Source organism: Sorex fumeus, unplaced genomic scaffold (assembly GCF_029834395.1).
Source record: "Sorex fumeus unplaced genomic scaffold, SorFum_2.1 ptg000002l, whole genome shotgun sequence".
Lineage (NCBI taxonomy): Eukaryota > Metazoa > Chordata > Mammalia > Eulipotyphla > Soricidae > Sorex > Sorex fumeus.
This window is the reverse complement of record NW_026606059.1, coordinates 55,004,773-55,076,861: the sequence shown is the minus strand read 5'-3', so window position 1 is coordinate 55,076,861 and position 72,089 is coordinate 55,004,773. Positions and strand designations below refer to the sequence as shown.

Genomic DNA, 72,089 nt, shown 5'->3' with positions numbered 1-72,089 from the left:
TGCTTATGTTTTAGGAACACCTGAATCCTGGACATGGAATCTCTACTATTCTTAGAAATTTCAAATCAGAATAAACATTTTAATTTTTAGATTTATATTTCAATACTTTATATGTAAAAATATTTATCAAGGCATCACTTTTTAATGGTTATTATACTGAAACGATTATATAATGACTTTATTTTGCTCTCATAACAAATTATCACAAAATTTGCTATTTAAAACAACAAAACAACATAACTTTATTACTTTATAGGTAGTTGACAAATTTTAATACCTATAGCTACTCAGAACATTGTTATGTGATCTCACCAAGCTTAAATCTATGTATTGCTACGAGCTGAATTCCATTTTGGATGCTTTAGAGGAGAATTTATATTCTTGTTCACTCAGATTACTGGCGGAATTAATTTCCTTGTTGTTGTAGAACAGAGGTTCATGGGGTTTTTTTTTGCAGGCTATTATTTGAAGGTAATTTTAATTTTCCAGAGATACTGGGATTTATTTGATCTATGGCTTATAATCTTCAGCCTGCAAAGACCTCTGAACTCCCTTATGCTGCACTTATACTGCTCTAATACTTCTGCTTCTCATAGTAGGGCTCTGATCTCATAGTAGGGTTCTGATTAAATTAGGCATCTCTAGATTATGCAGAATAATATTCCAATTTTTAGGCAAACTGACCACATGTTGTATTTACAGGTTCTTTAAGTAGCAGGTCTCTTTAAAAGATGGTTATAGCACTGTCCTCCCTTGTTCATAGATTTGCTCGAGCAGGCCCAGTAACGCCTCCATTGTGAGACTTGTTGTTACTATGTTTGCCATACTGAATACGCCAAGGGGAGCTTTCCAGGCTTTGCCGTGCGGGCGACATGCTCTCGGTAGCTTGCCGGGCTCTCTGAGAGGGGTGGAGGAATCGAACCCGGCTCGTCCAGGCCGGCTGCGCACAAGGCAAACGCTGTAACACTGTGCTATCGCTCCACACCTATTTAAAAGATGGTTATTATAACTTACTATAGATTGCATCAAACAATTCAACTGGTAAGATTCTTTTTGTCCTTGCCACTATTTGAAATTACCTTTTCTTACCTTCTCTCCTGACTTCTTTTCTTTAAACTATAAATATTCAAATTTCTAAACCTCCCTTTTTATAAGATGCCACATTACTACAATAGCACTCTCACCATTATCATCCTCTTTCCATTCTGCTATCTATGAAGACAAAAACAATCCAGTTCATAGTTGAATTTATTAGTCAAAAGGTCTTATCTCTCCCACATATGAAAGAGAGATGTCTTGAAATAAAAGAGCTGATTAAAAAGCATAAAATATGATATATATACATAATTCAACATTATGTAGATATATAATATTTAGGAAAAACGTTAGGAAAATGAAATCATTAAATTTGCTTATAAGTGGTGGACATAGAAAGTAGCATGCTGAGTGAAATGAGTCAGAAGGAAAAAGATATATATAGATTGATTGCACCATTTGTGGGATATAAAAAAATTGGCCACTTCCAGGGCCAGCGCATGCTGCCCTGGGACACCACGTCATACAACGAACTGTCACTAGGCATATTGAAGCCTCTGGCCTGAAGCTCAGCTAAAGGCCAAATGAAGCCTAGGCAGCCCCTGCTTCTCCTAGGCACCACGTCGGGGCGTGGCCTGCAGTGTGGTGTCATGTACAGGGCACAATGGGCTCGACAGGAGGAGTTGGGGCGGGGGGGCGGGGGGCTCGCATGTGCAGTTGCTCTGCTCAGCCTGCTGAGATTCCCTGCCCTGCCCCTCACCCACCAATCTGAGTTATCCTGTGGGAGGGGGGGGGGAGGTGGGGTTTGTGTCCTGGCCACGTGGCACAGCAAGTGGTGGTGCTGCCTCCTCCTCCCAGGTCTGGGCCTTCCAGAACGAGCGCGAGGTTCTGGAGGAGAGCCAAAGTCATCCAAAGTCACTCCCAGCAGCCAGTGTTGGTGCTAGGTCCTGAGTTTTCCGCCCTTTGGTCCCTGCAAGTGGGTGCCAGGTGGTGGTTAACCAGATTCTGAGGATTCTGAGGTGGGAGGAGAGCCTAGACCCCCAAGGCCCGTGGATTCAAGGAACTTCCAACAGACCAGTGTGATGTTGCCCGGCCCAGAGGTGCAGTCGCCTGTGGGATCTGAGTTTTCCCAACCTTTGGGACCTGCAAGTTGGGTGTGGGGTGCTTATGGTGTTAGGTCTTCTGTGGGCCAGATCGAATTTCCCACGGCCTGGCTGACTAGTGAGATGGTGCTCTTGTGGGGCGGGGGGGGGGGGAATAGGTCAGAGAGCTGAAGCCCCTGCGTAGTGTGACGCAGCTCCAGGTTGGATCTCTGGCAATGCCAGGGTCACCCCCCACCCTCTCACCCCAACCCCAGTCACAAAGGTGTGACCCATAAGCAGGGTGTATGGGCAAAGATCACTCCTTGAGCTAGTCAATAGCAAGCCTGCATGTGATGTGTATTCTCTCTATGGGTTTTCAACCTGGCATCTTTCTTTCTTTCTTTCTTTCTTTCTTTCTTTCTTTCTTTCTTTCTTTCTTTCTTTCTTTCTTCCCTTCCTTCCTTCCTTCCTTCCTTCCTTCCTTCCTTCCTTCTTTCTTACTTTCTTTCTTTCTTTCTACCATTTTGTTTGGGTTGGGAGTGTTGTTGCTGGTCTTTTTTGGCTCAGAGGTGTAAAACTGATTTCAAAAGCCAAAAGGGGCTGGGGTGATAGTACAGAGGGCAGGGGATTTGCCTTGCATGTGGCCGAACCAAGTTCTACACACATAGGCACTGTCTGTGGTCCCCCAAGCACGTCCAGGAGGGATCTCTGATGCAAAGCCAGGATTAAACCCTCAGCTCTTCAGCTGTGGCTACCAAACAAACAAAAACTCTAAATCACCACAAGGGGCAGGAAAGGTAGTACATGAGGTTAAATCACTTGCCTTGATACAAGTTGGATTCTCAGCACCATGGAGCTCCTGATCTGCCCTAAAGACACGGACACAATTTTTTTTTTTTAATGATACTTTGCATGATTACACTTTGCCCAGAAGAATTGGATCACAATTTTTTAAAAAATTGTAAATAAGAAGGTTCTTTACATTTTAAAGGTATGTTAAGTCCACTGTAAATTTCACCAAAACATGGTAGGATCTCTGCCATCACAATTTCTATGATAGATTGCCCCGTGTCCTACGCGTTTTATTTATCCCAGAGAATTGAAGTTATTTCAATGATTCTGCTACTGGGTGAAAATCATTAGTCTTCACACGGCCAGCTTTAAAACTTTAAAAGTAATTGTACATCTTTTGTTCTGGTTGGGTTTAGATGATAGGTTTTGGCTTTTTTTGGCAGGGAGAGGGGCGGGTCACACTCGGCAATATACAGGGGTGACTCCTGGCTTTGCACTCAGGACTTTCTCCTGGCAGTTCTCAAGGAAACCCATGGGATGCTGGGAATCGAACCCGGTTCAGCTGCATGCAAGGCAAATGCCCTACCTGCTATACTATCTAGCTCCAGCTCCAACAATAGGTTTTGGGATACAGACATCGCAGCATCCTCCTGTGTTCCGTTATGTTCATCACCTAAAGTTCAGTCATGTTGCAGTCAATAGGAACAAATGAAATAATAAAAAGAATATTCAGTCAGCATTTAAAGAAATGACATCGACTGTTAACGTACAGACACTGCGTCTTTGAACCAGTCCTCAAAATACTGTCCCTATCACAATTAGTTTGTAACACAGCGTTTCTTTATTCCGCTTTAAAATTCATAGAAACACACTGAAATGCAATTATCATGGGAAAACTGGGGCTGCTGCACCAGGGTGTTGAGCTGCACAAGGATCTTGCCTACCACGCTGGATCTGTGCGGGATGACAGGGGCGTCCACGTGGTCCTCAGCGGTCTGGCACAAGGATGCAGGTGGCCCAGACACGGTGGTGTCGGGGTGAGGCGGCAGAGACGGGAGCCCCGCCGGACGGGAGCCGGCAGGCCAGGCCAGGGCTGGGCTCTGGACAGCGGGAGGGTGGGCCCAGATGGGCGGCCGTGGTGGGTATCTCGGGGCAGACTGCAGGGGTGGGCCGGTGAGCAGCTGGGGGAGCCGGGGCGAGCAGTGGCTGTGGAGAGGCGGGGTGCAAGGAGGGTGGCCCGCAGCGGATAGCGTGGGCCTGCTGATCGACTTCACAGTGAACCACTGCTGGCGAGGCACGGCGTGGCTGGACACCAGGTGTGGGCCCGGGAGGAGGAGGGGGAGGGGGGCGTCCAGGAGCGGGAAGGTGCTGGAGAGGGGCCTGCGGGCCCAGTCCCGTCGCTGGAGGGCCACCGTGCTCTGGTGCGTGGGCAGATGCTCAGCAATCTAGCAAGCCACGCCCCGGCTCAGCAGGAGGGGCCGAGGCATGGAGGCTGTTCCCCCTGCTGGGACGTGAGGTGGGGGAGATGTCCAGGCTGAGACCGGAGTCGCTGCCCGTCACGGTGATGGTGATGCTGTTGCTAGCCTGCTGGGAGGCCAGCAAGTGGCCCCTGGAGTCGGAGAGGGCTGCCAAGTCTGCCGACGCGTTGATGGGCGGGTCAGGGGAGACGGAGGCCTCGGCCGCAGAGGCAGCAGCGGCCGGGATGGCCAGAGCCGAGGCAGACTCCACATCATCAACCTCCCGCTGCATCTTGCCTCTGCACCTGCGAACCAACCAGATTAAGCCCACAAAGTAGCAGCCGGCCACCATGAAGACCAGCGCGTCCCAGTAGGTCTGCGAGGTGAACTCCCCAGCTAGCCATAGCGAGACGCTGGCCATGCCAAAGGCCACAGTCAGGCCGCAGAAGACCTGGATGTGCCGTAGCACCACCTCCCGCTGCCGGGCAGACCCCTGCCACTTCCAGGGCCAGCGCATGCTGCCCTGGGACACCACGTCATACAACGAACTGTCACTAGGCGTATTGAAGCCTCTGGCCTGAAGCTCAGCTAAAGGCCAAATGAAGCCTAGGCAGGCCCTGCTTCTCCTAGGCACCACATCGGGGCGTGGCCTGCAGTGTGGTGTCATGTACAGGGCACAATGGGCTCGACAGGAGGAGTCGGGGCGGGGGGGGGGGTGGGGGGCTCGCATGTGCAGTTGCTCTGCTCAGCCTGCTGAGATTCCCTGTCCAGCCCCTCACCCACCAATCTGAGTTATCCTGTTGGGGGGGGGGGGAGGTGGGATTTGTGTCCTGGCCACGTGGCACAGCAAGTGGTGGTGCTGCCTCCTCCTCCCAGGTCTGGGCCTTCCAGAACGAGCGCGAGGTTCTGGAGGAGAGCCAAAGTCATCCAAAGTCACTCCCAGCAGCCAGTGTTGGTGCTAGGTCCTGAGTTTTCCGCCCTTTGGTCCCTGCAAGTGGGTGCCAGGTGGTGGTTAACCAGATTCTGAGGATTCTGAGGTGGGAGGAGAGCCTAGACCCCCAAGGCCCGTGGATTCAAGGAACTTCCAACAGACCAGTGTGATGTTGCCCGGCCCAGAGGTGCAGTCGCCTGTGGGATCTGAGTTATCCCAACCTTTGAGACCTGCAAGTTGGGTGTGGGGTGCTTATGGTGTTAGGTCTTCTGTGGGCCGGATCGAATTTCCCACGGCCTGGCTGACTAGTGAGATGGTGCTCTTGTGGGAGGGGGGGGGGAGTAGGTCAGAGAGCTGAAGCCCCTGCGTAGTGTGACGCAGCTCCAGGTTGGATCTCTGGCAATGCCAGGGTCACCCCCCACCCTCTCACCCCAACCCCAGTCACAAAGGTGTGACCCATAAGCAGGGTGTATGGGCAAAGATCACTCCTTGAGCTAGTCAATAGCAAGCCTGCATGTGATGTGTATTCTCTCTATGGGTTTTCAACCTGGCATCTTTCTTTCTTTCTTTCTTTCTTTCTTTCTTTCTTTCTTTCTTTCTTTCTTCCCTTCCTTCCTTCCTTCCTTCCTTCCTTCCTTCCTTCCTTCCTTCCTTCTTTCTTACTTTCTTTCTTTCTTTCTACCATTTTGTTTGGGTTGGGAGTGTTGTTGCTGGTCTTTTTTGGCTCAGAGGTGTAAAACTGATTTCAAAAGCCAAAAGGGGCTGGGGTGATAGTACAGAGGGCAGGGGATTTGCCTTGCATGTGGCCGAACCAAGTTCTACACACATAGGCACTGTCTGTGGTCCCCCAAGCACGTCCAGGAGGGATCTCTGATGCAAAGCCAGGATTAAACCCTCAGCTCTTCAGCTGTGGCTACCAAACAAACAAAAACTCTAAATCACCACAAGGGGCAGGAAAGGTAGTACATGAGGTTAAATCACTTGCCTTGATACAAGTTGGATTCTCAGCACCATGGAGCTCCTGATCTGCCCTAAAGACACGGACACAATTTTTTTTTTTTAATGATACTTTGCATGATTACACTTTGCCCAGAAGAATTGGATCACAATTTTTTAAAAAATTGTAAATAAGAAGGTTCTTTACATTTTAAAGGTATGTTAAGTCCACTGTAAATTTCACCAAAACATGGTAGGATCTCTGCCATCACAATTTCTATGATAGATTGCCCCGTGTCCTACGCGTTTTATTTATCCCAGAGAATTGAAGTTATTTCAATGATTCTGCTACTGGGTGAAAATCATTAGTCTTCACACGGCCAGCTTTAAAACTTTAAAAGTAATTGTACATCTTTTGTTCTGGTTGGGTTTAGATGATAGGTTTTGGCTTTTTTTGGCAGGGAGAGGGGCGGGTCACACTCGGCAATATACAGGGGTGACTCCTGGCTTTGCACTCAGGACTTTCTCCTGGCAGTTCTCAAGGAAACCCATGGGATGCTGGGAATCGAACCCGGTTCAGCTGCATGCAAGGCAAATGCCCTACCTGCTATACTATCTAGCTCCAGCTCCGACAATAGGTTTTGGGATACAGACATCGCAGCATCCTCCTGTGTTCCGTTATGTTCATCACCTAAAGTTCAGTCATGTTGCAGTCAATAGGAACAAATGAAATAATAAAAAGAATATTCAGTCAGCATTTAAAGAAATGACATCGACTGTTAACGTACAGACACTGCGTCTTTGAACCAGTCCTCAAAATACTGTCCCTATCACAATTAGTTTGTAACACAGCGTTTCTTTATTCCGCTTTAAAATTCATAGAAACACACTGAAATGCAATTATCATGGGAAAACTGGGGCTGCTGCACCAGGGTGTTGAGCTGCACAAGGATCTTGCCTACCGCGCTGGATCTGTGCTAGATGACAGGGGCGTCCACGTGGTCCTCAGCGGTCTGGCACAAGGATGCAGGTGGCCCAGACACGGTGGTGTCGGGGTGAGGCGGCAGAGACGGGGGCCCCGCCGGACGGGAGCCGGCAGGCCAGGCCAGGGCTGGGCTCTGGACAGCGGGAGGGTGGGCCCAGATGGGCGGCCGTGGTGGGTATCTCGGGGCAGACTGCAGGGGTGGGCCGGTGAGCAGCTGGGGGAGCCGGGGCGAGCAGTGGCTGTGGAGAGGCGGGGTGCAAGGAGGGTGGCCCGCAGCGGATAGCGTGGGCCTGCTGATCGACTTCACAGTGAACCACTGCTGGCGAGGCACGGCGTGGCTGGACACCAGGTGTGGGCCCGGGAGGAGGAGGGGGAGGGGGGCGTCCAGGAGCGGGAAGGTGCTGGAGAGGGGCCTGCGGGCCCAGTCCCGTCGCTGGAGGGCCACCGTGCTCTGGTGCGTGGGCAGATGCTCAGCAATCTAGCAAGCCACGCCCCGGCTCAGCAGGAGGGGCCGAGGCATGCAGGCTGTTCCCCCTGCTGGGACGTGAGGTGGGGGAGATGTCCAGGCTGAGACCGGAGTCGCTGCCCGTCACGGTGATGGTGATGCTGTTGCTAGCCTGCTGGGAGGCCAGCAAGTGGCCCCTGGAGTCGGAGAGGGCTGCCAAGTCTGCCGACGCGTTGATGGGCGGGTCAGGGGAGACGGAGGCCTCGGCCGCAGAGGCAGCAGCGGCCGGGATGGCCAGAGCCGAGGCAGACTCCACATCATCAACCTCCCGCTGCATCTTGCCTCTGCACCTGCGAACCAACCAGATTAAGCCCACAAAGTAGCAGCCGGCCACCATGAAGACCAGCGCGTCCCAGTAGGTCTGCGAGGTGAACTCCCCAGCTAGCCACAGCGAGACGCTGGCCATGCCAAAGGCCACAGTCAGGCCGCAGAAGACCTGGATGTGCCGTAGCACCACCTCCCGCTGCCGGGCAGACCCCTGCCACTTCCAGGGCCAGCGCATGCTGCCCTGGGACACCACGTCATACAACGAACTGTCACTAGGCGTATTGAAGCCTCTGGCCTGAAGCTCAGCTAAAGGCCAAATGAAGCCTAGGCAGGCCCTGCTTCGCCTAGGCACCACGTTGGGGCGTGGCCTGCAGTGTGGTGTCATGTACAGGGCACAATGGGCTCGACAGGAGGAGTCGGAGCGGGGGGGGGGGGGGGGGGGGGGGGGGCTCGCATGTGCAGTTGCTCTGCTCAGCCTGCTGAGATTCCCTGCCCAGCCCCTCACCCATCAATCTGAGTTATCCTGTGGGAGGGGGGGGAGGTGGGGTTTGTGTCCTGGCCACGTGGCACAGCAAGTGGTGGTGCTGCCTCCTCCTCCCAGGTCTGGGCCTTCCAGAACGAGCGCGAGGTTCTGGAGGAGAGCCAAAGTCAGCCAAAGTCACTCCCAGCAGCCAGTGTTGGTGCTAGGTCCTGAGTTTTCCGCCCTTTGGTCCCTGCAAGTGGGTGCCAGGTGGTGGTTAACCAGATTCTGAGGATTCTGAGGTGGGAGGAGAGCCTAGACCCCCAAGGCCCGTGGATTCAAGGAACTTCCAACAGACCAGTGTGATGTTGCCCGGCCCAGAGGTGCAGTCGCCTGTGGGATCTGAGTTTTCCCAACCTTTGGGACCTGCAAGTTGGGTGTGGGGTGCTTATGGTGTTAGGTCTTCTGTGGGCCGGATCGAATTTCCCACGGCCTGGCTGACTAGTGAGATGGTGCTCTTGGGGGGGGAGGGTGGGGGGGGAATATGTCAGAGAGCTGAAGCCCCTGCGTAGTGTGACGCAGCTCCAGGTTGGATCTCTGGCAATGCCAGGGTCACCCCCCACCCTCTCACCCCAACCCCAGTCACAAAGGCGTGACCCATAAGCAGGGTGTATGGGCAAAGATCACTCCTTGAGCTAGTCAATAGCAAGCCTGCATGTGATGTGTATTCTCTTTATGGGTTTTCAACCTGGCTTCTTTCTTTCTTTCTTTCTTTCTTTCTTTCTTTCTTTCTTTCTTTCTTTCCTTCCTTCTTTCTTTCTTTCTTTCTTTCTACCATTTTGTTTGGGTTGGGAGTGTTGTTGCTGGTCTTTTTTGGCTCAGAGGTGTAAAACTGATTTCAAAAGCCAAAAGGGGCTGGGGTGATAGTACAGAGGGCAGGGAATTTGCCTTTCATGTGGCCGACCCATGTCTACTCCCCGCATTACATGTTCCCCCCACAACCCCCATGATGGATCCTTGATGCAAAGCCAGGAGTAAATCCTGTACACGAATTGTTTGGTCTCCAAACTAACCAAAGACATAAACTAACACATGGGGCAGGAAAGATAGTACAGGAATTTAAATCTCTTGGCTTGATACCAGTTGGGTTCTCAGCACCATGTATCCACTGACAGATCTGCCCTAAAAACAGACACATTTTTTTTAATGATACTTTATTTGATTACTCTTTGCCTAGAAAAATTTGATCACAATTTTTTAATATTGTAAATAACAGGGTTCTTTACATTTTTAAGTTATGTTATGTCCACTGCAAATTTCATCAAAACATGTGAGGAAAGGTTTATGGTGCCGCTAGCATGTCAATCTGTACCTGTGTGGCTAGTGCATTAGCAGCCTGATTGCACCGTAAGACTTTTACTACCCTAATGTGGCTGCTGTGCCTTTGGCCAAACCCATAAAACTTGGGGCAACGTTTACCAAGGAAGTAAACAGCGAAATGTTAGGTATGTTAGGTATGTAATCCCATCAGCGGCCAAGACTCAGAGACTATAAAATCCAGATCCTGGACGAGAACAGTGCAGTCTTCTGCCCCCGCGCCTGGGTGTTCCTTCCCGGAACCCCTTGGAGGGGAGCGGGTTGAGCTTTCCTCTCCGCCCCGACCAGGGCTCTGGCAGCCGAAGCCCTCCAGGACCAGCCACCACCATGCTGAGACCACTCTCTGCACACATGAAGGTACTGGCAGAGGGACAAACCACGCGGGTTCCGGGGCCGAGACCTCCAAGCCTACTCGAATTGGAGTCGAGCATCTTCCACCCAGATCCTCCAAATTCCAGTAGGCGGGGGTCACACCCACCACCTGGCCCCCTGGCGCCGTGTAATCCCATCAGCGGCCAAGACTCAGAGACTATAAAATCCAGATCCCGGAACCGCACGGCCGCATTCGCGGCCGAGCGACCTCTTATCACAATTTTTTTTTATGACATCTTATTGTCTCATTCCTACTTTGGACAAACTTGCAGGCTATGGAATGTAGCCTGCCCACAGGGCAGAGTCTGGCAAACTCCCCGTGGCGTACCAAATATGCCAAATACCAGTAACAATGATGGGTCTCATTCTCCTAAAGAGCCTTGAATATAATCACAGGGCTAGGATGAAAGAGACGTTACTGGGGCCTGCTCGAGGCAATCGACGAATAACAGGATGATGAAATGAAATGAAATGAAAATTGTATGAGACTAATATTCAAGGTCAGGAAAAACAGGGGTCACTAAGATTGGCCAATAGTTACAAGCTTGCCACAACAGTGTGTGGGGCAAATGGCAGTTAGGAGAGGACAGTGAAGGGACCAGTAGTGATAATATTAGTTAGATATCACCACTCTGAACAAGAACTGATTGGTGAAATCACGTAAAGGGATATACATGTTAACCTTTCAGTATCTGTATTTCAAACCGTAATGCCCAAAAGGGGTTGGCTGGGGGGGGGGGGGGAGAGAGAGAGAGAGAGAGAGAGAGAGAGAGAGAGAGAGAGAGAGAGAGAGAGAGGAGAAAGAAAGACAGAAAGAGAGACAGAGAAAGACACACATGGAAATAGAGAGAGAGAGATGAGAAAGAAAGACAGAGAGAAAGACAGAGAGAGACACACAGAGAGAAAGAGAGAGAGTGAAGGAGAGAGAGTGAGAGAGAGAGAGAAAGAAAAGTACCTGCCATAGAGACAGGCTGATGGGGCGGGGGGAGGGGGGGAGAGGAAAACCAGCATAGGTGGTGGAAAACGTGTCGCTCTTAACACAAAGGCGTCACCAGACTGACCAAGCAGCCAGCTGTGGCCGCTCTCCTCCCTCTGCTCATTGTGCACCATCGCAAGGGAGGCAAGCAGCATTTTAGAGGGAAGATTTGTACAAGGAGGTGCAAGAAAGATTAGCACTCCAGGAGTGGTTTGGACAGACGGCTAATTTACCACAAGCAGGGTAAACCTTATATACTATAGCACTGTCATCCCATTATTCATTGATTTGCTTGAGCAGGCACCAGTAACATCTCCATTGTGAGACTTGTTGTTACTGTTTTTGGCATATCAAATATGCCACAGGGAGCTTGGCAGGCTCTGCTGTGTGGGTGGGATACTCTCGGTAGCTTGCCAGGCTCTCCGAGAGGGACAAAGGAATCAAACCTGGATCGGCCACATGCAAGGCAAATGCCGTACCCGCTGTGTTAGCACTCCAGTTCCATAGTCCCCTTATAAGGGGCAAAAAACAAGTATCTTAGGAGATCTTTCAGAACGTACTTGCACATATAAAGAACAAGGTAAGACAGGAAGTTGGTTCCTTTTGGCTGGGGTTCCATTTGCTTAGTCACCCCCTGGTATTGTTTTATTGAGCACACATTTACTAGAGGTGAGAGGGATCATTACCAGGAAGTCAAAAGAGAAGCTTGGGGGAGGGGCCGCCTAACACTTGTCATGTTCCTTTGGGTCAATTGTCATGTTCCTTTGGGTCAAGTCCCCGGAGCTCGATCCTCACCCCTAACTTCCCCCAATTATGCCTTGCAACATGTCCACAGAAAGGTACACTGGTGAAGTACTGGTGTTAAATCATAATATGATTGAAACCCAATCATGAACAACTTTGTAAAAAACAAAGAAAATAAAACCACAAGAAAGAGGAAATAAATGGAAGACAAAAATAGGTTAAATGAATGAATGCAGTAGGTGGAAGACAGATAAAATATAATACATATTAATTAACCTATAGTGGGTAGGGCATTTGCCTTGCATGCAGTCGACCAGGGTTCGATTCCTCCGTCCCTCTTGGAGAGCCCAGCAAGCTACTGAGAGTATCTCGCCCACACAGCAAAGCCTGGCAAGCTACCCGTGATGTATATGATATGCCAAAAACAGTAACAAGTCTCACAATTTGTTGTGGGACATTACTGGTGCCTGTTCGAGCAAATCGATGAACAATGGGAGGACAATGCTACAGTGCAGTGCTAAAAAATCACTTTAAACAATAATTATATGCCACAATTTAAATGCAGATTATTGGGCGAGCGTAATAATACAGCAAGTAAGATGGTTGCCTTGCTTGTGACTTACCTGAATTTGATCCCCAGCATTCTCATATGGTTCTCCCAAGTCCACCAGGAATGATCCCTGAGTGCAGAAACCAGGAGTAAGTTCTCAGCAAAGCTAGGTGTGACCCCAAAGCAAATGAACTGTCACTGTCACTGTCCTCCCATTGTTCATTGATTTGCTTGAGCGGGCCCAGTAACGTCTCCATTGTGAGACTCATTGTTACTGTGTTTGACATATTGAATACGTCACGGGGAGCTTGCCAGACTTTGACATGCAGGCGAGATACTCTCGGTAACTGGCCGGGCTCTCCGAGAGGGGCAGAGGAATCGAACTCGGGCCAGCCATGTTGGCTGCGTGCAAGACAAACACCCTACCTGCTGTGCTATCGCTACAGCCCAAGCAAATGAACAAATACAAATAATAGATCATTACAATGGATCATAAAAAGTAAGAACTAATTATACATTTTTTTACCAGAAACCTGCTTTAAATACAAAGACACAAAAACAGTAAAAATAAGACCATGATGGTGAACACATGTCATTCATTCATTCATTCATTATTTATTTTAGCTTTTTTTTGGGTCACACCCAGCCAGGAGTTACAGTTTAGCTAACAGTTACAGTTACAGTTCAGTTAACACAGGGGTTACTCCTGGCTCTGCAATCAGGAATTACTCCGGTGGTGCTCAGGGGCCCATAATGGGATGCTGGGAATCAAACCAAGGTCGGCCGCATGCAAGGCAAACACCCTACCCGCTGTGCTATCGCTCAAGCCCCAAGCCATTCATTAGTTATTTGTCTAAACTCATAGGATGTACAACACCGAGAGTGAACTTTGTGGATTCTGAGTGATAATGATGTGCCAGCGTGGGTTCATGCATGCTAATAAATGTCTGGTGGGAAATTGTGATAATGGGGTCATTATCACATGATGTTCATGTGTCTGGACAAGGAGTATATTAGAAATTTCCATATTTTCCTTTCAGTTTACTTTGAATTTTAAATTACGCTTACAAAGTTTCATGAAATAAAATTTTATCATGAAAAACCAGTTTCCTATTTTGGACCTGGATTTAGTTTCCCATTTTCTTTTTTAATTTTATTTTCATAAAGTAGTTCACAGTAATTGATTATATTCAATATTTCAACACCAATCCCACCACCATTAACCCCTTCCCTCCACCATCATTTTAAATTTTCTCACCACCAGTAAAGCCTGCCCCACAGGCAGATGCTAAAAAATTTATTTTGTATTGCTTCTTCTTATTATAAGACACTTCCTACCCATTTTCCACAATTACTATACCATATCTGATGGAGTTCAGACAGTAGGCAACAAATCATAGAGAAAAAGATATAAATATATGCCTCTCGGAGAGCCTGGCAAGCTACCGAGAGTATCCCTCCTGGCAAGAGAGCCTGGCAAGCTCCCCGTGGTGTATTTGATACGCCAAATACAGTAAAGACAACAGGTCTCATTCCCCTTGATGCTGAAAGAGCCTCCAACCATTGTGAAAAGAAGAGTAACAAGAGGCTTCTAAAATCTCAGGGCTGGGAGGAATAGAGACGTTACTGGTGCCCACTCAAGTAGTTCGATGATCAACGGGATGACAGTGATACAATGATACAGCATTTCTTATGAATATTATAGGATGTTATGTGGCCGCAAAAGTGGCCACACATTCTGAGATATCTAAAACTTTAAATAATTGGAATCCAGAGACAATTCTGTGGTGAGCTGCCATCTTCTGAGATTCATCCATGAGTCTCTGAATCTTGGCCATTAAATGTGTATTAAATAGTGTGTTAAATGGTGCTCTAAGGCAATCTGTGGGTGTGGCAGCCAGGACACAGGGTGGGCAGGGAGATGGAAAGGGATGGCCCATACCTGCATCCATATAGCCTGGATTTTTAAGTCATTGGTCCTGCATACCTCGGTTTTTCTCCCAGACATTTGTGGCCACCGGGGTCATATGGAGTAGGCAGAGAGAGAACGCCTGCTCCCTGGTAAAGTCAATTCAGTATGTGGTCCAGGGACAGCTCTTTGGCTTGCTGCCATCCTAAAAGATTCATTTGTTATTCTCTGTAAGTTTCCTGTTTTCGACCTGGTTTGACCAGGGTCGCATATACTGAGATAATTATTCCATAGTTCTTGCTTAAATTTGCTTGTATAATAAGTTATGACTCATTTTTACACTAAAAAGTAAACTAATAATTAGTCAAATTCCTTGATATTTGTCCCAATTTCAGCTCTGAGGCTAAGTGATACTTTATCATTCACTGTGCAATTCATTGTTTAAACTGAATGCAGAACATGACACATGATTCAATGAACTTCCCATTTCATTCTGTTATTCAGACCTACGATAATCTTGAGAAAATTTTTATTGTGGTTTTGTCTTTACAGTTTTTTATTTATAGCTCATAAATTATAAAGTGATTATTTCTCTTCTGTCTTCCTCGTCTGATTTTTGTCAGCAAATATATGAGGCTCCAGGAGGTTATGTGTTGCCTTATTTAAATAAAGGAAATGAGGTGAAAGAGTGTGATGACAGTTTAATATGTTTGCCTCACTTAGTTCCTTTCTAAGTCACTTTCACTTAAGTAAAATATGTTTGAGAAAGCAGCACTAAGGAGGTGCAGGAATGGATCTTATTAGGATGGATCTTAATACTATCAGCATAGCATGGTAAGCCTATTTAGGATCCCCAACATTATTGCAAACGGGGTTTAAGGTAACTTGCATTATACAAAGCAAGATGGGAATTTCAAAACCCTGTCTGTTACATGGTTCACGGTGCTTATAAAGTGTAAATAGATTTGTTCTATTTTGTTATCACAAGTAGACAAGACTTTCTCCCCAGGATTCTCCAGGAGAGTACAGTATGTGATGTGATGATGGATGTGCTTAGCAACTTATAATTTTAAGAGACTCAGTGATGAGAACTGGGAGCTATTTCTCACAATAAGCTTCAATCTAGTTTAAGGGTCTCAACCAAGACATGGAACAGTGAAAGAATAAGGCAGTGGTAATAATTCCCTAAAGAGCTGGTTTGATAGAGATACACGGTTCAATTAATCAAACTTAATTCTGGGGTGTATATATATATAGTTATAAAGTGATTATTTCTTATTATTATTTTTATATATAATATATATTAGCTTATTTGATAAGTGAATGGGAGTGGCATTTCCATCAGGCTATTTTTAGCTATGTTCCTTAGCAGACATTTTGATAAATATTAAGCAGCAATGAGTCCAGAATGCACTGGCTAACAACACCTGACGGGCAGTTTTATTTTGTGAAACAAGTGAAAAACAGATCCATGTGCCTGATAGGCAATTAAACTTAGGGTGCAGTTAATGTGCCCTTTATTTATTAATTTCCACAAATCTAAAATGACTAAGCAGAGTGGGATGGAATTCCCTTGCTTAAAAACCCTATTTCTCTACAGTCCTCTTTAATATAAGTTACAGAGCTGGCCCTGTTTGGTGGCTCCTAGAAATTTTTCACATAAATAACATCATTATGTTGTCTTGGTAGTAATAGGTAAATGGTACATAACCAACTAGCAAAGGTCACTGTTCTAGGTTGAACTGTTCTATTAGCACAAGTCTCTTGAAATTATTACTTTTTGGAGTTCAGGGCCTTTGATCTTTTGAGTTCCCTGGTGTCAAATGGTCTGCAGATTTAATTTTCTCCCTTAGATTGTTTTAAGCTTATTATCTTGGAGACAGAGAAAATGGGTATTTTTAACCCTCTGGGAGTCAGCCTTTATCTTATCTCACAAGATTTTAGACACATTCCATAGAGATAACTAGTGTCTATGGAAAGTGATTTTTTAAAAAATTTTTTTTCTTTTTTTATTAGTGAAACACCATGAGGTACAGTTATAGGCTTACAAATTTTGTGCTTGGGTTTCAGTTATACAATGATCAAGTGCCCATCCCTCCACCAGTGCCCGTCATCCATCACCATGGGTCCCAGCATCCCCCATGACCTGGAAAGGAAAGGTTAGAGTGAATGATCCTTACCTTGTGCATGGACACTTCTCGGGACTTGACTCCCTAGAATACTCAGCATGCAAATTCACACAACCTCAGGAGTTGTGCCATATTTAACTGGTGAGAAGGAATTTTGAGGTTAGATAGTAATGTTGACATATCAAATAATTCATAAAACCTGCAGTGCCAACTCTACTTAACTAAAACAGTTTGTTATTCTTATTGGGACACTCCTCTCATTGTTTAACCTAAAGAACTAACTTAGTTACTGTATTTCTCAGTTGTAAGTAAAAAGAGCAATATCTGTCTTCTAGATCATTTTGAGTAAGACATTAATTTATAAGTAAAATGTCATTAGTGGGCTGGAGTGATAGCACAGCGGTAGGGCTTTTGCCTTACAAGCGGCCAACATGGCCGACCCGAGTTCGATTCCTCCGCCCCTCTCGGAGAGCCCGAAAGCTACCGAGAGTATTTGATATGCCAAACACAGTAACAACAAAGTCTCCAATGGAGACGTTACTGGGCCTGCTCGAGCAAATTGACGATCAACGGGAGGGCCTTTACTTTACTTACTTATGCTAGAGTACCTGTCATTCTATTATATCAAGATATTTAAAATTTTTAATTTATCCTTTGTTGTTTCAGTTTTGAATTTCTGGAAGCAAGGTGAAACTTAAAATTTACATTTACTTTTGACATGTTAGTGTAGCACTGTAGCACTGTCCTCCCATTGTTCATCGATTTGCTCAAGCGGGCACCAGTAACGTCTCCATTGTGAGACTTGTTTTTACTGTTTTTGGCATATGGAATATGCCCCAGGGAGCTTGCCAGGCTCTGCTGTGAGGGCAGAATGCTCTTGGTAGCTTGCTGGGCTTTTCAAGAGGGATGGGGAAATCAAACCCAGATTGGCTGCATGCAAGGCAAAAACCCTACCTGCTGTGTATTGCTCCAACCAAACAGTCAAGCACTGACTGAAAATACTAACTGGGAAATCATGGTGGAATCAATGACCCTCCAGTCCCTACTGCCCAATCCTGCACACTGAGCTTCCTCCTGGTTCCCTGCTTAAACGTTTCTCTGACTTTGGGTTGTTCTGGGGGAAAGTCCAAACTCCAAAGGGGCAAGCAAGGCCCTTCCTACAGACCAACGAAATGGAATTTATCAAGAAGGAAGAGAGGAGTGAACAAGCAGTACAGCGTAAATAGCAGTATGCTTAGTCATTCAGCAGTTTTCTCACCTACCTGATATTCCAAGTAGTGGAGAAAGGAAGGGTGGTTGTCCAGCCCTCTTCCGCAAGCGATCTGTATTCTTTTAGGTTTACAGGTTGATTCAAATGTCTGCAAATAGTGATGGTGATGCAGAGTGACAGATGTCTAATGAGAAGTGTATAAAGTACTCTGTGAGTACAAAATAATTAACTCTGGTGCAGAGGAACGTTGTTAGAGACAGGTAGTGTCTGGGGCTCTTCAGAAGTCTAGCGGGGGGGGGGGGTGGGAGGCAGAAGCTTGAAAGGAGGAGCCTGGAGGGCAGATGGCAAAACTGAGTGGTTCTCTGATGTCTTCTGTTGTTACTCCTCTACAGCGGGGGCCTCTAGGAGGTAGTGAGAACAGTCACCTCGCTTGGCTCATGGGGTCATTGTGTGACTGAATGAAGCAATGCTAAACATGAGCTCTGCATGCTTGTGTCCACGCAGTGACTAATACTCCATGCTCAGGGAACTGTAGCTTGCTCACAATGACTTTTTGTATGGGGTGATTGGGTGGAGAAGGGAGAGATGTTAGTGTATACTTTTAAAAATATACTCACTTGATGGAGAATAGAATATCAAAATAGAAAATTGAAAGACAGTACAAAAACTGAAACTGGGAAACATAATAAACATATGAAACAAATACACACACACACACACACACACACACATATATATATATATATATATATATATATATATAGACTGGGGAATATTCCTTACATTCAATAGCATCATAGAATGCAGACTATAATAGAAATAAATGGGTAGGTAGACTTAAAATGTCACTTTTCTCATTGTCTTAAACTACTTTATTTTAACTAAATAATAATTAAATAACAATTCCATAATTGAGTAACAAAGGGAGTAATGTGCTTGAGGAGAGAGCAAAATAGGCTTTGGATTTAGGCTATGTTTGAGTATCATTGAATAATTGAGAAAGTTATTTAAAATAGTAAATTTCTTTGCCTTCGTAGTCTCATCTATAAAATACAACAGTGCATACTTACTAAGGTTTAATAATAGAAATTTAATATGATTTAAAAAGAATGTCTAGTGAGGATTTGGCACATAAAAAGCACTCAATGCATAACTGTGCTTCAAGCTAGCAATGTACAAAGTTTTCTGGGGATTACAAAGATGAGTAGAAGGAAAGGAAATTAGAAATTTTTAAATTTTATTGTAGGCTCTGTGATTGATTTTCTTCATGTAGTATTTAATACAACTAAACACCTGTGAAGAGTTCTGTCTGACCCTCATCCAACATACTTGTTTAAATGTGGTTCAGAGAAGTTAAATACCCAATCAAAGTTAGTTCATCCCTGGATAAAAATGTTCAGGGCTGGAGCGATAGCACAGCAGGTAGGGCGTTTGCCTTGCACAAGACCGACCTGGATTCGAATCCCAGTATCCCATATGGTCCCCTGAGTACCGCCAGGAGTAATTTCTGAGTGCAGAGCCAGGAATAACCCCTGAGAATCTCTGGGAATGCCCCCCCCCAAAAAAAAACTCATGTTCTAAGAGGGAACATGAATAAAATGTGTTTGAAGATTAAATTTTGCATCATTGTACAAGTTTCAGTTGCATTTTATCACTTCCCCTGATTCTGAGTCAAATTTACAGATCCAAGAGATCTCAACTCTTTAGACTAATCTTTACTCCCACTCCCCATCTGGTAAAAGACCCCCAAATTTCATTAATGTAAATTTTATCTGTGATTCTGTGTCTGGTCTCACTTACTCTCCCTGGGTCACTAGCTCCAGAAATGTGATCCCATTCCTAGAAGAGCTTCTATTAGGACAGTTAAACAGATTACACTAATACTGCCTCTTTATATTAATATATTAATATTTTCTTTTCAAAGATAGACTATGAGGAACTTGAGAACAGCAATTAAAATTTATTCTGTGCCAGTCTTGTAGTTTCAGGCATGTCACATAAAAATTTTCTCAGTAAATATTTGTTGAATGTTTGAATAATTTGAATAAATGTTCAGTGAATCCTAGATATTAAACCAGTATAAAGATGCATAAGAGAATAGAAAATCCTGACCCTGCGCAGGCTGTCTTTACTGGGGCAACTTGAAGGGGGGTGGTTTGAGTTTCCTTCCCCACCCCAGCAAAACCCCGGCAGCCAAAAACCTCCAGGTCCCAACTGCAGCCATGCTCAAGGCCATTCTTCACAGGCGTGGATGAGTCTCATCTATGAAGGAACCTCCAGAGAAACCCAGGTATGTGGGACCCGTGTCTGATATCTCCAAGCTCACTTGGAGTGGGATCGGGCCTCCTCCCACCAGCTACCTAGTTTTTCAGTAGCTTGGAAGTCACACCTACAAGCTGCCCCTCGCACCATATAATCTCATCATTGGCCAAGATATGGAGACCCTGACATAAAGCTCCCAGAAGAGAGCACCATAGATGGCATTTGTTACCATGCAACCTCTTATACTCTAGCTCACTGATGTACTAAAAGTAGCACACATTTGTTTGGGTTTAACATACATGCCTGTAATCTCTTATACAAGGGCTTAAATGACTCCAGGATGAAATACAACAATCTTTACACACTTTCCTCTTACATTGGTGGAAAGGTGCACAGTGGTAGGATTTGTGTTTGAATATTAAATGTAATTAACTATTGTGAACAACATTATAAAAATAAAAGAAAAAAAGATGCATACAACAAGGAATATATATATATATATATATATATATATATATATATATATATACACAAGTATTTATAGTCTAGTGGAAGAAATCACATAAAAACACATATAATGAAAAATAAAGAAGGACAATAAGAGAATACAAAGTTGTTTGTTAAGTTTAGGGATAAAATAAGATAGCAAGAAACATCATTGAAATGGTCTTAGTTGCCAGCTACTATTTCATGATTTGTTCCCAGTATCACATTACTGATATTTTTTATTAAAAAAAAAAAGCCAAGGTGGAGGGGTATGGAGAATAAAACATAGGAGTAGATTCACATTCTTAGTCTTTTAACTAAAACCTGTGGGTACCCACATCATTTTGTTGACATTAAAAAAAATCAGTGTGCCCAGAGACACATTTCCATACTTCCTCAAAGTTCTGAGATGCCAATGCAGGCCCACAAAAAATGCTTATGCAAATTTATTTATTCTATGAAAAAGTTATTGTGTGATAGAGGTAGGTCATGTTTCTAATTTCTTTGGACCAAATACTGAGTAATTTCATTTGCTTGGTCATTTCTGCCAGCCAGGACACTACAGGGAGATGGACTGCAGGAAACTGAGCACAATTGATCTGCACTTGTTCATTTTCCTTAGCTGGTCACTGTCACAATCACAACAGTAGTTAACGCCTGTGGTCTTAGTTGTCTTCTGCCTACATTTTTTTTATAACCTGAATCAGCCTTCTCAGTGGCTCCTGCCACTGTTGTCCCACTGAAGGATTGTCATCAACTACTAAGAACATAAGCCGGCCCCTTGACCATCACTGCTTGCAAAGAAAAAGGAATCATATTATTGAAAGGAACTCTAGAGATGCCCACTGTGGTCTGGGGCAAGTCTACCTGTTATGGGGAGAGTCTTAGAGAGAGGATGAGAAAAGCAAGAACGCAAATAATCATGTTTTAATGAAATAACACATGATTTAATCACATGCCAACTTTTGAGGACAATTTATCTGATAACTTGGGGAATAAGCTACTAGCAGCCCACAATTGCTTACCTTATCACTCAGATCTTCAGATTGTTCATGCTACTGTGCTGGTTTAGTGGCCAGTGGTGTCTCTTTGAGCTCATGCACACACCTTGGTCAACACAACTTCTGAGCTTCAGGTTCTGTTGCAGACTATGACATACAGAAACATGCTTGGCATTTAAGAAGCAAAGAGTCATGAATAAATAATTGGTTGCTGTTGCCCAGAAAGGCTTGGAGTTGCCATCTGAACCAGATCCTAAAAAAAAAAAAAAAAAAAAAAAATCAGTAAGCATGGAGCATGCAAGGGAAGGGAAGGAGAATATTCTGGGTTTTAAAAAGCAAATGCCAAGAGAAATGGAGGCATGAAAAGGCATAATAGGCTTTGTAAAACCATTCCACGGGGCTGAGCACAACACATAGAGGGGGGTGGCAAGTTATGCTTCTGGGAAGACAGATTGTGGCCAGATTGCAGTGGGCCCTGAATGCCATCAATTTTCTCAGAAAACATCTGCTTCCCGTGTGCAGGCCAAAGCTACAACCATTTTCACACATATTATCTTTAGGTTTGTGTGGAATCAGTTTGCTTCAAGGAGTCCAGTCCAGTGAGTAAGTACCTGGGAGGTGAAGAGGCAGCAACGCAGATGGATGTGTTCACATGTGATACCTGAGCACACATCAGTGAATGAGAATTCAGTCAGTTTCAGGCTTCTGTAAAGCTACAGCAAGCTTTTCATCATCTGCATTTCTGGACCTGTTTGTTTGCCCACCCACAGCTGGGTCAGGCTGTGCACAGAAATGGAGGCAGAAAATTAACCTGGAAAATCGCATAAAAAGACGTAGCTGCCTGAGGCTGATTCCTTTCAAAGTTGAAATATGTAAACAAAGCTTAGCTGCTCCTGAACAGTTTGAGTACAAATAGCTGTAGGTGTTTGAACGATGTAACAAGACTGAAAGTGATACTAGGACATAGACATGATTTCTAAGTAAAAAGTAAAGGACAGGACCAAAAGGTGGTGGGGAGAGACCACTTTTGAAATGTGTTTGGGGGAAAACCTCAGAATTCCCCACTCTGTTACATCATATCATTCCAAATCACTGACAACTGCTTTATTTAGGCTAGGTTTAAAGTTGTTCATGATTTTCTTCCCTTTGCTTTTGCAGTAATCATACCTTTGTCTGACAGTGGCACCAGTTTTGAGGTAGAGACAGGGGAGGAAGAGAATGGCTAAAACCTATTTGGAATCTCAAAATCACCTGAACTAAATGTCACAGGGAGGTAAAGGGCCACTGGAAATAATCCTGATCTCAATGTGGTTATTTACCAATTTCAGAATTGAAAGTAGACTTACCAATGGTCTTTGTTGGTTCCAGACAGTTCCAGTTTCAAAATGAAAAAATGTCTACTTCTAGAATATTCCCAAGCAAATAGAAGAGTCTGTCACAAAGGACCAGCCAGTGTTTTCTGTGGTTAATTTTTATTTTTATTTTTTAAGCAATTAAATTAAATTAAATTAAGATTAAAGGCCCTCCCATTGATCATCGATTTGCTTGAGCGGGCCCAGTAACATCTCCATTGGAGACTTTGTTGTTACTGTGTTTGGCATATCGAATACGTCATGGGGAGCTTGCCAGGCCCTGCCGTGCGGGCGAGATACTCTCGGTAGCTTGCCGGGCTCTCTGAGAAGGGCGGAGGAATCGAACTCGGTTCGGCCATGTTGGCTGCGTGCAAGGCAAATGCCAGACCCACATTACGAATTGCTTATTCTATCTAAAGCTTCAGTCTAGACCCTGAATGGGAGAAATAGAAAAACTATTGCTTAAACACCTTTAACCCCACTCCCGGTAGTTAAAGGTGTTTAAGCAATAGTTTTTCTATTTCTCCCATTCAGGGTCTAGACTGAAGCTTTAGATAGAATAAGCAATTCGTAATGTGGGTCTAATAAAAGTTAAAAGTCAATAGCTAATTGGAAACTTCAATGATTCGGGAACATGACTAACTAAATGGCTTGACCCATTGCTAGAGAAGAAAAAAGTTTGTTTTTCTTTGTCTGAAGTATAATAGTACTTGGTTTCCAAATATAGTCTTTGGATAGCATAATAGATTTTTTTCCCCTGGGAATTGTGAGAAATTCTGAATTTAGTCTCTTGAACTTAAACCTGCATTTCGAGAGATTTACAAATAATTCCTGCATAGATTCAGTTTTAAGAAGCATCATTTATGGATAAGCTTTGTGTCTTCAAAATCAAGGTCTGTTACTCTCTTTTGTCACCTGTACATCCTTAAGTCAATGCATATTTAATATTTTGAGTTTTACTCTTTCTGTCTGATAGGACTATCAATAGATACTATCTGTTGGGATTGTGTAATTTAAATGAAAAAGTACATATTTGACACAAATTACAGTGCCTGACTGGATTACTTGGGGCTGGAGTTCAGTTTTGTAATATCTTACTATTCTCTGAAATGTATCTCCCACTCTGGAGAAAAATTATTCATCATTACCTATGGACAATATTTCTCTCAAACCCATTGTTTGAATATTGACAAAATCATTTACTCCTCACCCAGAGGTTGAAGAATATCAAGTCAACCAAGGCTAAAAATCTTTTTGCCCTTTTATAAACATGGTATATTTTTAGAAATGTCTATCTTGGGAGAAAAGCTCTATAATAAGGTTAATGAGAAAAGCAGCAACACAAATCTGTTTATATCACTGTTAACGGAGTTTAAATCACAGCACAGGGAGAAACAGCTGCTCTGAAGGCAGTCTGAAAACAGATCAGTAGAAGCTGATTATTTATTAATGAGAGGGTTTTAGTGGTGAACCTTAGTGGAAACCCACCAGACTCAGTTTTGCCAGCCGTACACTGAAGAGGGGGCATAGATGAATCACTTGATCAATACATTTAAAAATCTAAGTAACAACAAAAATTTTCATAACAGATTTTCCCCGATACCCTGAAGGCTGTCACACACCACTGCTCTCTCATCTGTTTCTGTTAAAGAATCTGGATGGTACAGCAGGGAGGCTGCCTGCTTTGCTCAAGACTGACCTCGGTTCCATTCCTGGTATCCTGCCCCTCCCCCAAGTACTGCCAGGAATAATTCCTGAGTGCAGAGCCAGGAATAACCCCTATGCATCAATGGGTGCCCCCCCCCAACAGAACATAAAAGAATCCAGATTCTTTACTAATTAATATGTAGCACTGTAGCATTGTCCTCCTGTTGTTCATCAATTTGCTTGAGTGGACACCAGCAACGTCTCACAACAAATTGTGAGACTTGTTACTGTTTTTGGCATATCAAATACATCAGGGTAGCTTGCCAGGCTTTGCTGTGCAGCAAGATACTCTAGTTAACTTGCAGGGATCTCTGAGTGGGGTGGAGGAATGGAGCCCAGGTTGGCCACGTACAAGGCAAATGCTCTACCCACTCTCCTGTTGCTCCAGCCCCAAGTAATACTTATAGTATTTAATTAGTCACTGCTGGGCTCTAGGTGTTGGTCTCATTCACAGATTATTGGACTTTTTTTGCCTCCTCTCTTTGCTCTCATTTGCTCCCCTTCTAGTAGTTCTATACCTAATTCAAAATCAGTAGAACTTTTATACTATGTGCAGCATAGTGCACATTAGTACTTTAGTGTTTTCACATAGCAATATTTTTCTTTGTTAATTGGGCTGGAGCGATAGCACAGCGGTAGGGCGTTTGCCTTGCACGCAGTCAACATGGCCGACCCGAGTTCAATTCCTCCGCCCCTCTCGGAGAGCCCAGCAAGTTACCGAGAGTATCTCGCCCGCACGGCAGAGCCTGGCAAGCTCCCCGGGATGTATTCGATATGCCAAACACAGTAACAACAAAGTCTCCAATGGAGACGTTACTGGGCCCGCTCGAGCAAATCGATGATCAACGGGAGGGCCTTTACCTTTACCTTTAATTGATTGGTTGGTTTGGGTGCTACATCCCATTGTACCAGATTTACTCCTAACTCTGTCCTCAGATCATACCTGGGAGTGTTCCAGAAACCATTTCAGATTCCAGAGATGGAACCAGGGATGACAGCATGCAAGACATGTACCTTAATCCCTATAAAAAAATCTCTCTAACCCAAACACTCATTTTTTTTTAAGTAAGGAGACTGAGACTCAGCAGCTTACATCACTTGATTAAAGTTTAGCTTAGAAAACTGATTTACACGCAGCCCCTGGGTTTCTCCAAACTTAGATGGCCCTTGCTCATGACCATCTCATCAATCTTAACTTTAAAAAATCTATAAGAACTAACTAAAGTGCATAGCAGGGGATTCAGCAGTTTTTTCCTCATGTTAGTAACATGGACACTTTTATGAAAATTTGTTTTTAGGACTGCCACCTACCTATTTATGTAGGAGGTTTGAGAACCAATGGTGTGAGATTGTATGCCTGGCACTTAGAATAATAATAAAAAAACAGTAGCAATCAGATTTATGACTTTAGGGAGCTCAGAGTCTGGCAGAGAAGATAACCTATAAAAATAACTATAATCATGCTTATTTCTGTATTATAAGAGCAGTGAGAAAAAGCATATAGGAAAGTATAATACGATGAAGAAAACGGAAAATGAAGCAGAAACAGCTTACTAGGAAGGGTGAACTGAACCTTATAGCTTTAAACTAAACCTTCAAGCTTTAAACCTTAAAGCATAAGAAGGTTCTGTTCAGTGTAACAAGGAGAGAATTCTAGGCAGGAGGCAGAATGAACAAAAGATGATATGGTGGACATCTGCGAAAAGCAATTATTTGAAGGATGCTAGTGCACAAAATGTGATAAAAGAACAGAGAATAGTTCACCTTGCTGGCAGTCAGCGACCTGTCATTCTGCATTTCTGACCAGCTCCTCTTTCCCCTCCCCTACCACCTGCTAAAGCTCAGGAGTTTGACTTCTCTAAGTCTTGGTTTGGATATTTTCTACTCATTTGTCAGTTTATGGCATTTATGACTGCCCTGTGGTCCCAGATGAGGGGCACTATATATCACAAAGGCTTGTTCTTCATGAGCTATTGAATGTCCAGTAATTCATGCAAGTTATTTATACTCCACACTCTGATCTCGTCCCTTCTTATGAAGTTCTCTATGCCACTGGCATCAGCTCATATATGTCAAGCTGTCCACTGAATAAACTGTTTGACAAAGGTTCAACAGATGGGCATGTCACTTAGAGTTTATATCATGAATTCTCACTTAACTCTTTGTTTCCCTATATCATCGATCAGTGACTAGGTTTTTATTTACCAGATCAATATTTTAACACTGGCATAGATTATATTTGAATATTTAAAATAAAACTGTGGCAGTTTTGGATAAAATTATTTTCAGCTGCAAAAATTCTAGTAGAAGACCCGAGAGATAGTACAGTGGAGTGTACTTGCCTCCACTAGCCCAATCCTGATTGAATACCTGGCGCCGTGCATGTTCCCCTAAGTCCCACCCTGAACACAGATATAGGAATAAGCCTTGAGCACTGCCAGATGTGTACCCAGTTCCACCACCCTCCCCAACACCCCCCCCCAAAAGGATCCTAATAGGAAAAGCAAGCTAATATAGTGCCTTCAATTAGGGAACTAAAATGCTCTCTTTTATATATAAAAAGAGAACCTATATTTAAAAAGGCAGAATAAGAAAGAAAGATAATATTATAGGGTACATATAGAGTTGGGAGTATGGGACACCAATGCCATACTTACTTTTGACTCCTAAAGGACAATGAAATAAGTCACTGTGCTGATCTAACCCATAATATTAATAAAATTTGTCTCAAAAGTACCGCTAATATGTGGTGTTGACCTTGAGTACTTTGGATATATGCTCTCATTTTAATAAGATATAAATAATATTGTTTATGCTGTGAATGAGAAGAGAAACAGTTGAACTAATATTACGGTCTAATCAAAACAAAGACTTAAATGAGCTCTGTCCTTATGATTTTGTTTATAGGGTCATTTACAAGTTACCACCCTGACCTACTGTTCAGCATCTTTAGGTGGTGATATCTAAAACTCAATATTTTATTGGGTGCCCTAAGGGAGATTTAAAAAAATTTATTTTGGCACTGTGGTTTATAACAGTGTTATAGAGTTAATAATAGAGTTTGGGGTACATGTTGTTCCATGCCGTTTTCGACACTGGAGAAGAATTGTTCCTCGGAACATACGATAAAAGACGTGTTGGAGGCGTCGGTGTCCTTGTCAACACAAACTTGGCCAAGAGCATTGATTCATTCCAATGCCTAACAACCCGAATCAGACGTTTACATTTGAATAGATGTGGCTCACTACCTGCAGTTTCTATCTTCGTTGTCTACGTTGTCTACGCACCAACATCTCATTATGATGAAAGAGAAATCGAGAAGTTCTACATGGAGCTAGAGAAGTTCTATAAAGAAGACCACACCTTCTACAAGATCATTGTTGGTGATTTTAATGCCAAGATAGGACCAAGAAGATCAGCTGAAGAACTTCACATCAGGACCCATGGCCTAGAATGGAACGAACAGGGTGAGAGACTGCCTGAGTTCATCATGTCAACCAAGACCATTCATGGTAACTCACAGTTCCAGAAGGCAGAATCTAAACGATGGACATGGGAGTCTCCCGGTGGACGATTCCACAATGAAATTGACCACATCATATTCAATCGATGGTTTTGCCTGACTGATGTCGCTGTTGTCCCAAAATTTCGAACGGGATCGGACTACTGTCTCCTTCGTGCAAAATTCTACATCACAGAGCGGGGAGAAAGGGCTGCAAAGTTCAAAAAGAGAACTCCCAGAATGACCACCAACTGGGAACTCTTTGGTACTATTGCGGCAACATGGGAAGATGACATTGTTGACAACATTGACGAGGAATACGATCAACTGGTTCAACACCTCCATGAATGTGCGAGGAATGCCAAGAGAGAGATAGCCACAAAAAATCGCCTATCTTCGAAAACTCTTGAGCTAATTCGCCAGCGTGGTTTGGCGCATGCCTCAGGCAACTGCAAGCTAACGTCCGAGCTCGCAAAGCAGTGCAGAGATGCGATCAAGGAAGACCTCAAAGAGAGAAGAGCAGAAGTACTGGTAGATGCGGCAGAAGCTGGGAAAAGTATTCGTAACGCCCGCCTGTCCTTCGCCAACTATAAGACCAAGATGACTGCCCTCCGACGTCTGATGGATCCATCACATCCTCCAGAATGGCAATGGAGAAGATTATCCATGACTTCTACTCAAATCTCTTCGATAGCCATGTCCACTTGCCGACATACCAAATTCCACAGGATGGATATGTCGTTCCCAAAGTTCTCCCTTCTGAAATCCGACACGCCATTTCGTTGGTAAAGAAACAAACAGCACCTGGCCCAGACAAGGTCAGACCTGAACACCTGAAGAACCTGCCGTCAGTACTCATCAATACACTGGCTCGGCTCTTCACTCGCTACCTGTCTGAATGCAAGGTTCTGTCCCAAAGGAAAACCAGCAGGACCGTACTACTGTTCAAGAAGGGAGACATCTATGACATTGGCAACTATCGCCCGATCTGCCTATTGTCTGTCATCTACAAGTTGTTCACTCGAGTCATCCTAAATAGGATTGGCAGAACACTAGATGAAGGACAACCATGCGAGCAAGCAGGGTTCCGCAAAAGATTCAGCACCATTGACCATATCCACACAATAACCAAGCTCATTGAGGTTTCTCAGGAGTTCAAGATGCCGCTCTGTTTAACGTTCATTGATTTAAAGAAGGCCTTTGATTCTGTTGAGACGGAAGCGGTCATTGAAGCCCTAGCCAATCAGGGCATTCAAGCCCAATACATCAGGATCCTCCGTGAGCTGTATTGCGGATTCACTACCAGGATCTCACCATTCTACAAAGAAGTGATCGTTGATGTCAAGAGAGGGGTGCGGCAGGGTGATACCATTTCACCGAAACTCTTCAGTGCCACCCTCGAGAACATCATGCGACGACTGGAATGGGAAGGAATGGGAGTGAAGATAGATGGTCGTCAACTACACCACCTCCGCTTTGCTGATGACATTGTTCTAATAACACCAAACATCAGCCAAGCGGCATAAATGCTGGCCGACTTTGACCGTGAGTGTGGAAAGGTAGGACTACAGCTGAATCTTACCAAGACAATGTTTATGAGAAACAGCCTCATTCCTGATGCCCCATTCGCTCTCAATCGAACGACCATCTCTTAATGCAACAGCTATGTGTACCTAGGTCGAGAGGTCAACATGACAAATGACCTGGCACCCGAGCTGCGCAGGAGGAAGAGAGCGACTTGGAATGCCTTCAAGAACGTCAAAGAAATAGCTAAGAGGACGAAGAACCTCCGGCTCCGGGCACATCTCTTTGATTCCACTGTTCTTCCTGCATTAACATATGCCTCAGAGACCTGGGCCCTACGCAAACAAGATGAGAACGCTATTCAGGTCTCCCAAAGAAGAATAGAAAGAGCTATGCTTGGAATATCACGTTTCACTCAAATGAGAGAACGAATCTGGAGTTCTGACATCTGTTGACGATCAAGAATCACGGGCGCTGTCTCATTTGCCAAGGTGTCGAAAATCAGATGGGCTGGTCACGTAATGAGATTTAAAGACGACCGCTGGACTAGAGCTGTTACCGACTGGATTCCAAGGGATGTCAAAAGACCGAGTGGCTGCCCACCTTCCAGATGGTCAGACTTCTTCGTCAAGATCATGAACGATCGGTTTGAGGCCCTTCATGTTCCCAGAGCGAACAGATGCCATTGGTCTACACTAGCATGCGACAGGGACAAATGGAGACATTACGGCGCCCGCTCGAGCAAATCGACAACTAACGGGAAGTTAAGTGATTAAGTTAAGTGTTGTTCCAGGTACAAACTGCCAACAGTGTCAACATCTTCTTACCAATGTCCCAAGTTCTGTTCCAGCTCTTAATCCTGCTTCCTTAACAAATTATTTTTAAAAAAAAATTTTTTTTTATTGAATCACCATGAGATACACAGTTAAAGTGCTATGCATGGTTTGGCTTTAGTCAAGAATGTTCCAACACCCATCCCTTCAACAGTGTATATTTCCCACCACCAATGCCCCAAGTTTCCCTTCTACCACCCCCCACCCCCCAGTCTGCCTAGGTGGCAAGCACTTTTCTTCTTTTTCTCTCTTTCTTCTTTTGGGCACTCTGGTTTGCAATACAGGTACTGGGAGTTTATCATGAACAAACTTTTTATAAAAAAAATCAATTATTAAATTTTGGGTCACATACTTTCAATACATGTGTTGACTGTGGTTTTGAAGTACACAGTTAACCTCACCTTTCAACCACCCAAGTGTCCAAGAACCTCAACCAATTTCTTTATATTGCCTTTATTTTTTCTCATTATCTTTCCTCTGCCCTTTCTTAGCATTCTCAGTTTTGTAATCCAGAACCAAGGGTTTGCCATCATTTGATACTGCCCATGTCATTTTCCTATTACTCTACGTACCATAGTTGAATAGTATCACCTGACCTTTATCCTCCCTCTCAGTTACTTCACTGAACATGATACCCTTCAGTTCTATTAAAGGTAAAACAAACTGCATGATTTCATCTTTTCTTATGACTACATAGTATTTCTTTATGTATATATACCACAACTTCTTTATACACTCACCTGTTCTGGACATTTGAGTTGTTTCCATAACCTGGCAATTATCTGAATATCTATGCAACTATGCTACTTGCAACAGTATTTTATCCAGTGCTGCAACTAACATAGTTATACAGATATTCTTTCAATTTAATGTTTTTGATGATGTGTAATCATTAGGGAAATTTGTGAAAAATTAAGAAAAATAAGCATATCAAGGTTGTAACCCTAATATTACAACAAAGTGACATGAAGTCTCTTTGACTTTTTGATCAATATTATGGTTCTTAGGAAGCTGTTTCAGAGCAGGGTTTTAGCTCAGTGATAGAGGAGCACTTGCACTACATGTGAGAGACCTGAGTCCAAATTCTGATACCAGAGAAAAAAGAAAAGAAAAATAAACAAGAATAATTAATATCATTTTTCAAGTAAGAATGAAAATCTTATATAGGTATTTTTATGCAATTTATATCACATCTCTTCTTTTATCCAAGGTTTTAAATCTCTGGACCAAATATATTTAGCTGTTATTTGACCAAACCACAATTAAATACATGGTCTGTTTTGGATATCTCACACATCACATCTCACACTTTTTATCCCCTACTTGAACATAAAGTTCTGCTGACCAGGCTCTGTGAATTTCTCACTATGTTTAGTGAAATATTTAAACTACTTAAACAGTGCTCACCTATTAGATAAACTTTTGCAATATACACCTTGTTTCTGTGACACTGAGTTGTGTATTTCCCCTGGGCTTTGAATTATATAGAAATGGAAGAGGAGAGACTATTATCATAATACATTGAAACTATAATAAGATAATAGAATGTGAAATCTATCCTCATCTGCCTACCTAGATCACTCCAGTAGGGCAATAATCAGATGACCACATATTCCCAGTTATGGTATAAACTCTAGATATTCTACATATAAGATTTCATTTTATAAGCTATAAAGTCAAGAGAGTTTGAAGTTGTTTCTGAGATAATTTCTACAGCCAGTGAGTTCTTATTCTGGATGCAAAACAGAATGATGAAATCATACTGAGAGTTGAAAGCTGATTTTATATCTTCAGACCAATGGATACATAAATGTTTGAAGTAAATAAATCTAGGACATACAGTCCATGGAATAGTGGGCATCTCAAAAAGGACACCTGTGTGTGGGTCTTACATCAGATACTTGCTTGGAGCAGAACCAAAGGACTGTCTGCTTGATTGCATAACATAAGCTGAAGAATATAGTAATAATTGTTCAGGTTGAAAGCCTATGGTTCACCGTTTCTGTCACTATCTCACCTTGAGCAGGAGTGGGAAAGATGTTTCCAGGAATTTAAAAGGGAAGCAAATTCCTTGTCCAGAGGTAGACAATAGCAGAAATAGCAAAAGCAATGCCTTGCATTGAAAAGAGTCCCTAGTAACAACTCATAACTAATATTAAGAATATCAAAAGATATTTACAACTATAACATAAATAAATAAAATATACCAAGAATAACATTGACATGATGTCATAGTTCCAAGTTCCCAGCCTCACTCTGCCCTTGTGGGTGTCTCCTTAGTTAAATAGACCTCCTTGCAAAAGTAACAGGCACCATCCCTTCTTATTTCTAGACATCTGTGATGAGTTCCCTGTCTGGCCATAGAATTACCCACATCTCTCACTTTAGAGGAAACAAGATTCACCCCAGTCTCCTGATATTCAAAGTCTGCCTCCCACAAATCTAGCCCTCCTTTTTAAAAAAATAATGGTTCCTAGTACTAACCCATATGCTATTTGTCTTATCTGTTCAACCTTAGGTAACAATTCTCATAATAGGATAATTAAATGAAGAGAATAGGAGAAGATTAAAACACCTGCTCTGACCCAACCCCAAGTCTCATTCTCAAAGATGAGAAAATAATTAGTTATGCTTTTTAGAACACTGGCCCAGGAATTAGAAAATATTTTTTCTGAACCAGAACCTGTGCAATGTCAATGGGATTATGTATTCTCTCTGATAAACTAGTGACTGAAATTTTTTTGTTCAGTTAATAACTATCTTTTAAAAAACATTTTATGTATTAGATTGCCATCATAAATTGAACCATTTTAGAGACATAAAAGCAAATCTCTAACCCCAGCAACTTGCTGCAGATATGGTCCGGGAATTTGCAATAAGCCTTCTGGGCTGGGCTGCTCCAGATGGGGGCAGGTGTTGTCCCTTTGCCTCCTTTAAGAGCCCCGGGGGTCGCCATTTTCTAGAAATCAACAATAAGCTCCAGGTACAAGTCGCAGTGACAGCAAATCCCAACTCTCATGGGACAGGAGAGGAGTAGGCCCTCCTCCCATCCCCCGCTCCAATGGGACACCGAGATGACACCACATCCACCCACCCTCTACTTAAGCTCCCACATATCCACAATCCAAAGACACACAAATGAATCTCAGACCCAAGAACTTGCTACAGTGATTTCTGCAGACCCTAATTATTGAAATCTTAGAATTCCTAGAGTGTGCAGCTGCAAGATGACATTATATTATATCCATAACAAATAATACAAAACACATTGTCTAGCATTGCATTTTCAGCAGGTTTGAGGGGTGGTAGAAATGGTCTCAAAATATAAAAGGTAACTAAAGTAGAGAAAGAGTATTTTGCAAATTATCTGCCACATAGGCAGGGGGAGGTGTGGAATAGGAGTGGGGATAATGGGATTTTGGTTATGGAAAATGTGCACTGGTGAAGGAATAACCATATGATTGAAGTTCAAACATGAACATTTTGTTACTGTGCCTCACGGTGAATTAATAATAAATAAATAAATAAATAAATAAATGGAACCATTTTAGATCTTCTAACAATTTTCTAGAGCACAATAATTGTGTGTGTGTGTGTGTGTGTGTGTGTGTGTGTTATGAGTGAAACGATTGAAATTGAAGCCAGAGCTTCATACATACTCTTTAAACCTTTGGCCCCTACAGTATATTGATTAAATTATTATCAATGTTTACCACAATTTAAAACTTTAAATAATTTATGGGGATATTTATCCTAAGTAACAAGTATCTTTGACAGAAAATTATTATAATCAATTATTGTATTGCTCCTACTAGTGAATTTGAATGTCTTAAGACATTATCTAATATTTCCGTGAAATTTTAGCCTCAGGCATTGACTGGGCTGTGGCCAGGACTCTGTGGGACCTGTGGGCCCCAGAGGAGATAACCAGTTTCCAGCTGCAAGGACCTAAAACCTCCAATTACAGGTCAGAGGCCCAGTGGGAGTAGTTTCTGGAGCCACAGCCACTAATACAGCTTTGAGTTAATCTCCCTCTCCATATCCCATGAGAAGCATAAATTAACTTCTTCTTTTTTTCTTTTTTGGTCACACCCGGCGATGCACAGGGGCTACTTCTGGCTCTGCACTCAGGAATTACTCCTGGCGGTGCTTGGGGGACCATATGGGATGCTGGAAATCAAACCCGGGTCTGCCGCATGCAAGGCAAATGCCTTACCTGCTGCGCTATCACTCCTGTCCCCGAGAACCATAAATGAGCTGCTTTTTTTTTATTAGTTAAACACCATGAGATGAGGTGCAGTTGTAGACTTACAAATTTTTGTGCAGGGGCTGGAGCGATAGCACAGCGGGTAGGGTGTTTGCCTTGCATGCAGCCAACATGGCCGACCCAGGTTCAATTTCCAGCATCCCATATGGTCCCCTGAGCAGCGCCAGGAGTAATTCCTGAGTGCATGAGCCAGGAGTAACGCCTGAGCATCGCCAGATGTGACCCAAAAAGCAAAAAAACAAAAACCAAAAAAAACCCCCAAATTTTTGTGCTTGGGTTTCAATTATACAATGATCAAATACCCATACCCATCCCTCCACCAGTGCCCATTTTCCACCACCATGGGTCCCAGTATCCCTCCCACCCACCATTCCCCCCACCCTACCCTGCCTCTGTGGCAGGGCGTTCCCTTTTGTTCTCTGTCTCCTTTTGGGTGTTAGAAAAGATGAAGTCATGAAATTTACATACAAGTGGTACTACATGGAAAGTATCATGTTAAGCAAAATGAGTCAGAAAGAGAGGGATAGACATGGAAAAATTGCATTCATCTGGGGAACATAAAGTAACAAAATAGGAGACTAACACCCAAGAGTGGCCGAGATTAATACCAGGAGGTTTGCTCCATGGCTTGGAGGCCAGCCACACATGTTAGGGGGAAAGGGAGCTCAGATAGAAAAGGGAGAAGCAAATAAAGGGTGTTGGGAGGATCCTCCCAGGATGGGAGAAGCATGCTGAAAGTAGACTATAGACCAAACACAATTGCCACTCAATGCCTCTTTTGCAACCATAAAGGAGCTTCTTATGTGGAACTTTCACTACTGCTGCCTGATTACCAAAACACATAGGCCAATACTTCATTAACCCCTACCTCAATTAACACTATACCAAAAACACAATAGTAACAGTGAGCATGAAAGTCCAATCCACACAGGTCACAATAGTAAAGAAATGAAGAAGCTCAACAGGCTTAGTGAGTGAGGAAGCTAGCCCAGATGACCCAACCAGTAATAGTGAGCTAGACAACCTCTCTGATAAGAAGCTAGTAAGGATGCATAGGAAGTTAAAAGAAACAATGGAAAGCACTACCAATAAAATATAAGAAGATTTGAGGCAGAAATGAGGAAAATGCTAACAAAATTATGAACAGAAATGACAGATCTGAAAAACCTTGTAGGAGAATTGAAAAATTCAATGGAAGGCCTCAGCAGCAGAATAACAGCTGCTGAGGAAAGAATCTGTAAGCTCCAATATTAGGTGCAAAGAATCTCCAGATAAAAGCAGAAAATAGAAAAGAAACTCATTTTTTTATTGAGTCACTGTGACATAGTTAGAAGCTTTCATGTTTGAGTTACGATCATACAATGATCAAACACCCATCACTCCACCAGTGCACATTCCCCACCACCAATCTCCCCAGTATCTCCCCAGTATATTCCCCCTTTCCAACCCTCCTCCTGCCTCCACGGCAGACAGTTTCTCCCATTCTCTCTCTCTCTCTCTCTCTCTCTCTCTCTCTCTCTCTCTCTCTCTCTCTCTCTCTCCCTCTCCTTTTGGACATTATGGTTTGCAATACATGTACTGAGGGGTGAGAGGCCATCATATTTGGTCCTTTATTTACTTTCAGCACACATCTCCAATTCTGAATGATTCCTTCAACCATCATTGTCTTGGTTATCTCTTGTTTATTTGAGCTGCTTTCTCCTCCAGCTCATGGGACAGGTTTCCAAATCTTTAAACAACCCAAGTGCCCGAGAATAAATGACTGGTTAAAGAAACTTTGGTACATCTACACAATGGAATACTATTCAGCTGTTAGGAAAGATGAAATTATGAAATTTGCTTATAAGTGGGGCTGGAGCCTTAGCACAGTGGTAGAGCATTTGCCTTGCATGCTGCCGACCTGGCCAACCCAAATTTGATTCCTCCGCCCCATTTGGAGAGCCCTGCAAGAGACCAAGAGTGTCTCACTAGCACGGCAAAGCCTGGCAAGCTACACATGACATATTTGATATGTTAAATACAGTAACAACAAGTCTCACAATGGAGACATTACTAGGCCCGCTCGAGCAAATCGATGAACAATGGGAGGACCTGCTATTGTGCTTTTAAGTAGATGGACATGGAGGGTATCATGCTAAGTGAAATGAGTCAGAATGAGAAGGACAGACATAGAAGGACTGCACTTATTTGTGGAATATAAAGTAACATGATATGAAACTAACACCCAAGTACAGTAGATACAAGGGCGAAGAAGATTGCTCCATGGTTGGACATCAGCCTCTTGAGCTTGGGGAGAAGGCAGCTGGGATAGAGTAGGGATCACTAAGTCAATGATGGTTGGAGGAATCATTCGGGATGGGAGATGTGTGCTGAAAGTGATAAAGGATTAAACGTGATAGCTTCTCAGTATCTGTATTGCTTTCTCCTCCAGCTCATGGGACAGGTTTCCAAATCTTTAATCAAAAGATTGCTCAAAAGTAGAGAGAGCGTATGGGGGAAACTGTCTGCCATAGAGGCAGAAGAGAGTTGGAATGGGAAGGGGAGATACTATAGACACTGGTGGTGGAAAATGTGCACTCTTGGAGGAATGGGTGTTCAATCATTGTATGACTGAAACTTAAACACAAAAGCTTTTTAACTATCTCATGGTGATTCAATTAAAATGTTTTTTTTTTAAAAAAAAAACTTGCAATAATAGCTTGACAAAACTTCAGACCAGTACTTAGTGTCCTCATGGTGAGATACAACAATTTTCACAAATTTTCTTATTATTTATAAAGATAGATAGATAGACAGATCATTCCTTTGGCCATTTATTGGTAACAGGTTATATAAAATAAATTATTGTGGATCTGCTACAGGGGCAGGTTAAGGAGGTTGTTGGGAAAATAGAAACAATGTTAGAGGGAAGGTGACGGTGGGGGTGGGATTGACGTTGGAATATTAAATGCCTGTGACAAGTAATCACGAACAACTTCAGATACCTGCTATTTAAATAAAGTGGGAAAAAAAAGAAATTATGGCCCCAGTATGATCACTGAAACTTCATCAAGTGTTTTTTTCCTCCTTTTTTAAGAGAGAAAGAAAAAAAATTTTTTAGTAGATCCTTGGCTGGAGCTATAGCACAGTGGTAGAGCATTTGCCTTGCATGCAGCCAGCCCGGCTGAGCCAGGTTCAATTCCTCCGCCCCTCTCGGAAAACCTGGCAAGCTACCTAGAGTATAATCAATATGCTAAACACAGTAACAATAATTCTCAAAATGGGGACATTACTGGGTCCACTCAAGCAAATCGATGAACAATGGGAGGACAGTGTTTTGTTTATGAGCATCAAAATATAGCATGGATTGAGGTCATTGACTAACATATCTGACTAAAAGAACATTTTGTTTGTCACAAAGAGAAATTACTTTGGAAGAGCAATAACTTTTTAAAAGTATGGTAAAAAATTAAAAGGAAAGCAGAGCAAGAACTTGATCACTTGATCACTTGACTTCCTGTTAATTGGCGATTTGCTCGAGCGGGTGCCAGTAACGTCTCCATTTGTCCCTGTCGCGTGCTAGTGTAGCCCAGCGGCGTCTGTTCATTCTAGGAACACGAAGACACTCAAACCTATCGTTCATGATCTTGATGAAGAAGCCTGACCATCTGGTAGGTGGGAAGCCACACGGTCTTTTGATATCCCGTGGAATCCAGTCGGTAACGGCTCTAGTCCAGCGGTCATCTCTAAATCTCATTACGTGACCAGCCCATCTGATTTTTGACACCTTGGCAAATGATACAGCGTCCCTGATTCTTGATCGCCGACAGAGGTCAAAACTCCGGATTCTTTCTCTCATTTGAGTGAAACATAATATTTCAAGCATAGCTCTTTCAATTCCTCTTTGGGAGACCCGAATAGCATTCTCATCCTGTTTGCGTAGGGCCCAGGTCTCTGAGGCATATGTTAATGCAGGAAGAACAGTGGAATCAAAGAGATGTGTCCAGAACCGGAGGTTCTTTGTCCTCTTAGCTATTTCTTCGACGCTCTTGAGCTCTTGAAGGCGTTCCAAGCCGCTCCCTTCCTCCTGCGCAACTCAGGTGCCAGATCATTTGTCATGTTGACTTCTCGACCTAGGTACACACAGCTGTTGCATTAGGAGATGGTCATTTCGTTGAGAGCGAATAGAGCATCAGGAATGAGGAACAGAGCTGTTTCTCATAAACATTGTCTTCGTAAGATTCTTTTCGACACTGGAGAAGAGCAAGGACTTAAAAGAAAAATAAATGAGAAATAGTACCATGGATAGGACATTTGCCTTGCATGTAACTAATCCGGGTTTGATCTTGGCATCCCATATGCCATGTGGTTCCAACCTACGACCCTCCCTGAGCACTGCCATAAGTGATTCCTCAGTGCTGAATCAGGAGTAAGCCCTGAGAACTCTGGTCGCTCTTCCTTTTATCCCCCAAAGGAAAGAAAATACATATAAGCTTTTATCTTTACTGGTAAATAATATATTAAATTATTGAATATATTTTATTATACTTTAATTTGGAGAGAGAGGGTTTGGGGCACATCTGACAGTGCTCAGGAATTAATTATGGCTTTGATTTCAGGATTCACCCACTCTTAATGGTGCTCAGAGATCACCATGGCAATGCCAGGATTGAAGCCGGGTCAGCTATATGCAAGGTAGGCACCTTAACTTCATACTCTATTTCTCCAGAGGATATTTATTTTTATTGCAGTGTAGGTAACATGGTTACAATATTTTGTAGCTAATTTTCATGGTCTTGATGCATTAAACAATAAATCACCACCACTCCTGGAATGTCAAAACCCTCCAATATCATCCCTGCACATCCCCTGAAACTCCTAGATCCCTCATCCATGGTTTAGTAATCCTCACTTTTTTCCATCAAAGATGAGAGTTTGGTTTCATTTGCTATTGTCTATTTCCTTATATTCTTTCTCTGCATATCACAGATTAGTGGGATCATCTGGTATTTGTTTTTTTCCCTCTGCCTCATTTCACTTAACATGATGCACTTCAGCTCCATCCAACGCACAGTATGATTTCATCTTTTAAAGCTGCAGTCAAGGAAAGTCTTTTCACCAGAAAATGTTATTGCCTTTAACACCAAGTCTTTTTAAAATTGGAAATATCTAGAGTAAAATAGAAATGCTCATTCAGGCTAGAAAGTTAGTGCAGCAGGTGAAGCACTGGTCTTGGACGTGATTGATCTGAATTCAATTCTCAGCATCACATATGGACCCTTGAGCACCATCAGGACCCTGAACACAGAGATAGGAATAAGCCCTGAACACTGCTAGGTGGGATCCAAACGCAAAGACTTGTTCAGTGATCCGCATTAAATGGTTGTTGAGCAATTATGGAAACAACACTGACTTTACCTTTTTCTGCAAGTACACTAAATTAAAACTTTTATTTCTTTAAGTTCTATGCATAAAGGCGGACTGAGAGCCTTTCATAGAAAGGCTTTGAAAAACTTCAGTTCCATTCAGTACATGCATGTGACATTTCTTTTTACAGTTAATGGAACATAATTCTATTATAACCATGGTGGTTCAATGCTAGGGTCCAACAGCGTGGTGATGCTGGAGACTACAAGGCTTACCATATTGGTGGTTAGGGACATCTAGAACTATACCTAGTGATGTTCAGGAAGCCATGCAGTACTAGGGTTCAACCCAGGCAAAGCACATGCAAAGCATGCACCCTAACCACTGTTAATATCCCAGCCCCTAACATTTAATTTTTTTAATATATTAAAAATGTATTCTAGTTAGTACAAACATTCACATCAAAATTCCTATATTACATCTGAAATCATTTGGTGCTGTGTATTACATATGAAAAATGTTTTCTAACTAGTATATCCTACTCATAGTTTTGTACTAGCATGAGAAAAATACCCGATATGATTGTGGGATGCCATCGATCATCAGAACGCTTAAATTATGTTTAATATAAAGACAAACAAAAATAAACTATGTTTACCTATAGCCAAGATTTCTCCTTCTGGATCATTCATTTCCCCCCTTTCATGCTTGCTGTCAACAGTCTATTTGATCGACATCAACATTTGGAATTGTGACAGTCTCATAAAACTGCCATGACCTAACTGAATGCTTTATCTTTTGTCTCCAAACTTTTCCTGCCCGTTGCCTCTTGCATCTTAATTGATGACTAATAAAATCTCATGGCCCCCCAAATTCACAATTTGATGTTGCCATTAACCTATCATTCTCACATCTCAAATCTTATTTTTTGAGGGAATTATTGTGAGTTAACTATAAAAACGCACCCAGAATATGATCACTACACAGCATTTTCACTGTAGCACCTAAACTGAGCAGCCCCCATTTCTGGTCGAGTTGACTGTAATAGCACTGAATAAGTTTATGCTTCCAAGCTGCCCAAGAAGTCCACTGCAGTAATCTAATCATACTAAAAGAAAATCAAGTCAGGTCATACCACTGCTAAAACTCTGTATTGCTCCTTTTTTATTTGGATTATTTGGATTAAAATTCAGAACTTTTAACCCAGATAATCCCTTGCAAATTAGCCCCCTTTGCCCGTTGACTGCATGTCCTTCCACACAGGTCTCAGCTGCAAAACTACTGACCTCAAATCTGCTTTAGTGCCTTTGTGGGACTGTTCTCTTTGTCTGGAGGCACTTCCCCAGATGCTAAAGGTTAAATTGTGTCCTTTAAAATCCATATTCTGAGACCTTCAACACTAATGAAACTGTCTCTGAAGACAGGGTCTTGAGGGGGCAATTAAGGCTTGATCAATCCCATGACAACGTCTGGAGGTTATAATCCTAATCTCATAGGAATGTGACATTTTCCCCACTTTATTTAAACACTATGGTTTATAAAGTTCAGGATGCATTTTTAACCCTAGTCCTACCACCACTGTGACCTTCCCTTCACCCAATGTGACATTTTAAGGAAGAAAGTCATTTCTCTTCCTCTTGGTTCTCTCTGAGTCTCTCTGCCTGTCTCTCTTTCTTTGGCGAGTAGACAGCAACAAGGCTGTCAATGACTGCTTGGAGATTTCTCACCAGAAATTGAATCTACTAGAACTTTGCCCTTGGACTTCTGGGCTGCCAGAACTGAAAGAAACACATTCTGCTGTTGAAGCTTCCCAGTATTTGGACTTTTATTATTATAACCTGAGCATTTAAAGATACCAGTGTGCCACAAAGCTGACTTCTAAGCTTTTCCATATTTTTATCAAATTTAATCTTCTTGATAAATTCCATGACAACATTTTACTAAAATTGCCAACTGAGAATTCTGTTTCTCTTACTCTGTTCTTCCTGTTGAAATAATGTTATCATTTTATGACCTATAGTATAATTTGACACTGACACTGTCCTCCCATTGTTCATTGATTTGCTCCAGCGGGCCCAGTAACGTCTCCATTGGAGACATTGTTGTTACTGTGTTTGGCATATCGAATACATCATGGGGAGCTTGCTAGGCTCTGCCGTGAGGGCGAGATACTCTCGGTAGCTTGCCAGGCTCTCCAAGAGGGGCGGAGGAATCGAACTGGGGTTGGCCATGTTGGCTGCATGCAAGGCAAACGCCCTACCGCTGTGCTATCGCTCTAGCCGATGGTATAATTTAATCAGTTTAAATTAAATTGAATTTGGGCTGGAGCGATAGCACAACAGGTAGGGCCATTGCCTTGCACGTGGCAGACCCAGGTTTGATTCCTCCACCTCTCTCGGAGAGCACGGCAAGCTACCGAGAGTATTCTGCCAGCACAGCAGAGCCTGGCAAGCTCCCTGTGGCATATTCGATATGCCAAAAACAGTAACAACAAGTTTCACGATGAAGACGTTACTGGTATCTCCTTGAGCAAATTGATGAACAACAGGAGGACAGTGCTACAGTGTTACAGTGCTATGGTATCATTTATTTAATTTTATAGTCTACTATCCCACTATCCTACTTAAATGTTTATTTCTTGATAAATATGTTTTATCCAAAAGTTATATCTTGTATATATCCAAGTTTTATCCCAAGAAAGCAGAAGGGAGTCCAGCACAAAGTAGGTGTTCAACAAACTAGGTTCTAGTTGAATGAATAAACTATAAACTTTACAAAACACTCAGAGCTTCTTCAAAGTGTCACTGTCACTGTCCTCCCATTGTTCATTGATTTTCTCGAGCGGGCCCAGTAACGTCTCCATTGTGAGACTTTGTTGTTACTGTGTTTGGCATATCGAATACATCACGGGTAGCTTGCCAGGCTTTGCCATGTGGGAGAGATACTCTCGGTAGCTTGCCGGGCTCTCCAAGAGCTCTACAGAGTGATGACATTAAATTTGTTCACCTCAAATGGTTTGCTGAATGTCAATGGTTTGAACTCACCAATCAAGAGGCACATAGTGGCAAGGTAGATGAGAAAAATGTACCCAACTTGAAGGATCATGATTTATATTACTATTAATGATATAGTCCAGCATACAAGGTACTAACACTGCACCCACAGGCAGCATGTCTGCTACCATCTGTTCACCTTCTGTCGATTCCCTACACCCTGTACCCACCTTTGGTAAGATTAATTCCTAGACTGTTGTCTTTGGCCATTTATTCCCTTACTATTGCTCTGTCCCTCATATGAAAAATATCGTTCTGTATTTGCCCTTCTCTTTCTGTCAGTACGATATACTCTAGTTCCATCCATGTAGGGGCAATTGGCATGATTTCATCTTTTCTTATAGCTGCGTAGTATTCTGTTGTGTATATGTTCCATAATCTCTCTCATTGATAGGGATATCTTTTGGTAGAATGTCGACTGATTCAGACTCTATGGAAAAAGGAATGCAGACTTTCCATAAAACTAAGAATTGAGCTTCCATACATTTCAGTGATCTCATTTCTGGGTGTGCATGGCAAGTGTCACAAAACACTGTTTTGAAAAGGCAGTTGTGTTTCTATGTTCATCATAGCACTATACATGATAGCCAATATCTTGAAAAAGCCCAATTTTCCAGGAATGTATGAGACAATGAAGAAATTGTGTTATGGACATGCCACAGGAGCCTTATTCTCTGTTTTATTTTCTTTCTCCTTTAGTTTTCCATTTCTTTCTCTACACTCTCTTTAAAGAATGTAGACAATCTCAGCACTATTTAATATGTCCTTTTCACATTTTTACTCTCTGTCACCCAACTTATTTCCTTCTTCACGTTTTTTGCAATTCACTCTTATCCTTTCTCTTTGTTTAGTTATTTTCTGTGGACCCACTGGAACATAAGCTCTTGGAAAATGGGTGCTGTTAATTACCTCCCACCCCACCCCATTCTGTCCTAATTTACTTATAAAATATCCTGGAACATAGTTTATCATGGGCTGAGTTCACTGGCTTAAAGCAATTAGAGGGTTGGATTCCTTTTGTATCTAATAAATTGCAGCTTTTGTCACAACATAAATAGGTGCACAATAGATTGAGAGAAAGACCTACTAAAAGCAATGTTTAACCAAGTTTACTATACCATAAATGAAAATACTAATATTACCAGGCCACTTGTTCTCTATTATTTTTGATCACAACTTTCTTCAACTCTCACCACTTGAAATATCAAAAAAAGCTCAGATTAGTTTTATTATTAGTTTACTATCTTTTATTTTTACTCTGCATTATTTTCTTATATATCTTGGCTCATTATTATTAATCCCATTTTAACACTCACCACAGTCTTTTTTGTATGCCTGATTTACACTTTCACTAGACTTTATGTTAGTTGAGAGCAGGGATTGCTTCTGGTTCATCTTATACTTTGATGGACATCAAAGTACTTAAGAAACTATTAAATTACAATGACTTCCTTCTGAAAGCATGGAGCTGGGAAAAGTCCACTCAATTACAGGATCCTAAGAGATAACATAGCTAAGTTGTTTATATATATAATTTAGTTGACACTTTAGCTATATATATATATATATATATATATATATATATATATATAACTTGATCACTTGATAAACCGTTATTCATCGATTTGCTCAAGTGGGTGGCAGTAACGTCTCCATTCATCCCTGTTACGTGCTAGCGTAGCCCAATGGCATCTGCTCATTCTAGGAACATGAAGCGCTTCAAACCGATCATTCAGGGTCTTGACGAAGAAGTCTGACCATCTCGTAGGTGGACGTCCATGCGATCTTTTGATGTCCCATGGAATCCAGTCGATAATGGCTCTAGTCCAGCGGTTGTCTCTAAATCTCATTACATATCCAGCCCATCTGATTTTTGATACCTTGGCAAATGAGACAGTGTCCCTGATTCTTGAGTGTTGACGGAGGTCGGAACTCCGGATTCTATCTCTCATTTGAGTGAAGCGTGATGCTCTTTCGATTCCTCTTTGAGAGACCCGAATAGAGTTCTCATCCTGTTTTCGTAGGGCCCAGGCCTCTGAGGCATATGTTAATGCAGGAAGAACAGTGGAATCGAAGAGATGTGCTTGCAGCTGGAGGTTCTTCGTCCTCCAAGCTGCTCTCTTCCTCCTACGTAACTCAGGTGCCAGGTCATTCGTCATGTTGACTTCTCGACCTAGGTATATATAACTGTTGCATTTGGAGATGGTTTTTCTTTGAGAGTGAATGGAATGTCAGGAACAAGACTGTTTCTCATGAACATTGTCTTTGTGAGATTCAGTTGTATTCTGACCTTTCCACACTCATGGTCGAAGTTGGCCAGCATTTGTGCCTCTTGGCTGATGTTTGATGTTATTAGAACTATGTCATCAGCAAAGCAGAGGTGGTGTAGTTGCCAACCATCTTATATATACATATATATATGTCATATATATATATATATCAGCTTTATCCTCTGATGAATCGTGTTTTTCAACCATTCATCTCTTCTCTCTTCCTACACTGTTATGTTGATTCCTCATTATGAAAAGTGCTTGCCTTCCTCCTGTTCTCGATGAATTCTCATACACAGAGCATACTTATCATCAATATTCAGTTTTCCAGGCATATCATCCTTCCTGCAAACCTCACTGAGTCACATTTAAACATTTGTATGAACATATCATTTACCTGTCCCTTCAAAGTCTAATTGGTACTAATTAGCAAATAAATCAAACTGAATTTTCCATTAAACAAGACTTCATTCATGTCAATATTTACTTGCTTGCAATTAGTAGAGGAAAAGAAATTATAAACATGAGCCAATTTTGTTTCTCTTGTTTAAGACAAAATGAAATCACAATTTTTTCGATGCAGAATAAAGTTCTTTAAAAGAGATTTTTGGCTTAACATGTAGTTTTTATTTTAATTTTAAGGCAAGGTATATATTGTATTGTATCACCCATCACCTACACTGATTTGCACTTGCATCATTAAAGAAAAGTATTTTACTTCCTTTATTATCTTTCTTTTTTAAATTTTTTGTTTTTTACAGACTTAAAAACATTCGTGATGAGGAGGTGGTGGCCTGTGGCTGCATGGGGCGGCTAGCAATGAAGCCATTCAATGCAAACAAGTGAGTTTGACTCATCAGATGAAGAACCTATAGAAGATGAACAGACTCTAATTCTAATATCATGGCTTTTCCTGTCATGAGTGAATTGTTCTCAGTTTCTCGGTTTATGTGCTCTTCCAGGTTGTAAATTTAAAGATGTTATAAGAAATGCCCAAAAAGATACGGAGGGGAACTGTCAAAATATAGAGTCCCAAACCTTTTGGACTTCTACCATCAGTATGGAATTATCACTCATCATCATCCAATCCCAGATGGAGGGACTCCTGACATAGCCAGATGCTGTGAAATAATGGAAGAGCTTGCAATCTGCCTTAAAAATCACCGGAAAACCTTAATACATTGTTATGGAGGACTTGGGAGATCTTGTCTTGTAGCCGCTTGTCTCCTCCTATACCTGTCTGATGCAGTATCGCCACAGCAAGCTATTGACAGTCTGAGAGATCTGAGAGGATCTGAGTCAATACAGACTATAAAGCAATATAATTACCTCTATGAATTCCAGGAAAAATTAGCTGCACATCTATCATCAAGAGATTCACTATCAAGATCTGTATCTAGATAAAAAAGTCAAATACCACATATATGGCAATACCTGAAATTTAAAAATTTTCTAGCATAATTTATATTGAAACAACTACTGTTATCAACTTGAATATGCATGTATTTGTGCAGATATTCCTAAAATTTTTATCGACAGATTTTACTCTGTCTCTTTTATCTGTGTTTAGGAAGAAAGAAAAATTTGTTAGTTTCCCATTTTCAATGGTTCTGATTGCTCTGGTATATTTTTCCTGAAGGTAATGCTGAAACAACCATATGAAAAACATGGTTGCATGCTATCATTTGCTAAGCCCTTCCTATTTTACTCTTTATAAAAACTACTAGGTGACATGATGCAATAAAAATAAAAATTGGTACAGATAGGCCAGAGAGATAGTCTAGCAGGTAGGGCACTTGCCTTTCATGTGATGGATCCATGTTCAGGCCTGGCACCCCATCTGGTTCATCTAGTACATCAGGAGTTATCCTGAGGGAGAGGCAACAGGAAGCCCTGAGCACAGCCATATGGCACCCCAAACAAAAATAAAGAATAAGAAAAAAAAATCGTAGAGGGTTGGAGAGACAGCACAATGGGTAGGGCATTTGCTTTGCATATGGCTGACTTTGGAGGTAGGGATGGGGAGCAGGAGTGGGGGACAGGTTCCATTCCTAGCACCACATATGGTTCCTGGAGCTTCAACAGGAGGAAGCACTGCCTGGTATGATCCAAAAGCTTAAATAAATAAAAATCTAAGTTGGTCCAGACAGTGAGGTGGGTTAGTTAGGGGATCACTTAATTGGGGAACACCTGTCTTGTGTTGTGTGAGGGTCCCTGGGCTCAAACTTTGACTTAAAAAAAAGGAGGAGTGGGTGGAGTGTCCAAGATAAAATTGTTTTAAGTAGCTTTACCCTTGATTCCTCCAAATTTTATCATACTAGCTCATCCCTAACAGGTGTTTTCCCAGAATTTATTGGAACTTACTCAGACACTAGGAATTCACTGGTTCAGGACACTGCTGCTATTTTTAGAGTATTTTCTTCACACTAGGAACTGCCCAGGGAAAATATAGTGCCTTCCAGGGTGTGTGTAGGGATATATTCAACTTTATTCCATTGGTCAGTGAATTTGTCTTTGCTCCAATACCGTGCTGTTTTACTTATTACTGCTTTGTAGTACAGTTTGAGGTTAAGGAAAGTTATGCCTCCCATCTTTTCCCCCAAGAATTGTTTTACCTATTCGTGGGCGCTTGTTATTCCATATGAATTTCAGGAGTCTTTGATTAATTTCTTTGAAGAATTTCATGGTATACTTATAGAGGTCACATTGAAAATGTATAAAGCTTTGGCAATGTTAATTCTCCCAATCCATGAGCAGGTGGTGTGTTTCCATTTCACTGTGTCCACTTTATTTCCTGAAGTAGTATTTTGTAGTTTTCTTTGTAGAGGACCTTTACCTCCTTAGTTAAGCTGATTTTGTCCTCCTTGAAGTCTATTAGCGGTTTTTTAAATTATTTAGCTGGCCCCTCACTGGGTTCATATACCTTTAGGAGTGTGATTTCTTGCTGACTTACATCACGATCACGATCACGACCACCCTGTTGTTCGTCGATTGCCTCGAGCAGGTGCCAGTAACGTCTTCTTCGTCCTAGCCCTGAGTTTTTTTTTTTTAAAGTGCCATATTCAAGGCTTTTTCAGGGTTAGGAGAATGAGACCCATCATTGTTACTGGTATTTGGCATATTGGGTATACCACGGGGAGTTTGCCAGACTCTGCCGTGTGGGCATGTTACATTTGGTAGCCTGCCAGTTTGACCGAATTAGGAATGAGATGATAAGATGTCGCGCGGCCGCATTTGCGCCGCGCGCGCTTCCGGGAGCTGAGTGTGATAATCTCTGGATCCTGGCCGTTGTTGGAGTTACACGGCAGTTGGTGGGTGTAACTGTCTAGTTACTGGCAGGTCCTGTCCCAAACTGTGCAGGTTTGGAGATCTCAGCCCCGGGTCCCACACACCTGGGTTCCTCTGTCAGTTCTTTTATGCGTGAGGCTCATCCAAGTGTGTGGAGAGTGGTCTCAGTATGGCCTTGGCTGGGCCTCGGTGGTCTTCAGCTGTTGGGCCCTGGTGGAGACAGTCAGGCATAGGGTAGGAGACTCTGCCTTGTTCTCTCCCAGGAGCTGAGTGTGATGATCTCTGGATCCTGGCCGTTGTTGGAGTTACACGGCAGTTGGTGGGTGTAACTGTCTAGTTACTGGCAGGTCCAGTCCCAAACTGTGCAGGCTTGGAGATCTCAGCCCCGGGTCCCACACACCTGGGTTCCTCTGTCAGTTCTTTTATGCGTGAGGCTCATCCAAGTGTGTGGAGAGTCGTCTCAGTATGGCCTTGGCTGGGCCTCGGTGGTCTTCAGCTGTTGGGCCCTGGTGGAGACAGTCAGGCATAGGGTAGGAGACTCTGCCTTGTTCTCTCCCAGGAGCTGAGTGTGACTTACATATCCCTTGATTATTAAAAATTTGTCATCACTGTTCCTTCTAATCCTTCTCAGCCTGAAATTTATGTTCAGATATTAGTATGGCCACCCCAGATTTTTTGAGGACTTTTTTGCTTGAAGGATTGTTTTTCATCCTTTGACTCTGAGTCTGTGTTTGCTCTGACTGTCCAGATGTGTTTCCTGTAGGTAGCAGAATGTTGGGTTCAATTTTTTTAATCCATTTTTGCTACTCTGTGTCTCAAACCACTGACATTGAGAGAGATTATTGTTATGGGGTTTTGTGCTATCTTTCTGTAGAGATTTGTTGTGCTTGTAGGGGTTTATCTTGTCTTACAGTAGCCACTTTAGTCCTTATTTTAAGATTAGTTTTGAGTCTATGAAGTTCCTGAGCTGTTGTTTATGCATAAAATAGTGCATCATTCCATAAAGTTTGAGTGAGAGTTTAACTAGATAAAGTATTCTTGTGAGATGTTCATTTCATTAAGTTTATTCACTATATCCCACCATTGTCTTTGAACCTGGAAGATTTCTTCTGATAATTCACCTGTAAATCTAAGGGGTGCTCTTTTGTATGTGATTTCCCCTTTTGACCTTGCTGCTTGCAATATTGTGTTTCTATCTGTGATACCCACTATTCTGATTATGATATGCCTTGGAGTCTTTTTATTAGGGTCTCTTTTAGCTAGTACCCTCGGGGCTCCTTGGATCTAGACGACGGCATTCTTAAGTTCTGGGAACTTCTCAGCAATGATATATTTACCTATTGCTACTTCACTGGGGTTGCCTCCCTCTCCTTCTGCTACTCGGATTCTTATGTTGCTCCTCTTAAGTACAATCCCCTATGTTTCTGATTTACCCTAGAGATATTTTAAGGTCTTTTCCCATTGTATGTTTTTCCCTGTATGCATTCTGCAGCTCACATTCAAGCTCACTGATTCTGTCTTTGGCTGTTGCCATTCTACTGATGAGGGTAACCACTGAGTTTTTAATTTCATCTACAAAATCCTTTATTAGTGAGACTTCTGTTTGTAGCTTTCTTATTTCTGCTATCATTCCTTCCTGTATTTTATTGGCTATCTGTTCCACTGTTTCTATTATGTCCTCCTTTAATTTACTGGATGCCTGTTCCAGTGTTTCTTTGAATTCATTGATCAACCTCAGCATTAATCTCTGAATTCTTTATTAGAGAGGAGATATTTGTGATATTCCTTGTTGAGTCTTCTGGGCTCTGTTCTTTATCCATTCCTCATGGTGTGAATATGTGCTGTCTCTTCGTGTTGTTGTGGTAGTACGGAGCTGGGACTCTCCTGTTCACTATCACTGTCTCCCTCTCACTTTGAGAAAGGATTCTGAGTGAACTCGGTCAATGGTGGCCACCTTTTCCTCCTTCTAGAATAATAACTTCCTCTTTGGTGTTCCTCTGTGACTTTTGTGAATCCTCTAGTGCAGTTTCAGAGGATGTGTTCTTTTATATGTGGTTTGTTCCGTTTCTTGTGTTCAGATTTATTTTGGTGAGATTGGAATAGGTTAGTGAACTATTGGTCTAATGTGTTTGTGACAGCCAGGCTGTCCTCTTCAGAATTAGGTATTGGAGATTGAGATGTGAGTCCGAAGTCTTGGGAAAGGGAAAAATAACCGCGGCCATATGATCTCCTGCAGCCCCAGAGGCCACACCCACCATCTCTGCTGTACCTGTGGGGGAGTTGCCCACATAGGTGCCTAAACAGGATTAAAGTCCCACTTCTGATGCAGTCCTAAACTTGCCTGGGATTCCATCTAGCCTGGGTGCTTGGGAACACCTTGGCCGAAGTTGAGAGAAGGGGGTCTTGCAGTAACTTGGGTGCTTTGCTGGGCACAACTGAAAAAAAGGATTTTTTAAGGGAATGTCCTTGTGTAATATGATGTTAAGAGCCTTAGATCCAAAATAAAAGTTAAAATAAATAATAACTACCAACTGTTATGTATTACATGACATATAAAAAGCTAAATTATTCCAAATTTTCAGGATATTGCCTCATCACTTTATCTCCATTTTCCACACTAATGATTTTTAGAATTGAAAATCCTGACCATGGTCAAAGACATGAACTGAGACTGAAGTAGGCCTTGAATCTTGGTCAGTCTGACTCACTACTCCAAGCCTTACTTTCTTCTCTAATTTTGGCCAATAGTTCTATTTGAGCCTCTGAGATCATATGTCTCAACTTACTCTATTGCTTCTGTACTGTAACCCAAGATGCTTTTCTAATGCTGTAATCTCAGGAGAAATTGAGTGGTAGTTGGAGCAGAGGCACTCGTAGTTGGGCCCAGTTATGAACATCAAATCTCCAACAAACGGTATGGATGTACGTGAGAATATCCAGAACATGCTCCACAGCTCAGCCTAATGAAGACCAGCTAAACCTAAAGAGGCTATATAAAAGGAAATGAATCAAGTAAAATCAAGCAGAACAAATGAGCATATTTTACATTACTTATCCTCTACCTTAAAAACTTACTCAGGGCAAAAGTGATTATCATTTTACCTGCTAGAATTTAATTAAGGAGTAAAACTGTGCTATGTCATAGTCACACAGCTTTTTATTTAACTGTTTTTTCATAGTTATTGTTAAATAATATAACTATTTTAATGTACTTAATGTTTAAAATCATGTATTAGTAGCTTCCTATGTGTGATATAGAAATAAGCATCTTACATTCATCAACTACAAATCTTTCCCAAATCTCTCCCACATTTACATAGCTTGTAATAGGGTAGAACCAGTTTGTCTTTGTCAAAATTGAATTCGATTTTGTTCATAATTTAGAACACATTCAGAAAATAAAAAGCTGTGTGACTATGACATAGCACAGTTTTATTCCTTAATTAAATTATCTTAATTTCTCTAGGCTTCCTTTCTAAACCCGTAAACTAGTGGGACTTGATTAGATCTTTTCTGCTTTACCTCTTACTATCTATGTTTCTAACATCCCAAAGTTCCAAATCTCCAAGTTCCTGTATTTAAAAGTTATTTGAAGCAAGTTTGACTTAAGGTCTATGTACAATAAATTGAATGATCATAATAAAGGTGATACTGATGACAACACCATATAGATGAAATAGAAAAATGCTTAGCCAAGAACCAAAACTGAGATGGATACTGCAAGTGAGCATGCAATTTAGCTCTGGAAACTTGCAGGTAAAATGGTGGAATTAATCTGAATAATAAAATCTTCTTTTCATCTAGCCCAACCACAACCACAACAATATAGTGAGTGTCAGCAAAAATCAACCAGCATCAAATAAGAAACTAGATATGTTTACCTCATAATAATGAAAATGATTATTTAAAGAAGATGCTGAAATATATTTGATAGCTCCTGCTCTCGATCCTATTGCTTAGAAATGGTTCAGGAATATAGCAGAAGCTAATAAAATTCAAATAATTTTTATTATTACCCTCTAACCTGAGGCACTAAAGAGTCTGACCAAGGCCAAGAAAGTAATTTTTTTAAAAGTATCTAGAATCAGAAGAGGTTCTCTCTTAAACACACACACACACACACACACACACAGTTGCTAGGAGTCACAGTATTTTCCCAGAGATTCATAGTGATTGAAGAAATAAAAACATAATATATCTATGTACTCATGGAAAGATGTACACACCACTTACTATGAACTTTAAAGACTGATACAAGGTATTTATAAAATATTTTAGAAAATAAAGCTGCACTCAACAAAGATGGAATTGCAGAGCCATTGGAAAATTTCCTCTGAATTTTTCTCTATATTTCCAATGAAATAATATACTTCACTCGCTATTTGTGAACAAATACAGATATCAGAAAATGTAGTTCAATGGGAGGGCAAAGCTGATCATGACAGATCTGAGGGAAAATGTGCAATATAATAGTAGATCTTCAATACAAAATATATACAACTAAACTCACACTAAAACATACCCAAGAAATGAATATGGCATAAAAAATACAGACACACTTTGCATTAATTTTTTTTTAATTATGGCACAAGGAAAAGAATAACTCTTCCAAGTATTTATCAACTAATATTTAAGAATTCAAAGATGACAAAATAAGATAATTATATGAAGAAGGAGTTAGACAATAAAAGTGTATCATTATAAATAAAATATATGCAAGTTACAAAAATAAATAATACATAATATTAGAGAATCAAATTTAGTTTTAATTATCACAAGAAAGCTTTGTGATAGAAGGATTATTTAAGTAAAGGAAGAGATACCTTAAAAGTCAACAAGAATGTCGAATAGATAATACAGGGGTCATGGCACATGCCTTACATATGACTGACCCCAGTTCAATGCAATGCATCACATAATCCCTTGAACATTGCTAGATGAATGAACCTGGAGGCCTATAAGCACTGCTGGGTGACCCTGGTAATCTTGGTACCACAGAGTAAAGCAGCACTGCATCCTCTGCCCCTTGTATTGAATTGTGGTCTCCTTGCTTGAGAATTGCTGGCAGAGGCACCTGGGCCTTTGTGCACCACTTGGGAGGTGTCCCCAAAGTTATTTTTAAAAATAATTCAGCATATATATGGAGGAAGTGGAAATGAAATGAAACATGGAAATTAAATCATAGCATAATTTGTAGACTCAAAATAGAGAATTTCAAATAAAAGAAGAGCTGAATATTCAGAACAAGATAATACAAAATGTTCCCAGAAGACAGACCTCCGATAGAAAAAGAGTTGTTTATAAGGAGAAAACTAGATTTCTTCAAAGTTCTCTATGGCATCAGTAGTGCCAGATATTGGTAATTAATACCGATTATTGCAAGAACATAATAGAGTTAAATTTACACAGTATTAAAGAGAAAATTAATTCAATATAGTTATTAAACAAAATGCAAAGGAACAGTTTTCTCAAACAAGTCCTTCTTAGCAATTAACGAAACCCTGCCAACCAAAAAACATGGAGAAAAGACAGAAAGATCAACAGTGAATCTGTTTTTGATGTTTACAGATTTCTTCAGCATTATTGAAATTTCTCTCAACCTTTCTAATTTAAAAAAGGTAAAGTAAAGTAAAGTAAAGGCCATCCCATTGATCATCGATTTGCTCCAGCGGGCCCAGTAACGTCTCCATTGGAGACTTTGTTGTTACTGTGTTTGGCATATCGAATACGTCACGGGGAGCTTGCCAGGCCCTGCCATACGGGCGAGATACTCTCGGTAGCTTGCCGGGCTCTCCGAGAGGGGCGGAGGGATCGAACTCGGGTCGGCCATGTTGGCTGTGTGCAAGGCAAACACCCTACCACCGTGTAATTATTTATTTTAAATATGAGACATAGGCTGGGAGATATTAGAGCAGGGAGCAGGCTTGCCTTACACTGCTGACTCATATCTGGTTCCCTGTATACTCCATGTGCTTCCCCAAGCACCATCAAAGTGATCCCTGAATGCAGAGTCAAGAGTAAGCCCTGAGCACTACTGGGCATGGTCCCAAAACAATAAATAAGTTAGTTTTAAAAATTAGACAAACAATCCATAATATAAACATTTAAAAATACAATATAAGGTTTTATTTTATTATTTACATAATCTCATATTTATAATTAAATCATAATTAATATAATTACAACTTGTACTTTATAATAGCATTGTAGCACTGTCATCCCGTTGTTCATTGATTTGCTTGAGTGGGCACCAGTAACGTCTCCATTGTGAGACTTGTTGTTACTATTTTTGGTATATCAAATATGCCACGGGGAGCTTACCAGGCTGTGCTGTGTGGGCAGGATACTCTCAGTAGCTAGCCAGGCTCTTCAAGAGGAATGGAGGAATTGAACCTGGGTCTGCCACATGCAAGGCAAATCCCTACCCACTGTACTATCGCTCCAGCCCTTACTTTATAATATGCAATGTAATTTTGTAAATTCCTAAATGTATGATTCAATAATATATATTTTATAATTTAGAAATATATCATGTGCAAACTGGAGCGATAGTACAGAGGGTAGGGCATTTGCCTTGCACGTGGCCAACCCGAGTTCGATTCCTCCATCCCTCTTGGAGAGCCTGGCAGGCTACCAAGAGTATCCTGCCTGCACAGCAGAGCCTGAAAAGCTATCTGTGGCATATTTTATATGTCAAAAACAATAATAACTCTCACAATGGAGACATTACTGGTGCCTGCTCAAGCAAATGGATGAAAAACGGGACGACAGTGCTACAGTGCTACCGTGTATATAAACATAAATACTATAAACAAATATATTATTTTAGTTCTTTATTATGCAGATTTAATTTCATAGCTGTACTATATATAAAGATATCTTAAGTACTGTCACTGTCACTGTCCTCCCGTTGTTCATCAATTTTCTCGAGCGGGCCCAGTAACGTCTCCATCATGAGACTTTGTTGTTACTGTGTTTGGCATATTGAATACGTCACGGGTAGCTTGCCAGGCTTTACCGTGAGGGCGAGATACTCTTGGTAGCTTGCCGAGCTCTCCGAGAGGGGCGGAGGAATCGAATCTGGGTTGGCCATGTTGGCTGCTTGCAAGGCAAACACCCTACCTGCTGTGCTCTCACTCCAGCCCCATGTTAAGTACTACTGAATGTTTATTATTAGTAATTCTAGCTGATTTTTTAGAAGATTTTATTAATTTTTATTTGTTGGTCCTTCTTGATTTTGAAAATATGCATGTGTAAATGTATAGTGTGGTCAATTCTTAGCTTATACTTAGCCATAGCAAACTGAGATAAAAAAAAAATAAGCAAGGAGAGGGAAAAAGAGAAACTTCCATAAATGTGGCCTGACAGGAGAAACATTTTACTAAAACCAGAAATCATACCATGTCTCTGGAAGCTTCTCTCTGGAATCAAACATCTCTAACCTTATTGCAACTTCTTGCTTTACTCTCTCAAATGTATTTGCTTCATCTTCAACTGTAAAATTTGGGAAATTTCACTAAATTAGTTTATAGATCTAATCATTTAAAAGGATTAAATACATGTGAACTAAGTGATCATATGAGTGTGCCCAATCTGAGCCCCCTCTCAGAATCCTGATCTTCGAAGTCAAATCTTGGACCTAATGATGCTTCATTGGAATTAAGGTGAGGAGAAAGTTAAAAAAAAAACAGGTGAAGCTGTTTGTGATTTTAAAATTGGTTATATGCCCTCTCATTTAAAAAATATACATATATGTATATAAATTATTGTTTTTCAGATATCCTATTGTCAGATTTAATTTTATATGGTCCAGTAGGAGGAAAATTTGAACACTTTAGTATGTGTGTCCAATCTTTTTACCTATGTGATTCAGAGGTAACTATATGGCAATTTTTTTTGAAATCCAGGATTTTGGAAGAGCTAAAAAGCAATAAATGTTCTCACTTGGACCAGAATCAAGATCTCATATCAGAGGCACTGGTTCTTCACCCTAGGCAAGGCATCATCCAAAAAGGGAATCAACACAAAGCAAAGGTCAGGGAATAATGCAGCTCTTGTCTCTGTCAAGACCCAATGTATCAGTCACGTGACATGATTAATTGTATTTCATGTGGGAGAGGGAGAGTTGGCTTTGTAATGAAAACAAACCTATTTGATATAGATGAGATTGTTTTTCCTCTACTCTTATTGGTTTATGAAAGGCTTGGCAGATTACAAATTCAAAAAATAAGAGGAAACAAAAAAGGTGTACTGAGTAGTATTTCTGGAAATGACTGGATGCCAGTAGGGGGTTTTCTCATGGGATTTAAGAAATACAAATGGATGATTTACATTATTTAAAATAAAGTTTTGGTGACCTAGATTTATTTCACGTCTTACTAATCTAAGATTAGCATTGTAGTACTGTAATACTGTCCTCCTGTTGTTCATCGATTTGTTTGAGCAGGCACCATTGTGTTACTGTTTTTGGCATATCGAATACACCATGGGTAGCTTGCCACGCGCTGCTGTGCAGGCGTGTTACTCTCAGTAGCTTGCCAGGCTCTCCAAGAAGGATGGAGGAATCAAACCCAGGTGAGCGCATGCAAGGCAAATGCCCTGTGCTATCGCTCCAGCCCCTCCCTTGTAACCCTCCCCTTGACCTTCCCCCACAACCCTCCCCTGTATCCTTTCACCCAAACCTTCTCCCTATAGCCTTCCCCCACAAACCTACCTCTATAATCCCCCACAACCCTCCCTTTACCCTCCCCCTTGCCCTCCCCTGTAACCCTCCACTGTAACCCTCCACTGTAACCCTCCTCTGTAACCCTTCCCTCAATCTAAGATTAAGATTCACAATTTGTCACTTTATTGATTATGCATTGATTATAGTATTTCCAAGCCTTTGCTTCTTCTATCTAATTTGGAAAGCTTTATCTTCCTTTCTACTTTGTGAGCTTCTTCTATGTGACAAACTCCTGATAACCGTCTAGGATTTATCTTCGGCATCTCACTATATTTTACCATCTACTAATGCCAAAGCCTAATTCTAATTCTACCCGATGATCTCCGCTGTATTTCCATGACAACCACCTCTCCTGTTACACTTGCCACAATGGTAATGTAATTCTCCTTTACTTGATGGTAAAGTCTTGGAAAATGAGGCTGACCCATAGAACTGCATAGTGTAGAACATAACCAGTATGAGAGAAAGTTTTTCTTAAATTGTGTTACATCACCACAATTCATACCATTTGCTAGTTTTTATTTACTATTATGGAAACTGGCATGAATAGACTGTACAGTGGAATGGTTTGTCTGTGATTTCCTCTCAGGTCTGACTAGTGCTAAGTAGAGACAAAAGATTAGAGAGGCAAAAGCTGAGGTTGCAATTTTTTTTTCTCTTGGCCTTTCCAGCCATCTCATCATGGATTGGCTCCAGGCACTAATCCCGTCTTTGCGTTCTTCCGACCTATGTGGTAAGCACTCTTCTTTTCATCCTAAGGTACTGCACCTTGTTGGTTTTGATCTTTTATTGAATTTCTCTTAAAATGTGAATTCTTCTTCACTAGACACTGACTATAGCTAGGGAATCAAAACATGTTTTAAAGGATGGATGAATGATAAAATAAAGGTCAATTGTCATGAACAGCACAGCCTTGGAGTGTCCAGATTTGCCTTTGTTGTGCTCTATGAATATGTGTAACTGGCTTGAATGAGGACAATATAAAGTGGAAGGAGAAAATCAACTTGAACTAAGGATGCAAAATGTTTATTGGAGTCCTAAAGTCAGTAAGAGGTCAGGTGTTACAGGTAAGGTGAAGTTTATTGAAAAAAGACAATGTGTTAAATGAGGGAGGACAGAGGAACAAAAACTTAAATTCAAGCAGACCAGGAAAGTGTAAGAAGTATCCATGATTAGAATGAAGAAGTATCAAATTGTAGAAAAAGAGTCAGATGCAGTCTGTTTTTCTGGGAAGACTTCTTGTGTATTTTTCTCCTGTCTTTGCATTCTTTCAAACACAGTTCTATGACAGCTATATATATTTATATAAAGATTCCAGTTCCTTTAATTAATACACATTTTTATCACTATCATTACAAAACTACATATAGATATATATACGTCTGTGCACATTGACACACACACACACATACACACACATAATTCTACACCGAAACTATTGGCATCAGTCTCTTGAAGTGGCTACAAAGATGTCAGCAGTGGTTTTCAGGGAATGTTCTCCTAGGAATTTTACTTTTTGTGTTTATTTCATACCAAATCAAAGAAACTTGCATCTCTTTCTCTCATCTTCCCATTTATCTTCCATCATGGTGATATTTTGCTTCCTGCATCTGTCTCAATCTACTTTGCCTCAGGGAGCAGTCTACTGTGTTAGTTTCCAGATTCCACCTTATCAAAGCACCTGGGGGAAGAAGAATTTATAAGGCTGTGGTGCTTTAAGTCACTTCATTATTAATATTGCACTCACTATATTACAGACCTGATGAGAGTCATTTTCTTCCAAGTCCAGATTCTAATGTAGCTTCTGATTGAACTATTCAAATAAGTTCAAATTTTAGCTTGCTTTTACTAAATCCAGTCTTAATAACTGTTATTATCCCTTTAATTATAATAATCACTTTGGCTTACAGTAACTTACAACATTAACCTCTGTTCTATAAACCTTGGCAATTGTATTTGGCACAAGGTCAGCTGTTAGTAAGAAAACAGCTATGATGGCAGATCTGGTAGATCAGAGCCTTCTTGAAAGACAAGGAGGGCTCAGAACATCCAAATGTAATACAAATAAAGGTTCACAACAAGCCCAGTGATACCTTGAGAATGGGGAAAACCTTGAATTTTATAGTCTTTAAAGTCAAATTTCTAGTTGAATCCACCTCTGTCACCTACATGTCTGTGTCTTTAGGCAAAAATTTCTGCCTAAAAATAGCCTATCTGTATAATGGAATAATCAAATACCTGTCTCTGTTGCAATAATTTTCATTCTTATTGTCCTGCAACCAAAGTTTATTACTCCAGTTAAATATTTTGGATATAATCCCATACAATCACAAAGTAATTTCATGTTTTGATTTTTTGTGAGGAGTAAACATAAAGTCCTTAGAACTATTTGAGCTGCAGAGAAAATACTCAACAACACAAATAGCTCTTGTAATGATTATTTTCATTGTTACTGATTCCGGTGGAGTTTCTGTGAAGTCAGTGGGCCTCTATGGGTGGGTGGCTTATTTGAGGTGGGAGGAGCGGTCACTTTCTCCCAATCCACCTCTGCCACCTGAGACCCAGGGTTACCAGTTCTTTTGTTTTGTTTGGTTTGGTTTGGTTTGGTTTGGTTTGGTTTGGTTTGATTTGGTTAGGTTTGGTTTGGTTTTTTGGGTTAAACCCAGCAATACTCAGGGTTACTCCTCCTGCACTCAAGAATTATTCTTGGAAGTGCTGGGGGAACCATATAGGATTCCAGGATTCGAACCTGGGTCAGTGACATACAAGGCCAGTGAAAGACCTACCTGCTGTACTATCGCTCTGGCCTGGGTACAGGGTTATTGCCTTGTCTTACAGAAAAGAATTTCAGGAGCAGAGAAGCAGTGAAGTAAAAATAGATTTTGTTTGTAGGGTTTTGGGAAGGGAAGGAGGGAGAGAAAGTGAATGGGAGAAAGAGAAAGACAGCGAGGAGGGTTAATGGACTTAAAAGAGAACAAAGGCTTCTTCAAAGAGGGAGAAAGCCCCTATACACATCCTAGCATTAGATATGAAAGTATGAAAGCACATATCTCAGGAGGGGAGATGTGGGTGATACATGTGCTTGGGCACTACATGTTTTTGGCCACGTAGGTACAAACAACACATGGCCTCTGGCAGCATATGCATGCCCTTCCTTTGTTCAGGGTGGTTTTTATAGCATTTTTTCCAACATGCCCCACATGGGGCTTCTATCTAGGTAAAAGTTCATTGCTAGAGCGTTTGCTAAGGGTGTTAAGTTAGGAATGGAGTGATCCATGGCCTTCTTTGAAATTCCTTTCCAGCCTTTGTTCTTCCTGGAGCTACTCTAAGAGCAAGGATCCAGTCTTCTCTGGGTCTGTTGCTGTCAACAAGTGAGGGTCTTGTGAGACCTTGTTCCTGTGTTTGCACTCTTGGCCCTATTGATTTTATTACTTCTTAGGAATTCCATTGCCATAGGGACCCTTTTCCATCTCACTAGCCTACATCACCTGGATGACTCCTGTGAAGGGGGAGGAGAGAGGCAACGGATTCTATAAGGGAATCTACTGAATCTGCTGCTATCTTTCCACCTTTGGCACCTAGGAATGACTGGGGAAATACAGGAATAAGAGTCTGCTCTGGCCCTTATTCCTTGCAAGAAAGGAAAAGTCAATCCTAGAACTTACCCAGACCTTTCAGATTCTTGCCTTTTCCTCACAGAAAAGAATTTCAGGAGGAGAACAGTGAAATTAAATCAGGTTTGATTTGGGAGTTCTAAGTTAGTGGTAGGGGTGGGAGAGGGGAGTAGGAAAGAGAGACACAGGGTGAGGGAGATAGAGAGAGAGATAAACAGAGAAAGAGACAGAGAGAGAAAGATAGAGACAGAGAATAGTATGCTCAAAAGAGAACATGAGCTTCTCCATGATGAAGAGAGAGCCTCAGTGTTAGAATATACCAGTATCAGAGTATGGAGGTATGAATGTACATATCTCAACATGAGAGATGCAGGTGTCACGCATGCTTTAGCACCACATGTGCTCAGCAGCAACACTTGGGCTCAGACAGCATATGCACATGTGCTTCCTTTGTTCAAGTTGGCTTTTATGGGTTTTCTCCCAAGCTACTTCACCTGGTACTTTTTACCTAGATACGTGTTGCTAGAGTGGTTGCCAAGGAGTAGAGTTGGGAGTAGCTGATATTCTCGGATATTCCTTTTCTGGCCTTCGTTCCTGTTGGAGCTTCTCTCTCAGGAGGGTGTCCAGCCTTTTCTAGGTCTGCGCTGGTGGCAGATAGAGGTCTTTTATCAGGTCTTAGTTGCTGTGACAAAGGTGGGTTTTAGCAGCCTTTGGTCTAGTTAGCTTTGTTACTTCTCAAGAATTCATGTGTATGAGTGTGTGCGTGTGTGTGTTTTTTTGGGGGGGTACCTTATCTGATGCCTGTGTTCTTCATGACTACTACTTCTTGGTGTCAGTGAACTTTCATCTGGGTCAAAGGTATATCTATATCATTTCATAACTCTCTAAGCTAAGTATTTAAAATATGATTGTTTCATTTAGTAAGTCAGAAAACCAAGGTTTAGAGCAATAGAAGGAAATTCAAAGTTAGAGACCTGACAATGGCAAAGACGGGATTTAAATCATGTTCTGGTTGCCTATACCTTTTTACTTCTGAGGAGACACTATCCAGAAAGGCATTTTAAGAGTTAAATACACCGAGGAAAGAACCTGTGGCTAAACTCATAATTTCTCTTACATTGACACCAGATAAGCATGCCCCCCTCCTTCCAAATGTTCACATCTTACTAATGCCTTATGTTTATGGTCAGGAGAGCACACTCTCCCAAAACATCTGACTATAAATAAACATCTCATTTCAGTAGTTTGTATCTAATCATCCCTAGAAAATGTTTTCTCAGTAGCAATGAATTCTTGGCAGTTTCTCTGTGCAAAAATGTCGGCCCTTTTAGAATACAAAAAAATTTAAAATTATCTCATGATATCATGCCTTCCACATCTGCATAAAGTAATCTTTGATTTATTACTGTTTCTGTGCTACTACTACTGCTGCTGCTGCTGCTGCTACTACTACTACTACTACTACTACTACTACACTTTCATAAGTCAAAATGAAACTATTTTATTGATTTTTCAAGTAGCAATTTAGCTGTTGTCAGAGGAAAACACCTACTACTCACTCACTTCTCTGCCCATCAACTTCACTGAGGAAACTTTGGTAAAATCTAGAGAAGAAAATGAGAGTGAGAGCTTACACAATTACAAGAACTAAGTGTGGTAAAAGACTATACTGAAAAGACACTAGGCATATCATATCATATCATATTAACACATGCAATGAGTTTCTTTATTAAAGACTAGGATCTAAAATTCCATCAGTTCTTATCTACTCCTATAAGAGAAAACTGCAGGAAGAAAGAGGAAATAGACTCAACTACATGTATAAAAGTTAAATTTGAATAGAAAAAGCTATTAAATCTTGAGGCCTTCTGTTTAAAAGATATGGTAATGAGTGCTATGGTTTGTCACCCAGATTCCAGGACCAAATATCTATTCTTCCAGTTATCAGTTGAATGGATTGCTGAAAAAACTCATTGGACAACCCATTGAATATAGTCTAAAGTTGAAGGGACCTTTCCTATGCGAAACCCAAAGTCAATGGTTTGTTACACAGGGGTAAAAATGACTTTTCCTTTTGTGTTAATGCGATGAAATTCTATAGAGAGACTCAGCTCCAGAACCTACTGTGACAACATGGGAAACCTTTATTCACTGATTTCTCTTTCAAGTTGCTCCTCTGAGCTCATATCCCACAGGTATTCAGTCTCACAGCACTACCGAGTAAATTTCCTGTACATAAATCAATGCCTCATAGTTTATTTACTAAGAAACCTAAACTGCAATATGCAGGGAAGTATATGTCTGCTGTGGCAGCCAAATGCAGTTAATTTCCATATTTTTGAGAGGCTTGTAATGAATTGTCAGATATTTACTGTAATATCAGTGAATACATCAGGACACAATATATATCAGGAACACTTTCATAAGTCAAAATGAAACTATTTTATTGATTTTCAAGTAGCAATTTAGCTGTTGTCAGAGGAAAAGTCAGTGGTGCAGGCAGAGGTCTAGATCTGAATGAGTGCACCTATGAGCACATCTTTATCTCTAAGGTCTTCAATACTCAGGACAGCCTAGAAAAAAAGACTTAATTACAAATGAATGAAAGGTGTTGACTTGTTATTCTTCTGTTCTGTTTAGAAAGCTGCTTCTTCCCAATTTGTTTATGCTTATACAAGTCCACAGAGAATATCTTCTGGTGTTGAGTTACTGTGGCCCAGGCTTGACTTGGGAACATTTTTTGAAACTCTTCTGGATATGGAAATTTTATGGCACATAGTTGCATTTCTTAGGGTGCAGTATGTGAAAGGCAGAACGTAATCATTTCAGAGTTCTGGAATCTGGATGATTCTCATTATTAAGACTACATCTTGCTCCAAATCCCTTCTACTCCAGTCATACCGGAGCTTTCTTCAAGATGGTTATTCTTCTATTATCCAATGTTTGATTCTATTTTTGTTTTGAAAATCCAGCTTAAGACTTTGGTCATTGTCCTTCTCTCTCGGGAGAGAGCATAAAATGACACTGCCATAGCCATGCTGCTGTACCCCGTGGCACGCTGTTTCATTTGGAGCACCCCAAAGGGTGGAAGGTGAGGCCCCTCCCTGCCCTAAGGGACCCAGTCCCAACAGCCGAAAACCCCCAGAACTCAACCCCGGCCATGCTCCCGGCCACTGTCCACATGTCTGGGTCAAGCCTCACCCATGAGTAAACCTATTCCTGGACTGTGTGACATCTTATACCTCACACCACTTATACTCCAAAAGTAGCACACCACATTTGATGGGGTTTAAAGTAGAAGGCAACTAATCATAGAGGGAAATATATTTTTACACACACACACACATATGTAAGCACACAAGGCTCAACCCTTAACAACATATTAGTAATCTCTTATAGAAGAGCTTAATGGACCCAGGGTGAAATACAATAATCTTCACACACTCTCCTCTAAGGAAAGTTTTTTGAAGCATTTTCAGCAGTTTTTTCATAACAAACAATGCAAAATAAATTATTTTGGTTCTTCTTTGGAGCAGGGGTTGGGGTTCAGGATGGAAACATCCAAATATGTTGGTGGGAAGGTGTAATGGTGGTGGGATTGGAGTTTGACTATTAAATGTAATCAAATATTGTGAACTAATTTATAAAATTATAATAAAATTAAAATTTTAAAGTAGGCTCAAAGACCAATGAAATATAACGCACATATTCACTTGGTTATAACTCATTACTTTTCTTAGGAAAAGTAATATATTTGAATTTTATTAGAAAATACTTGACTCGTACATGTCCATATCCTTAGATATGAGAATTTAAATTCAGAAACTCTGTCCTAAATAAATGTTCCATATCACTCATAAAGACTTTTAAATATGAATACATATAAAAATGGTATGTTTGACTGGACTATCAAAAACAATTCTTATTTGTTTTCCTTTCAATCTGTCTTTCTCCAGAAAGGTTTAAGCTTTATTGGGGCTAAGATTATAGATGGTTTCTTTTTGTTGTTTTGTTTTGTTTTGAGGCCACACTTTGGGGTGTTCAGGGCTTACTCATGGCTTTGTGCTCAGGAATCACTTCTGGGGACCTTATGGGGTACCAGGTGTTGAACCCAGGTTGCATGCAAGGCAAACACCCTACCTGCTATACTATGCTTTTGGCCCCATGGATGGTTTCTTTACTGCTATATGACTAATAACTGAAATTGTGTTTAACACACATTGAATACTCAATAAATATCCAACAGACAAATAAATATTAAAAGGTGTAGAATGTAGCTGAAAAGTAATACTCTGCAGTTAAATAGGGTTATATTTGAAATTGTGCAAAATTATCCTCTGCATAAAAGTGCAGTATATGTTTCTGATTAGAAAGAGTTGAAAAATTCTGGTCAGTAAAGAAATAAAATTCTGGAGTATAATCTCTAGCATTTCAAAATAAAAAAAATACATGCTTTGTGATTTTCCTTTTGGAACTTGAAAAACATTAGCATTTAAAACTTTTTCATATTTTGGAATTTGAAAAAAATAGAACTTAAATTATTGTTTTTGAAGTTAAAGAGTCCAATTTTAGCTGGAAGAAGGAAAAAACAGTATTTTAAATTTTAAGAAGAGAAATAGGGGGTCTGGAGTGATAGTACAGCAGGTAGTGCACTTGCCTGACACGTGGCTGATCTGGGTTTGATTCTCAGCATCCTATATGGTCCCCCGAGCATGACCAGGAGTAATTTCTGAGTGCAGAGCCACAAGTAACCCCTGTGCATTGCCGGGTGTGAATCAAAACGCCAAAACATAAAAAATAAAAAAGAAAGAAAGAAGGAAAGAAGGAAAGAAAGAAAGAAAGAAGGAAGGAAGGAAGGAAGGAAGGAAGGAAGGAAGGAAGGAAGGAAGGAAGGAAGGAAGGAAGGAAGAATGAATTTCGAGGCTACTTCAAGGCAGGAGCCAATGCCAGAGCTTTCAGGTTCCCCCAGGAAACCCTGGGCTTCGGCATCCTTGGGAGCCTATACCAGGCTCAGAAGTGAATTTTGTTTCGATAAATAATCTCAAACCTCTAAAAGACAAAGGCAAAGAAGAGAAGAGAAATAGGAAAAATTATGTGTTGCTAAGTGTATGGGCACGCATACATTGATTACAGTGTAATTAATTGCAATGGTACAAGCATGGAAGAATACTTTGCCTACTGATAGAACAAGGCTTCAACTCCTGATGTAAAACAATATGAAATGTGCTCTTCCCACTGTTATTGTAACTCACTCTGTCCAATCTTCCTTTCTCACTGGTTTGCAGGCACATAAGCTTCAATAACACAATTTACTTCCAGTCCAGACCATTCCTTAATTTTCATCTCAAATTTTCACTGTCTCTTCTCTTTGGTGGAGTCTCAACTGGTGGCTCCTGGACCTCTGAGAAGCAGAAAAGGCAGTGAAATTGTCCCTTCTGTGGCCTCCTACTGGAACACTAGTGAAAACCAAACTGTGAGATTCACAAGTTCTTATTTTCTGTGGAAGCTTCAGTTGCTACTAAAGAATGGTATAAACTTTCAAGGAACCGATTGTACATCCAGACCTAACAGCTATGTTCTAGGTGACTCAGAGGAGCAATTTCTTATGTGAGCCAGAAAGCAGATTGGACCGTTTAGCACTCTTCTGGAGATAATGTGTGCAATGTTAGCTCCATTTAAAAAGAAAATTCAAGTGTGAAGGGATAAAAGAATGCCTTTAAATTATATGAATTTTCCATTCTTTTCTCTCCTTCTTCTTCCAAAGGACAAAAACCTATCTGGGGAACCATTTGGGGGAGGCTATTTTTAGGCCACAACCTGCTACTTGCTTCAGGTTCTGTGTTAAGGGACCATTCCTGATGGTGCTCTGAATACCTTATGGATGTCAGGCACAGAACTGTGGTTGGTTGTGTGAAAAGCTTTACTTCCTCTACTATATCTCTAGCTGGGAAGGGTTCATTTTGAGATACACGTAGAGGAGAAAAACAACAGTGGTCATGATTTGAGAAATTATGGAGAGTAAAATAGAAATGCATATAAATGACACGAGGGAAGAGAATTTTAAAGGTGTTTTGCTGTGGGGCTGAAGTGATAATACAGTGAGAAGGGTACTTGCCTTGCACACAGCTAACCCAGGTTCAATTATTGGTATCCTATGTTGTCCTGAAACACCATCATAAGTGTTTCGGGACACTCAAGAGTGATTCCTGAATACAGAGCAAGGAGTAACCTCTAAGCACTTCTATGCGTGGCCAAAACCACCCGCCACACCAATTACAAGGTGTTTTGCTGACTCTAAAACAAGTTCTTTTGAAACTTCTGTTTCCAAAGTATATTGGAGCACATATTAAACTAAATATCTTATGATTTTTCAATCATTTTGAAATGTTTCACTGTTTTATTTTTATGTAACATCATAGATTCCTAATTGTAGAGTTAGTTACGTTGTACAGACAACATGATTTCTGTCATTTACCATGCATACTATCTCTCTATTATGGTTCAAGACAAATCATTGTCTTGAATTGAACAGTCGAATCATGATGTCTGAATGGATCCTAGTGAGTTTCCCTAAAACTTCTTTAAAATATTAATTAAAAAATTCTTTAAAACAAATATCTACTGAAATTATTCAGTTCTAAGTAGCCCCAAATTTATCTAAAGAAATCTTGAGTTGATGATTCAACATTATTTTGAGAAGTGGACATGTAAAATATTATTCTTTTTAAGGCAGGAAATACCCATTAACAAAATTTTTGTTGTTGTTAGAGTTCTAACAGTTGGTTACCTGAGACACATAGCACTCTGTTAGCAAAATAAGCATATGAGGCTTTGGCTTTTTTCCAAAAAATTCTTTTGTCTTTATAAAGTTCTACATGATTCCTTAGGAGTCATTATGATTCTATTCACAAGTAATTCAATTACCTATAACTTTGGCTAGAATGACTTTACTATGGGCATAAGATGAACAACTACACTCTCCAAGCCAGAACTCTTGCTTTAAGAAGAAATCAAGTGTTTGCTTGAATATATTATGAAATAAAAGAGAACAAAAAGAAATATACACATACAGTAAAGCAATATTTAGAGTTTGAGATTTTTTTTCTTTTTTGGTCACACCCAGCGATGCACAGGGGTTACTCCTGGCTCTGCACTCAGGAATTACCCCTGGCAGTGCTCAGGGAACCATATGGGATGCTGGGAATCGAACCTGAGTTGGCCGTGTGCAAGGCAAATACCCTACCCACTGTGTTATTGCTACAGCCCCTGAGATCTTTTTTTGAAAAAAAAAATTGTCCCAAGAATCCCTGAGTTGGAGTAACATTGATATTCTAAGAATTTTATTTTTCTCATATGCAAGCATCTCTGGATAGTTTGGGTAAATTGTTTAAATAGAGGAAATGAGTAAATACAGGCTTACCCATATTTATACATTTCTCCTTTTGTCACTATGGTTACTCTTATTTAAACTTATTAGCACTGATGGACACTTAGTGATTTTCCAGTATCGAAGAGGTTATTTGTGCTTACGCAGTACGATGACTGCTACACTTTTTTCCTCCAGCTGATTGAAGTGTCATCTGCTTTTCCCTTCTACTTTCTTTTTTATAAAGGAAAACACATCAAATTCCTTCTGAAGGTTTCTGGTTCTGTCCCAAAGGAATTTCACAGTAATGCTCTTTCATCATTAATTGCTGGGTATTCTGAAATGTTTCCTACCTTGAAGTCATAAGTCACAAATTTCTCATGTTTTGTCTAATCTCTGTCTTTCAGCATCCTGGTTCTCTGGAGACAAGTGTCATATAAATGCTGTGGAAGACAAAAAAAATGCATTCATTCCTTGGTCTCCACTGACTCTGTTATTCAAAGAGTCAATATCTGTAAGGATGGCAGGTACACTATCCAAAACATGATTTTTTTCTTCTAAAAGTATTGTAATTATTGTGCTTCGTATTTTTCCCACTCCATCCATCATACTAAGGTTGATGTCATGCACACAAATGTTTAACCTGTATGCAACAGACACAGGACCAACAAACCCCTGAGAATTAAATAAAAACCCATGTGTGTTTGTGTGAATACTTTTTTATACTTTTATGTATAATTTCCTGAGAAGAGATAGTATTGTCTCAGTTATCAAAGTGGTTTAAAACTGAATTTTTAAAAGAAGCTGGAAAAAAAGCATGGAAAAAAAATAACCTAGTCTTTGAGATTTGACAACTCAAGAGTTTCAATCCTGGATCTGTCAAAAAGAAAAGAAAAGAAAACAAACCCAAATGACAAAACCAACCAATCCTGGCTCAGTCATCCAACAAAAATTAAGCTTTATTAAGCCACTGGTGGCTTTAATTTTCCTACTGTGTTATATAGACAATAACACTATCAAGTAAATAGGGTTATTGTGAGACTCGATGAGAATATACACCCACTTTTTGGAAGAGTGACTGGCATATAAAGTAGATGAGTTTAGGTTCCTTCTTGGTCCAGCTGTAAACCTGTAGGCTAACAAGTTGCCCTCATCAATCAAGATAAATAGTGATGACTTCAGCCACCTACTTTTGAAGCATCTCAGTGATATTTGTGAAATATTTCTAGCCAGGAGTAGCAATAGGAAATAAAGCTCAGAGGCACAAAATTCTTATTTTTGTTAGACCCCATTCTCATCTGTATAGGCATGATATCCAAGTTTTCCGCAGGCCCACCTGGATCTTTTATTTCTGGTACACATGTCTTTATGGAAAAAAACAGGGAAGAAATCTATGAAATAACAACCTAGTCATCTCCAGAAGTAGACTTTGATAACTAAAATTCAAAACAATTCTAACATCAATAAAAATTAAATAAAGCAAAATAGATTAAATAAATTAAGTTCATACAAAACCACAAAAATTAAGTGGCTCAAAATAGTAGTGTTGGTGGGAGGGGGAGACAGGGGATGGGAGGGACACTGGGATTCGTGGTAGTGGGAAATGGGCACTGGTGGAGGGATGGGTATATGATCATTGTATAATTGAAACCCAAGCACAAAATTTGTAAGTCCACAACTGTACCTCATGGTGTCTCACTAATAAAAATTTTTTTAAAAAGTAGTGTTTGTTATTGCACGGTATTGAAAGTCAGAAGACCAATGAGGGTCTCAGTCATTCACGATCAAGATGCCAGTAGGTATGCATTCTTTTCTAAAGTGGAGGGGGAGAATTCATTCACTGTCAGTTTTTAAATGTTGATTCCCACTTTTGTCTAGGAGTCCGTTGTCCTCAGAGATAACACTAAGGGACTAAATAGATAGTATAGTGGGTAGGAGTAGGTAGGGTGCTTGCCCTGCATGCAGTTAACCCAGGTTCAATCCCTGGCATCTCATATGGTCCCATGAGCACCACCAGAAGTAATTTCTGAGTGCAGAGCCCAGAATAAATCCCTGAGCATCAATGGGTGTGACTCCAAAACTATATGTATGTATTATACATACATACATACATACATACGTACATACATACATACATACACACATCTATCTGTCTGTCTGTCTGTCTGTCTGCCTGCCTGCCTGTCTGCCTGTCTGCCTGTCTGTCTATATGACTTTATCCCATATAATATCAAACTCTCCCCCTTCATAGCATTTTCATGCTTGTATTTCTTCTAATTTCCACTCTGCCACCCTTATAAATACAATTTCCACCTAGAAATACAAGGGACTCCTTATACTTATTTTTGTTTTTTCAGTCAACCCACAGGTGCTCAGGGCTTACTCCTGGCTCTATGCTCAGGGATCACTACTAGCTAGCTGGGGAATCATATGAGGTGCTGGGGATAGAATCCAGGTTCTCCATTTACAAGGCAAGTGTCCTACCTGCTGTACTCTGACCCCAAGACTCCTTAAGGTCAGTTATTCATCATTTCAATTTCATCTGAACTTTTGGCTGTTATGAAATGTTGCTGTACACGGGGATAAACGAACATCAAGAATCTTTTTTGTTTCAATTCTGGCTACGTTACCATGCAATTACAGATAGAAGTGCAATTGCATGGTAATTCTTTCTCCCTTTTTTAAGGCATTCTATTCTGTTCTTCTGAGCCAGTGTATCATTATACATCCCTACAAATTGAAAGTTCAAATTTCTCCACATCCCCACCAACACTTTTAATTTTTAAATTGTATTCATCCTAGTGGGCTGGAGCGATAGCACAGTGATAGGGCATTTGCCTTGCAGGCAGCCAACATGGCTGACCCGGGTTCGATTCCTCCGCCCCTCTCGGAGAGCCCGGCAAGCTACCGAGAGTATCTCGCCCGCACAGCAGAGCCTGGCAAGCTCCCCGTGATGTATTCGATATGCCAGACACAGTAACAACAAAGTCTCCAATGGAGACGTTACTGGGCCAGCTCGAGCAAATTGACGAACAATGGGAGGGCCTTTACCTTTACCTTTACCTTTACCTTTATTCATCCTAGTGGGAATGAGGTGATGAATAATTTTAATTTCTGTTTACTTATCATTAGTGATATTAAGCATCTTTTCACGTGCTTTTTGTCCATTTATCTTTATTTGGGGGGGGTGAGTTTTATCAAAGTTCTCTTGTTATCATGAAAGCAGATTTCTCTCTGAACTGCGGGTTCTTGAGAATTGTATGAAAGATTTGCGTGCAGAATTCAGAAGCCTCATCAATTAAAATTTATTTTATAGCTTAAGTAGATGGGTATGAGTCCTTCCACAATGTCCAGGCCTCCCTTTTATTCATGTATGACATCACTTGATCTGTCTCTTGATGACTGCTCCAATGTATAAACTTCCTAAGTTTTGCTTCTTTGCCACTGCTTGCCTCCAGTATATGACTTGGTCTTTCTCTACTCAGTTCTCTATCCAGTGCATGCTTTCCAGTCTGAAATCTTTGCTAGAACCCTGTCACCTGTGTTCTCTCACTGGTCTTGCTTCTCTGTAACCTAATCCTGGTTCTCTTTAAGACTGGACCATAGTGTCTTCCTGTCTCATGACTGTTTAGTCTCAGGTCATGAACACATGTTTTTGGGTGAGATTCCTAATGTCCTGCTGTCTGTCTGCATGTAGCTGTAGAGGCAGAACGAGAATGGGTGGAGGGTTACTTACCACTATCTCTGCATCCCCAGCCCTACTCCAAGGCATCCCA

At 41.3% G+C, this 72,089-nt stretch overlaps 1 pseudogene; it reads left to right on the top strand.

Annotated features, from left to right (window-relative positions):
• The first annotated feature begins 46,152 nt into the window (after window positions 1–46,152).
• Window positions 46,153–46,860, top strand: LOC130022016 (cyclin-dependent kinase inhibitor 3-like; annotated as a pseudogene).
• The last annotated feature ends 25,229 nt before the right edge of the window (window positions 46,861–72,089 follow it).